Source organism: Cnephaeus nilssonii (assembly GCF_951640355.1).
Source record: "Cnephaeus nilssonii genome assembly, chromosome: 10".
Taxonomy (NCBI): Eukaryota; Metazoa; Chordata; class Mammalia; order Chiroptera; family Vespertilionidae; genus Cnephaeus; species Cnephaeus nilssonii.
In genome coordinates this window covers 15,689,447-15,745,131 of record NC_137081.1, presented here as the reverse complement: position 1 = coordinate 15,745,131, position 55,685 = coordinate 15,689,447, and the positions used below count along the sequence as shown (strand labels likewise).

Sequence of the window (55,685 nt, the reverse complement as noted above, 5' to 3'; positions counted from 1 at the left end):
AATGTATTCCAGCATTAGTTATTATGACCAGATAATACATTGTGATTGGAGGCAGAAACCAAGAAAAGGGGTGAGAGAAAGAAAAAGAGAGGCCACCGACAGAGAAGAAGAGAGAGGAAAATACAGAGAAGGGGGAAGGAACACACACCTGCTGGAAATAATAAGAAAAAGGCGAGCTAATATTTATGCAAGGGTTCACTTTCCCTCTCCCTGCAGACAATAGCACGTTTCTTTAATGAGTCTCTCTCTATCAACTTGTCAAGCAAAACAGCTGCACCTTCTGCACCTCTAGCTCAGGGAAAGGAACTTAAGTGCCATGTCCCCACAAAGCTTCCTAAACTGGATGTCTCAAGGATATTGCTCAGGGAAAGCAAAAATCCCAAATAACCAGAACCTCCTTCATCCCAAGAATTGCCTCCGCCATCTAGCGGCAGCATGTAACATAACCTCCAAGAGGTTATCAACAGAATTACAAGAGCTTCTGATTTTATTTTCTGTAGAGTCAGAAAGACCTAAATTATCTTCCCAGTCACAGATGTCAATACCGGGAGAGACCTTAGTGAGACAATGGTCTCGACTCGGGCTGCACAAGAAAATCATAGGGAGAGCTTTTTAAAAAAAATATTAGCACTTGGGTCTCATGCCCAAATACTTATTGCCATAAAAAATAATTTTAAAAACTAAAACAGTTTGCTCAAATATAATGAATAAGAATTTCTAGGACTCGGGCCCATGGAATTGATACTTTTATTTAAGAGTTCTTCAGGTCACTTAAATGAATCTAGCCTTGAGTTAATCCACCCCTCCTTGTTTTAAGGAGTGAAAAGGAGGAATGAGTTCTTTTGTCATTCAGATGCTGCAGCAGCAGAGATGGGAACTGAAGCTCTCAAGTTGTGAGGTCTTGTTAGACCAAGGTGAAAGTCACAAGACTATGAAGGGTCAAGGCAAAAGAGGAGCCAGAAGCACCACCCAGACCAGAACTATGACTTCCTTTTAGAGTGCATTTGCTTTAATTTTTTCCATCCCTTGTCCTGACATATGTTCCAAATATGTTCAAACTAATTGACAAATGCCAACATAAATGAACATGTACTCATTTGAAAAAATGTTTTTTACAGTAAAAAAAGTAAATCTCCCAAAATAAATAGAAAGTAGAATTTTTACAAATAGACTTTTTAAACTTCTTTTTAACGACATCTATGTGCCCAAAGTTTGCTGGCATTAGGAGATATAAAGATAAATTCTTTATAATTTGCCTCATGTCAAAAAATTGTGGAACAAAAATAAATATAAAACAGTAGTTTTTAATTTAATTTTTAAACAAATTAGAGTGAAAGATAATGAAGCCAAATAGTAAGACAAAGTCAGGAAGAGTTAATATACAATTCCTTAATTAGATCTTACACAAATACTCCTGAGCTTGTTAGAGCTTATAAAAAATAAGGATTCAGTTATAAGATTCCCATTGCCTATTTGATTTTTAAAAAAATACCAATTGTTTAGAATAAGAGTGAGGGTTTTATTGAAAAAATTAATCAATAGATATATTAGATGATAATTAATGGTATGGAGAAAAATGAAGCAGAGAAGAAGGGTAAGAGTTAAGTATTAAATGGCATAGCCAGGAAAGATGTTGCTGAGAAGGTGAGGCACCGAGCCATGGGGCTATCTGTACCATGAGATCATTTTCTACTCACATGAAGTCCAGTACAGGTCAAGTTGATGACGCTGATCCATATGGTAATTCAGGGCACCAGGCCTTTTCCATCTTGTGAACTCGCTCTTCCCCTGATCCTCCAGGTTCCTCTCTCCATTCAACTGGATAATGTGGAAAGAGAAAGAGTGAGAAGAGGAGCACACTCCTGCACCTGAGGAGACAAGCATCATCCCCTCTCACTCCAATGAGAACCAGTCACACAGCTCCACGGAGACGCACGGCCTGGGAAATACAGATGCATTGTGTGCCAAAGACAGGAAGAGTGTGCATAGAGATGAGCATCAGCAATTCCTGCCCACAAGCAGTCAGGAGGTGACTGCAGTTATCCCAGGGAAGAACATGCTGATTGGGACCAGCATGATGAAAAAATTCTGGATATATCCTGAGTTAAAGTCAACAGAGTTTACTGAGAAATTGGATATTGACTGTGAGGGAATGAGGGGAGTCCATCTTTATAGATATACTATTGATTTCAGGGAGGAAGGAAGAGGGAGAGAGAGATGGAAACAACAATGATGAGAGAGAACCATTGATCACCTGCCTCCTGCATGACCCCTACTAGGGATGGAGCCTGCAACCTTGGCATGTGCCCTGACCAGGAATCGAACCGTGACCTCCTGGTTCATAGGTCGAAGCTCAACCACTGAGCAATGCTGGCCGGGCAGAGGAGTCCATCTTAAAGCCAAAACAGATGAACTGCTAATGTTCAGACATTCCTGCACAAGGGCATCTTGAGAGCTCAATTTGCCTGAGTTAATTCCTATGTGGCTCTCATATCTGGGCAAAGTAAGAGGAATGTTTTTTTAACACCCAGGTAACAGAAGCAGAAAATTATTGGAAATAAGATGGCAGCTCTTCTTAGGCCACAAAATTCTGAGAGATGGATAGAGGGCTTGTTTCCACAAAGGACTCTGGAGACAGAGATGTATACAGGGTTTTTTTATTCCTCAAATAGCAAAATGTTGAGCATTTCTTTTTGTGCAATTCACAGCACCTAAGGGGTCAGCAAATGCTATAGACATTTCTGATGCTTTGGCAGAGCCCTGCTGGGTTGAATGTTTTGTGAGTAACCTATATAAGACACACTCCAAGAAATACTTGGTATAGAAGCAGAGACTTTTGGTGAAAACAAGAATCTGTGTTTTTAAGAAATAAAAGCAATGTTTTGTGTTCCCCACTGATGTATCTTTATTAGGAAGAGAAAAAAAGAAGGAAGGAAGGAAGGGAGGGAGGGAGGGAGGGAGGGAGGGAGGGAGGGAGGGAGGGAGGGAGGGAAGAAAAGAAAGGAGAGAGGGAGGGGGGAGGGAAATAGGGAGGAAGGGAAGGAAAAAGAGGAGGGTAGGGGAGGAAGGATGGATGGACTGACTACATATTCCCCCATACAAACACTCATGTACACACGCAAACATATTACATGCACACACACTCACATACCTCAAATAGTGAATTCTGTGTTCAGTGACAAAGAAAAAAGGTGTGGCAAATTGAAAGAGAAAAAAAAAAGAAAATTGCCTGGTAAGTACTTTTCTTCATATATTTTGCTTTCAAAAGTCTAAGACCATTTGGGGAACAGAGATAAAAGAAAATACTCCTGAAGAGATCAAATATGCAAACACAAAGACAAAAGGATTTTTTTTGGGTTAAATCAGATTTTCCTCAACTAGAAGGAACAGACAGGAAGAAAGCATAGTGTTGCTAGGGAGGTCATATTTTCCACAAGGAGAGGTACTAGTGACAGAGAGTGTACAAATCCTGTCTCTCTTTAAAATTTTGACATATTGCTAGTCATGACATTTTGTATTAATTTAGTTTTTTGAATTTTGCATTAGAATATGATTTATGTCTTAGTCTTAGTGTCACATCACAGGAAGATGCCAATGCTCCCAGCAGGCCACAGCACAAGACCCAACGTGCATGCTAATGGGGTGATAGACACCTAATGGTAACCTTGATGAATAGATGGCCTACAAATAAAGAGGCTCCTCTGATTCCCCCAAATCTTACAATATGTAAGAACTTTGAACTTATACAGTTCTTACACGATTAAGTAAACAATGAAAAAAATAAATTTAAAAGCAAAATTGAGGCTGGGAATGAAAAATAACTTGAGTTCTAAATCTTGCCCATTTGAGCTCATGGACCATTCACACCCATTTTACCACTAATTCTCAACACTAGCTGCATATCAGATGCATCTGGAGGACTTTTCATACATACCAAGACAAAGGCCCACCTGCCGAAGTTCGGATAGAAATGGTATGTTTTCAAAGCTCATCTAGTGATTCCAACATGAAGCCAGGGCTGAAAGCCATTGCCTATCCCATCAAGCATCAGTGCAGCATGCCGTGTCCACTCGGACAGCCAAGCCTAGAAGGAGCCCAGCAAAAGGACGGGCTCCCCCTTGTCTTCCTAATCTCCCCTTCTTATGTGGCTTCAAAACAAATCTCAGTGCATACTGCAGTGAAGCATAAAACAAAAGCTTGGGAACATAATTAAAACAACAAATTTAAAAGCATCACTTCACCTAAAGCTCAATGATGGTCAATTCTTTCAAAAGTATGTTTGGATTTATGAGATCATTTCTTTCAAGATGCCAATGCTATTTTATAGTTTAAAAAGTTAGAAAATGAGAAAACACATTTAGAATACAATAGCACAAAGATGATTGCAGTTCTTTTTATGGAATTAACTAGGGGGGCTGGGGCACAGCCCGGCCTGCACCCTCTCGCAATCTGAGACCCCTCAGGGGATGTCTGACTATGGGATCGGGCCTAAACTGGCAGTCGGACATCCCTCTCGCAATCCAGACTGCTCACTCTTAACTGCTCGCCTGCCTGCCTGCCTGCCTGCCTGATCGCCCCTAACCACTCTGCCTGCCTGCCTCATCACCCCTAACCACTCACCTGCCTGCCTCATCACCCCTAATCACTCTGCCTGCCTGCCTCATCACCCCTAACTGCCGCTGCCTGCCTGCCTGATTGCCCCTAACCACTCTGCCTGCCTGCTTCATTGCCCCTAACTGCCTCTGCCTCAGCCCCTGCCATGGCGGCTTCGTCTGGAAGGATGTCTGGAATGACATCCAGAAGGTCATTCGGCTGTCCAATCTAATTAGCATATTACACTTTTATTATTATAGATTTGTCATAGCATAAATGTTTACCCTATGCTACATGACAGCAACGTACACTGCACCACCTCTACCTTTTAAAGCCTCGAAGTAAAACTTTCTCTACTCTGTGTTGATAAGGAGCTGGTTTAGAGGAGGTTTAACCCTGGTTTTCAAGGTGCTTATAATCTAATAGTCTATTGATAGTTCAGCATTCAGCATCATGACACCATGATGGATGTCGCTGAAACAGCCAGTGGTCCAGGTTACAATTTCAGACAGCTTTATTAACCCATCTGTTCACTCATATGAATGAAATCATTCCTCTACAAACTACAAATGACTATCACCTCACATGACAGCGCTGCAAATGAGATGTTCAACTTGAAGGAGTATTTTCCTGCCCCTGGGGAAATGTTCCTGCCAGGATAAGTAGAACCAAGAGCAAAGTGAAAAAGAACTACTTCCCCTGTTTGCTAAAATAAAACCTATAATTGGCTTATGACTTGCAAGAGACACAGTCAATTAAAGGTGGTTGAAAGGTACCAGTAACGACCAAAAACACTCCTTTACCCACCAGCCGAGTGTCAAAGAATCCAGAAATCCATCATTGGTACTGAATTCCTTTGGGTTAAATAGTGCCATCTCCCTGTAGACTGTATATAAAGATATGCTTTTAATATATCCATGTAAAGGTTAAAGCATTGTCGCTAACAATTACATCTAATTGAATTGTTCATATCATTCAGAAGCACTGAACACTTGTCTTGGAGAAAAATTATGCATGGGACAGAAAAAAAAAAGTTATTACTTCATAATTTGATCTAGAATTCCCCCAGCCTGTGTTCTTACTGCAATCTTCTGCTGACTCCACTCATTTTTCTAATGAAGTCGCCAGTTTGCTCCTATTTGAAAACTTATTTGAACACCATCTCAGTGAAGCAAGTGATAAAAGATGACTTGGAGACCCAACAGAGGAGGAGTTCTTCATCTTGAACTCACAGAGATAGAATTCAAAGGATCCATAAACTTGAAATTGAAAAAAGAATTACATCATTTATTTTCACTACCATCTAACTGAAATTCCGTCTTTCATTCAAATATACATGTGAGTACCAGACCACAGATGTATCAGCAATATCTGTAACTATTTCACAGTAGAATTTACTGATACTTTGAGTTCTCATTGCAGTTTTTGTAGATATACTAAAACACTGTGTATGTCATTACTTTGGATTGATGATGATTATTCAGCCAGCCATTAGATTCTGTTGTTTAATGTAATGTATAAATAAGGTGCACACATATTACTACATCACAATTTTTAAATTATTTTGATAACTTGTATTCGATGCTCTGTGGTTTCTTTGCATTCTTTCTATTGTATACTGTACATTTAAAAACATTATTCTGAGGACAAGTAACAAGCTTCAACAGACTGCCAAAGCTGTCATGAACAGTTTAAGAACCCCTGAAATAGAAAAGCTTCTCCTCCCGTGGTTTTTCTTGGTGATTAGATTTTTGTGTACACTTACTGGGTATCCCAAGTATATAATCTTAAAATTCTTATCAGCAAGGCAAGCAAGAAACAAAATACCCTCTGCTAGATTATTTGCTGCCAGTGGGCCCTTCATGGTGGGGTAAAGAAAGCAGATATCCTCTATGTTTCATTCCAAATTACACACTAAAAGTTATTTTCCACGGATGGTCAAACTTCAATGATATGAAATGCTTCTACTCGCTACACATTCACACTAGCTATCCTATTCTGACTTGTATAGTGACTTGCTAGAGGACTATAGCAATTAACTTAAACCTTTTTGGACCTTCTACTTTTCTATATGTAAAAAGCATAAAGCTGTGGATCATTAAATTATATAACTACTAGTATGTCTAAAGGTTCTCTAGCCATCAAATGCTGCTATTATATACTAGAGGCCCGGTTCATGAAAATTCATCCACTGGAGGGAGGGGTCCCTCAGCCTGGTCTACCCCTTCTCACAGTCTGGGAGCCCTCAGGGGCAGGAGGCAACTCAGTGATCAAGGGAAGGCGACGCCCCCATCACACCTCTGCTGCTGCCACTGCCAGCAGTGCAAGCCTCGGCTGGCCCTGGTTACCTGAGCCTTGGGGGCCCGGGGTGGCTGAGCAGCCACCATCCGAGGCTTGCCTGTGTCCCAGGCCGGCCCTGGGCGGATGGGGAACTGAGGAGAGTGGGGGATTGTGGAGACAGGCGTGCAGGGTGGGCCCGGCCTTGCTGCACACCTGCTGTCCCCGGCAGAGCTGAGGGGACCGTATGCCGCCATCTTGTGGCTGTGGCTGTGGCTGCCGCCATCTTTGAAGGCATGGCAGTCTATTAGTATATTCCCTCTTTATTGACTGTGGGCACCACCATCTTTGTGATGGCATGAGAGTCAATTAGCATATTCCCTCTTTATTAGATAGGATGATAGTAAAATGGCATAGCACAGAAAAAGAATTGTGTAAAGAGTGAAGCTTAACCCTTGTGGATTGGTATATTGGGTTGGCCTCAACCTAAATTTGTGGGAGTCAGCTCTCTTGGCTTTGGCCCTGACGCCAGGTTCTTGGTTACCAGCAACACCTCATACCACAGTGTTGGTTGCTGCCAATGGCTTAGTTGTACTCTCACCTGCTTCGTGACCACCACCCTTAAATCTCTACTAAAGCCCCTGCCAAGTGGAGGAGGAAAAAATTTGAAGAGTGGAATGATGTGACTATTCCTGAGTCTAACAAGCTTGAGGGAAGGCTGGTCTTCCAAATGGCATAGGGCCTCCCACCAGAAGATTCCTTAGGAGAGACGCATCCACAACTCCCCAGAGCTGACAGATCTGTTCCAGGCGACCTTTATAAGGACGCACTGGTGGCGACTTGACACCTCAATTGTGATGGTGAGATAATGACAGCCCATTGACACAGGACACTCCGAACATCAGGGAGAACTGAACAAATTCACAGATATCAAATGCACACTTGTTCAACCAATGCAATTCAAATACATCCAACACTTAAATCATTCCCACAGGAACTCAACACAAGCAGTAATTACATCATCCAAAAAAATAAAGCACTCTCTTCTAACCAACCAAACTCATTCATATCAATTATTCAAACAATTCCTGCCAGAACACAATTCAAACCTTCATATCAAAAGAACTGGTTTATAAACCAACGAATTGCCTTCAGAAACTAGCTCCTGGAAACATTACCAAGTGTTCTGTCCAGAGCATCACAGACCTCAGGGTGATTACAGTTTTGCCCCTACAACCTTCTTCATCTTATAGAAGCAGAATCCAGAGACCAAAGTTTTAAGTGACTTCAAGATAAGAGCCTGCCTCCCTCCCTTCTTTTCTTCCTCCCTCCCTCCCTCCCTTCCTCCTTTCCTTCCTTCCCTCCTTTCTTTCAGTCTGATGATAATAATGGGAAAATCAAGTATGACTGAGATACTGTGACTGCTTTATGGCTCTGTCTCCCCATTTTATGATGTTCGGCTTAAACTAGATTACTGTATCTGTGATTGCTCCTTACCTAATATTTACTTGCTTGCTCCTATAATCTCCAAGTTGGAAATGTCAAAGTGCTAGTAGATAACTGTTTCAAGAAAGGAAGTTTCTCTCCTACTCACACATAAAAGTGGAACAGCCCTATTCCTGGGTCGCACCACTGCAGAAAATGTCAAGGTGCAGGAGGTAACACCCATTCCTGAGACATGTCAGGGAGCAAGCCGCTGTCAACATACATGCACCTACACTGCACCCCGCCAGAGATTTGGTCTGTCCTCTGAAAAGGTCTGTAGTCAGAAATCCCAATCAAAGTCAGAGGCAGAGGAGTCCCGCACCTCAAGTTAAGCTAACCCTAGGTGCCAAGAGCATCACGCAGGAGAGAGAAGGGAGAACCCCTTTCCCTTTGAACCCTGGCATACATGCGTTTCAGTCCTACAGGGTAAATCGAACGAAAGATTTTCTTCAGCAGAGTTGCTTGCACTGATCCAGGCCTCAGAGATCAGCTTTCCCATCATCTGGAAATGCACAGTGTAGACCAGTGATTTTTTAAACATTAAAATAATATGCTTTTCTTACAAAGCTCCCCACTGAACAAACCACAGTCATCCGTAGCCTGTTGCATATTTAGTTTCCCAGATTTGTATGAAAGTAAGAATTAGAGGGATAGTCCTGGAAGGGATGAATCTGTAGGCCTCTAAGACTTCTCTTAGATTTGCTAGAGAAATCTCAGTAAATCTACTTGGAAAAATTTTTTTCTTTTCTTTTTTTTTTTCTTTTTCTTTTTCTTTTTTTTTTTTTTTTTTTTTTTTTTTTTTTTTTTGCTATAGGACATTAAAAATTAACCTTTCTACCATTTTCCAGCTATAAAATGCAATTATACATTTTTTAAGAGGATTATTTTAAAAAAAAAATTATTTGTATTGATTTCAGAGAGGAAGGGAGAAGGAAAGAGAGATAGATGCATCAATGATGAGAGAGAATCATTGCTTGGCTGCCTCCTGTACGCCTCCCACTGGGGATAGAGCTGGCAACCTGGGCATGTGCCCTGACCAGGAATCAAACTGTGACCTCCTGGTTCATATGTTGATGCCCAACCACTGAGCCATACCGGCCAGGCTGCAATAATAAATTTTAAAAGTATAAGAAATGAGGGAGAGGTGAAGGGGGTATAGGCATAGTTTGTAAACACATTTTTAACCACAATTCCCAGAGGAAAACATTACTTTTCCAAGTTATTCTCCAAAAGGTGGATAGAATTTGTGCAGGCCCTGATAAATCCATTGGCTTATTCCTGCTCACAAGGCACTCTTCAATCTCTGAAGCCAATGGCACCTATGTTCACAGAACAATCACTCCCGCAGCAGGTGCAGCAGGAGGACACAGAGAGAAGAGGCAGCATGCTAATCAGGAGCCAGTTGGAACACCACAATCTGTCAAGCCCCGGAAAAGAAATGTGGTCCGGAGCAAATTTAGGCTGCAATCAGAGGCAGCATCTATGGTATGCAGATGAATGACAATGATGGGCCCAGACATATGTTTTCATCTTTCCTCACTTTTCAAATAGAAAGGATATTTTTGCTTCAACTGTGGCACTGGCAACATGATCATAATTCTCTGTATTGACAAGTAGCTCCTCTCCCCTCTAACCAAAGGAAATGTGTCCTTTCCTCCAACACAAAAGGAAAGGTTGTACCTGTGATCTAGCAAACAGCATGATTCGTCCCTATTTTTTCTTCTCTTTCAACCTTGGAGGATGGACAATTTGTGCAGCTAAATAAAAAATAAGCAAAATGCAAGCAAGCCAAAAAAAAAAAAGGTTGTACAGCAAATCAGACATTTAAATAAAGAAAGGAAAAGGCCATTTCAATGCAGATTTCAATTAGTTTCAAGTCCAAAGGTTTCCCACAGGTCCCCAGCAAAGATCTGTGAGTTATACTGAGTGAGGTTCAAATGCACCTTTTTTAAAAAAAAGAACTAGGACATATCCCTATAGTCTGTGACACAGGCAGGAAAACTGATTTAGTGGCCTAATTCTATTCTCAAAATTTGAAACTCCAGTATTGAATTGGTGCCTTCTGGGCATTTTCCTGACATTTCAGTGATGCTAAGCTGTTCTCCATTTGGCTTTTTACAAATTGATATGTATAGCCTGGGAGCGAAAACATGGGTAAAGGTAACTTTACTATCCAAACACTTGAATGAGGAAAGGCAAACTATGGGGATGGGGACACTAAAAAGAGAGATCAGACTTTGCTTTTAAAAAGAGGAGGGGGCATCAATGTACTAAACAACACCAAATCCATCTTAAAACATGAGATTGAGATTATGCCAGTGCCAACAGGTGGCTTGAGAGACATTAGTGTAATTTCCATCAACCTCCCCATCCCTTATTCTTTAATATGTACAAACAATGCTTTGTCTGTCTTATGTAAAGTGTTTTGCAAATGCAGGTTCAGACAACTCCGTTCTGCGCTCCACCCCATGAGACAGCTGCCTGAGCCACTCCCTGTATAAATTATGGAGCTGCCACAAAATTCATAGGACTCAAATTGTACCTGTGACATATCCGAGTCCATCTGCCATTTGTACCAGCTAGTTGTAAATCCCCCTGCTGAATATGTAAATGGCTAAGGTCAGAGGGCAGAAAAGGGCTCAAATAGGCCACCCCCACCTCATCCAGTTTACAACCACACCCAAGCTGTGTGCAGCAACTTTTGCATATCAATGGCCTTTCCTTGCTCAGGCTAAAATCTCAAACAAGCTGCAGCTGGGTCAGGGAGCCACAAACATATCAATAAAAGACCCAAAACCCAACACCAGCACCAGCATGTCTTGCTTCCCAGTTGGGCCTCATCTGGGCACTTCCAAACCTGATGCAAAGAGGAGGAATCTGATTAACTCTCTGTAGCTCCTGCTGGGTGGCCCCAGGCAGTGGCTGACTTTGTTCCTCTCTGGAGACCCAAGAACCAGTGTACCCAGGGGTCAGTGTCAAACCATACCAGATTACAACTCTATACATCTGTAAGGAACACACTCAAGGGGCAGACTCAATGAGCACCAAAGCCCCACTGAAGCAAGTCCTGCTCCATAGGGGTGTCTCCTGCACAGCAACTCTCCCACTGTAGTCCTCACTGCCAGTTGGCCTGGAAGTCAATTCCTCCCAGTGATACCAACAGCAATGAAGTCTCAACTACAAGACTGTGCTCACAGCCCACAAAGGAGTGCACCTAGAGCTCCCAGCTCAGGTGACTAGGGAGGCTGAGTCACTGGGCCTTCTAGAACACCTACTACACAAGGCCTCTCTACCAACTCAAGGAGACATAGCAGCTCTACCCAATACATAGAAACAAACACAGGGAAGCAGCCAAAATGCAGAGACAAAGAAACATATCACAAATAAAAGAAATGGAAGAAAGCAAACTACTGGATATAGCCCAGGAAGTACTTTAGGACCTGCAATGTATCAAATATATATTGGAGGACGTGACATATAATTCACATACTTTCTGTCTACTTATTACCATTTAGCATCAGTGATCCTCTGTGTGTGTGTCTCTCTCTCCTCTCTGTCTCTCCTCCTTTCTCTTTCTCCAGCATTTCTCAAACTTTACTCTGCAAGAGGATCTTATGAAGAACTTGTTTCTAAAAATGCAGATCCAACCCAACCCTACTGAATCAAAATCTCTAGCAGTAAAATCTGAGAATCTACCTCCTCAATAAACTCCTAGGATAGCACAATGTATAAGAATTACTGCTCTAGAACTTGAAGTTACCCAGGGAAAAAGTTTTGTATAACTCCTTGGACTTCGAGTCCTGTCCCTCAGGAAGCAGGAAATTAGCCTAAAGATTTGATCTTCTGCTCTGGACCCAGGCTTTGGGGCTCAGCCCAGGAGTTCTGATGATGGCTAAGAGCCAGTTCCTCTCTTCTGGGACAGCCCTGGTTCTTGCAACCCCTTTTTCTGCACCACAGACACTGGCCAACCAGTAACATGTTCAGTTCCATACAATCCTACATGGGACTAGCAGGGTGAACCAGCTGAATTCGCATTCCCTTCTAGACTGTAAGTTATTCTGTTATGTCATATTGCCCTGAAGTAGCATCATCTCCCACCTCTTTTATAAACTATAATCTAGTCCAGTGGTCGGCAAACTCATTAGTCAACAGACCCAAATATCAACAGTACAACGATTGAAATTTCTTTTGAGAGCCGAAAACCCACTTCTGCGCATGGGCCACGAAGTTTCAATCGCACTTTACGTGTGCGCCCGCACGTGGTATTTTGTGGAAGAGCCGCACTCAAGGGGCCAAAGAGCCGCATGTGGCCCGCGAGCCGCAGTTTGCCGACCACTGATCTAGTCTCATAGTTACTCACCTGTACATTTGAACCCTTTCCTCTTTTGGGAAATAGAAAGGAAAAAGGAAATACAGATAATGTGGCTACCAGGCAAGTTGGGAAATTTTGAAGTTTCTCTGTCAAGTGATTGAAAAGTACCTGCTGGTAGGCAATTCTGAAGCTTAAAAGGAACTGTACGGGCCAGAGAGTCTGCTGATTACTTACCCCTGCCTGGGGGTGGGGCTGCCAGATATGCCAAAAGAACGCCTCGAAATGGGACAGCGTTGTATAAGGACTTGATAAAACATCATCTCATTCCACAGGTGAGTTTTGTATGGGTGAGTGGGGGGTGGACGCAAACGCTATCCTTCTGAGTGAGGATTCATTGTTGCCAGGAGGCTGCTCGCACCTCTCCCTTCACTACTCATTGGAAGCCTACAGAGAATCGGGACCTGCACAATTTTCACAACATACTATTGGTACATATTTCCAACCATAAAGAGGAAAGCCTCTTTTCCATTTTGCTTATAAAGACATGGACTAACACTGTTGATCAAGATCCCTTCTCAAATGTCTTTTCGAAAAAACAGTCCAAATGTTTGTACACTTTTACCCACTGTCTGTCCTCACTGTCTGTAATCTCCCAAGGAAACCCCAGCACACCTGTGCCTCACAGCATAGCACTGCTCACCCAGCAGGTGCATTTAAGGAAGGAATCTGTCAGCCCAGTAATAACAGGCCTGCCGAGGAAGGGAGGGAATGCTGCAGCGCCATAGGAAATACCACCTCCAGGAAATTAAAAGTGTGCCGTACCGTGCGTGATGCTCCTCTGTTTATGTCCTTGTCTCCTCCATTGGCAATAGCTTCTGTCAACTCATGAATGCTCTCCTATGAATGAAACTGAAAATTGCTACAGGATTACCCAGATGCACCTGGATGTTAAACCAACTGCATGCTAATCTTAAACTCAAGCTTAGCTTTATACTTCTTTGATCTGAAAACGAAACAGTACTCTCCTCAAAAGACGTGATATTTAGGAGAAATGTAAAAAGAGCCCCTCTGACCCAGGGGGCTGTCTGGCATTTGCTTTATTTTGAGTGCGTGTATATTTTGTTTTGCTTTTGTTTTTAAGATGGGGAGAATTTTCTTTAAAAAAAAAAAAAGAATATGGAGTCTTATGGTCTATCTTCTACCACCCGTCAATGACCCAGTTGCCAAGAAAGTATGCAGGATGAAACAGAGAAGGTATGGTTGCTAGGAGGTCAGAGGCAAGGGAACACCACAAAAGCTTAAGCATGTTGCCACTTTGGTAGGAGACATATAATATCAGTTACTAGAACTTCCATTATGCATTGGAGACCACTAACTGTCCATAAAGCCAGTCTTCCCCTCTTTCATTGTAGCTGAGTGCACAACAGCTCAGCAGAAGACTTCACTCACAGCCTCCCAGATGTGGCCAGGACTACATCCTCACCAGTGGAATAATGTGGGATGTGATGGATTCCTGGTCTGGGGCTGAAGGCATCGATATGCACTCCTCTATTCTCCTGGCCTTCCTACACGCTGGAATACAGACATGCCTTTGACAGGCATGGGGCTCACAGATGAGATAACCCAACAACATGAAAGGAATCTGTGATCCCGGGTGCCCACATGGAGCGAGAGGAAAATAAATTTCTATTCATTTCAACAATTGTGTTTTTGAGCCTCTGTAACTGTAGCCTTAGCTTTCACTCTTACTACAACACATTATAAAATCTGAAATTAAGGTTTTGGCATGGAACTAAAGTGCCCTCAAATGATACCTGTTTTCTATAAATTTGTTTAATATAAATATTCCCTGATTTTTAGAGGTATTCTGTAGTAAGGGCAATAATATAATGATTGTTTCCTGAAAGCTTACACAAGACAGGTTCACAAATTAAAAGAAGGAACATTATATTTCCCCCCTTGCTTCTTTAATAAATGTGCTTGCTTTAATAAATTGGCTTTATCACAACATAATCAGGATCTCTCATATGAATTCATTTATATGAGAAGATAAGAACCCAGGTAGGGACAGCCCTCTCTCTCTCTGACTCAGGGGGCTCTCTGGTAATACCTTTAAGATGTCTGTGAGAGGTACCTATAACAACTAGGGTGAGCCCTAATCCAGTATAACTGGTGTTCTCAGAAGAAGAGAATATTAGAACACAGACACGCAGAGAAAAACCAGGTGAAGACACAAGAAAAGATAGCTATGTGCAAGATAAGGAGAGAGGCTTCAGAAGAAACCAACCTTGCCAACAATATTGATCTTACTTCTTGCCTTCAGAACTGTAGAACAATAAATTTCTGTTGTTGCAGCCACACAGACTGTGCTACTTTGTCGTGGCAGCCTTAGAAGACTAATGCAGGTACTAAATGTCAAGCATTTTTCTCTGAAGCCAGAACCAAGGAGGAATTCTTTGGTATGGTTCTCTAACAAAACAAATCAGTTCTATATGATTTCTAGTTATTCAAATCTGTGAATAACTAGAATAAAGCAAGAATTTGTTCACGCTTTGATTACATCTGAACTTTCAAAACAATTCTAAACCTTACCCAAAGTAAGTTTGGATACATGCCTTATGTTATATTCAAGAGTGAACTCACCATAAAGACCTAACTGTAAAAAGTAAAAAGCTAATAAAACAAAATGTAGAAGGAAGTCAGCCTATGAGTTTTTCAGCCTAGGAGTGGATAAAGACCTTTGAACATGAAGCTAAATCTTGAAATCACAATGTCAAAATTGAAGACCTGTGGTTCAATCATGTGTAGGTGTTTCTGGGGAAACTATACAGTCTTCAGGCTTTGGTGAAAGGGAAAGTGTGCTCCCCTGAGCCAGAGGGGAGCTGGCTTATATAGACAGAATCCTCGTCGTGGTCCTTGATTGGTCCATCTTCGTGTAAATGAGGACTCCAAATCCTCAAAGTTCGATTGGTCCAAAAGGCACTATCTGATTGGTCAGAGCTGCACAGCTCCCATTGGATTGGGAAAACCTCAGTCCTATTGGTTGAAATAGGATTCCAGGAACTCCTTTACAAGGGTTGGCTCAGATGGCAGAAACACAGTGCAGGCAGGCAGTTCAGTGCAAAAGCAAATAGTTCAGTGCAAGCTTTTCCCTGAAGTGCACTTTGTGTGAGAACCCCTATGTAGAAATAGCTGCTAGGTCTGTCTGTTTTGTTTTGTTTTTAATTCGAGATCAGTTAGTAACCAGAGCCCTTCTTAGTAGGTTCCTTATTTCTCAGGGTTCACAATGGATACCCCAGAAAAAGTGAACAGACAGACTCGAGAAGATATCTGTAAGATAAAGACAAAGGAGATTAATATCTAGACTATCCTCCCCCTCAAAAAGTCAAAACAAAATAAAAAACGTATGCAAATCCACAAGAAAATAATGCAATACCCAATAGGAAAATGAGCAAAGGATATGAACAAGTAAATCTCAGTAAAAGGCCAGATGTCAAAACAAGAATATGAAGAAAAGCTCAACACCATTAGCAACAAAAATACTGAACGTTTAAACATCAGTATTCCACATTGTCTATTAGAATTGCAAAAACTAGAACACTGGATAATATCAAGTGTTGCAGAGAACATAGGAATGACAAAAACTATTAGATTCTGTTGCAGGGAATATGAACTAGTCCATTAGTTCTGGAAAGCAGAATACCAAGAGAATACCTCTCTTAGCATTCTTGTGAGGTTGGTCTGGGGTTCCTGGTCTGGGGCTGAAGGCATTGATATGCACTCCTCTATTCTCCTGGCCTTCCTACAAGCTGGAATACAGACATGCCTTTGACAGGCATGGGGCTCACAGATGAGATAACCCAACAACATGAAAGGAATCTGGAATCTTGGGAGGTTCCAGGAACCCTACAGATACCAAAATCTGCAGAAGCTCAAGTCCCCTGTATAAAATGGTGCAGATCAATGCATATAGTCGACCCTCCGCATCTGCAGATACCCAACCATGAAGCAAAAAATACTATTTTCATTCTGCAGTTGGTTGACTCTTCAAATACTAAACCCAGGGATACTGAGGGCTGATTGTACATGTATTGGGAAAAAAAAAAAATCTACATAGAAGTGGACCCAAGCAGTTCAAACCTTGCTGTTTAAGGATCAACTATATAAATTTAGCATATTGTGATGATTACCTTATGGAGGAGAGGAAAGGGGGGGGGGGGGCGGGGAATAGGGTTTAAGGAAAAAAAATAAAATAAAATAGGGTCTTGCATGCACTGATGATGCTATACTAAAAATCAAGGAACATAATTAGCCTAGTTCTGCATCTGAGATTTAAAGACACTCGCACACACCCTACCCCACCCCTCACCCCCCACACCAAGTTACTCCCTGAATTTATTTCAGCACATTATTCTACAAGCCACATCTGCAATGGGAAATGCTAGTAAGACTGTCAAATCTCATTAAACTCTACCGGTTACACCTTCTCAAGTGGTTCACAACCAGGGGCAGTTTTGTTTCTCCTCTCCCCCCAGGGACATTTGCTGTTGGCAATTTGTTACCACTTGGGAGAGGGGTGCTCCTGGCATCTACTGGATAGGGGCCAGGACACTCTGCGCTTGCTTACCACACTGACCAGGCGCACCTCCCCTGCTGAGAAGCCTGCTGAGGCTGAGAACCCCATGCGGTCTCTCTAAGGCACCCATTCTGAGGTGTTGGGGAGGGGCTGCCCTGCACGCTGATCAGATAGATGCTCCTTTCTTCTTTCCCACCTCACTGGTCCAACACTCCCCTCCATCAGCCCCTTCCACTCTTTTCATTTCCGCTCACGCGCAATCTACTGTGTGTGATGCCTCCCTCCCCCTGGTAGTCATTAATCTACTTAAATATCACAGATTCTAATTGCTCCGGGAAAGACTGTGAATGGAATCAACTGATAGCAAGCCTTTCATAAGGAAAAGTAATTGCTAAAATGCCTCTCACTCCTTCTCCTTTTCTTGCTCATCAGTGGCTCCTCCACACACCCATCTATTAGAATAGGACGAGTATCCAATTTAAGATTCACTGAGGGCCTCTACTAAATATTCATGAATTGGGTGAAGCAGATAAGTGTCCCAGGACAATTAGAAAGAACAAACTAAACGGCGGGTGGGGGTGGGGGTGGGGGTAAGGGGTGGGGGGAGGTAGATTGCGGGATGGCAGCCACAGAGGGACAAGCTTGTGCCACGGTGGAGGGGGGTGGGTGGAGGGGGGGAGACTGAGCTTCAGCAATTGGGGGGGGGGGGGGGGGTAGGGCCCTTCTCTGAAACAGGAGAAGAGAAAGAGGAATGAAGAGTGAATCCTTCTGACTTTTAAACGGAACCCCAAAATTCTCTGAGCAACAGAATGGGCCTCATCCATGCCAGGTGAGACGTAAGTTTAAACGAAAGGATAATTTTTCAGATAATGGAGACTATTAAACATTGAAATTGAATGTTGTGGATGTCCTGCTCTGTTGAACTTTGTTCCTTTCCTTTCTTTCATTCTTTTTAAGGGGCTTGAGTATACAGTATTATAGTCCAATTTAGGTTAAGGGTCAGACTAAAGTTTTCATGTATTTCCCTGACGTTTTATCAATTACCTTGTCCCTAGGGCACTCACATGCCTCTTGGGTGCTGCTGACATTCTGGCCCTTCAAAATACCTTGGTTTTTGTCCTTTATGTTGATAGTTGTGATGGCGGGTGTTTTTTTATTGTTGTTGTTGTTCTGTTTTCTTTTTGCTTAAGAAAGAAAGAAAGAAAGAAAGAAAGAAAGAAAGAAAGAAAGAAAGGAAAGTTTGGAAAATCTCTGGAGAGGCATTATTCTCTCCAATTTTATCCAGTCCTAGTTGTAGGAATATGAATGTTTATTTCTCAATGCGGTCTTTTTTCTTCTCCAGATTTCTTTTTTAATTTCTTATGAATTATTTGGACTTGAATTAGTTTTCCTAAAAGTAAAAAAAAAAAAAAAAAAAAGGAAGTCAAGAGAGAACAGAGGTAGGAAATATTGGGCCCATTTGCACGTTATATTAAACTTTGTCCCCACGCCAGCTCCCCAGAAATTAAACGATCCCTTCCCATCCTTTAGAAATCACACTCCTGTCTCTTTAAAGAACTGACAGCGAGAAGGGGGCGGGCCTCCGGAGTGACGAAGGTTCTGATTGGTCCCTCTGGGAGGAAGTGAGCGGTGACAGCGCCGTTTCTGTGACGGTCCGCAGGCTGCGGGGTGAGAGGCCGGGGCGGGGCGGGGCTTCTGGACACGGCGCGGCAGTTACTTCACGTCGTGGTCGTGGGAACGTGGGGTGCAAGACGGGTCCCCTGCATCGTGGTGGGTCCGGGGCCCTGGCAGCCTTTGCGCGGAGGTGCCCCGCCCTGGCGGCCGGGCCGCCGTGGGGCCAGCGTCCCCTCGGGCCGTCGAGACCGGGCGGGGGCGCAGGGCCCGGCCCGGGAGTGTGGCCCGGACCCCGGCCGCCGCCGCCCGCGCAGCCGGGCCCACGCCCCTCTCTCACGCGGGGCTCTCTCTTTCCCCTGTTCTGCAGGCTCGCTTCCGGCGCCATGGCTCAAAGGGCCTTCCCGAACCCCTATGCCGACTATAACAAGTCCCTGGCCGAAGGCTACTTTGATCCTGCTGGGAGGGTGAGTTTGGGGGACCCCTGCCTGCATCCCTTCCTCCAGCCCCCAGGGCTTGGAAGGGAGCTCAGTTTGGCCTGCAAGGGATGCGCATCCCTTTAAAAACAAACAACACACATAATTCGGTGATGACGACATAAAATACATCTTACATATATACAGTGCATGTTAAAACATACAATGTGAGCCCTAACATGTGGACTATCTATAAGGAATCGTTAATATTATTGAAGTAACCTCAGTCATTACTATTCTACATTCTAAAAATAGGCGGACATGCAGTGTGCCGTGTTACTTTGCATTTTTTTGGTCTTTTTTATTTGCTTTTTAAAGTGAGGTGAACATCCTGGCGGTATTCCGCATGCGCCCTGTTCATTGAAGGCGTGGCGGAGTGATGATGAAACTGGAATATGTGGTACAGACATCTTTCCACTGAAAGTGCTAGGACAAATTTGGGACAGGGGCCTGACATGCTTTGTACCATTTCCACTCTTTATAGGACATGCCCCACAGCTGAAAAATACTAGTAAATTAAATTGGTTTGCAGTTCACAAACTGCCGTGCAGAAGAGAACCTGGATATGGGTTACCAGAGGCCTGCGATTTCTCTTTTTAATGAAACAGTTGTTAAGAGAGGATGGAGTTCTCTTTAAGAATACCTAGTTGAGAAATCCTAAGAGTGAGTTAGATTGGATAAGTGCACACACTTTTTTAAAATTTTTACCAGTTTCTTTCTTCTAAACTCAGTCATATGAGAGCATTTCACATGTAGTATAATGGCCTTAGATTTGTCATATCTGTCAAGTTAACTTTATGTGGTTCTGTTGATTTGTTCCTTAAAGCACTCATCCGTATAGATAAACTTGGGCCAGTGATGCTGGGAGGAGGGAGGTCAGAGATGGACAGGAGGTATAGGATAGAAGGGTATCAAAGTGTATATGGAGCTAGAGTCTATCTGGTTTTATATATATATAATTGATTTCAGAGAGGAAGGAAGAGGGAGAGATAGAAACATCAATGATGAGAGAGAATCATTAATTGACTGCCTCCTGCACACCCCCCACTGGGGATCGAGCCTGCAACCTGGGCATGTGACCTTGACCAGAATCGAATCTGGGACCCTTCTGTCTGCAGGCCAACACTCTATCCACTGAGCCAAACCGGCTAGGGCAGTGGTCGGCAAACTGCGGCTTGCGAGCCACATGCGGCCCTTTGGCCCCTTGAGTGTGGCTCTTCCACAAAATACCACGTGCGGGCGCGCACGTACAGTGCGATTGAAACTTCGTGGCCCATGCGCAGAAGTGGGTTTTCGGCTTTCAAAAGAAATTTCAATTATTGTACTGTTGATATATGGGTCTGTTGACTAATGAGTTTGCCGACCACTGGTAGGGCAATCTGATTCTTTTAAGACCAAAATTGAGCTGCCCAAACAAAGCTGCTTATAATTATCTTGAGGTAGACGGCGTCCTTTTGGCCATTTGGACCTGCATTCTGCCTAGCTCTGCAGATCCAGAAACTGAAGTATTTGTCTTGTCTTGTTGGAGGGGGACATGCTGTTTCATGACAACTTGGCAAAGAGAACACTTGAGGAAATATCCTAATGACACAAGCCTTCAGGAACAAGCAACTCACTATTTAGGCTACTTATAAATTATGTGTTTTTTTCTCCCTTGTTTCTAAGGGAGAAAAATATATTAATAAATTTAAACTCAGGTCCAAAGATATCAATGTAATTTATTACATAACACATGGTTTTTGGACAAATCCCTAAAAGAAACTAGCCTACAAGTTCTAAAAGTGTTTAACATTGAACACCAAGGATGAGATGCTGGAGATCTGTTCTCCTTATTTTGTTAACATACATGTTAATAAGGAACTGCTCTGTCTTCTGGTATCTATCATAAAAATGGGGGAGGGGCTTTTAGAGACTCTTCAAATGTTGCTCGAGTTTGAATAATTTTGTGGTCTGCCCCAAGTAATCAATATTCTCAGGCAGGTCACCTTTATTAAGAGCAGTTATGTGCCAAATAGAAAGTAACTTCCCTTCCTGAGGCATTCTTGTTATTCTTGGTCCTTTAAAGTAAGGCCAAGCAAGATGATCAATTATCCATGATCAGAAGATGACATGTTCTCATGTGGACACACTCTTCTATCTAGTTGAGATTTATAGAGCTTTCATATTAATATTGAAGTCTATTTTATCTTACTAAATGTGTTTTCAAGACTTATTGAAATCTTAACCTCTTGGCAGAAATTGTTAAGTAATGGGATTATGTCCTTCACACAATGTGGTTTCTTCAGTGTGAAATAAGGAATCATCGAGGTGCTTCAGAATAAATAATCCAGAGGTGGTTGATAGTATGATTTGCCTTAACAGAGATGATCTTCAGAAGTAAAACTTAATATCTTATTATTAATAACTAGTGGCCCGGTGCACAAAATTCATGCACAGGTGGGTGTTCCTCAGCCCATCCTGCACCCTCTCCAATCTCGGACCCCACGGGGGATATCCGACTGCTGGTTTAGGCCACAGGGATAGGGCCTAAACCGGCAGTCGGACATCCCCCTTACAATCCGGGACCTTTGGCTCCTAACCGCTCACCTGCCTGCCTGCCTGATCACCCCTAACTGTTTCTGCCTGCCAGCCTGATCGCCCCCTAACCGCTCCCCTGCCGGCCTGATTGACACCTAACTGCTCCCTTGCCAGTCTGATCACCCCCAACTGCCCTCCACTGCTGGCCTGATCTCCCCCAAGGCTTTTATTAGTATGGATTCTATATAGCCTTCTTTTTTCACTATGTCCTTTTTAGAAAATGAGATTATGATGCCAACAGGTAGTATTTAGGTTTGTTTTTACAACTCTTACATGTTGAAATAAAATGTACCTTGTAATGTTCCCTAACATTGTTTGGAAATTTGACTGCTTTGTGAAATACAAGTCTGGGAATCAGAGTCCTAAAATTATTGAGGGACCCATTAAAGTGACCTTTTAAGATACTTCATGACTCAGTGTATACAGAACTTTTGAAATACTTTTCCGTTGCCTTTAGGACAAATGACATAATGATTGTGTGGGTCTCACAGTTTGCCCAGCATCTGTGGGTATTCATATGGATGTCACTAACCCCAAAGCCCCAGCCTTCGTGAGCTTCAATCCACCTGCAAATTATTACTTATTATAGACCGTGAACTGTTAAAATATGTTTATTTTTATAAATGGATTTTTATAAATGTTTCTCCTCATTTTTAGAATACAAAACCAATTTCTTTAGGGATTTAACATTGGTGCAGCTTAAATACTAAAAATCCAATGGCTTGAAAACAGCAAACATCTTCTGATTTGTGGTTAATTTAATAAAATGATGTTTATTATAATAAAAGTATTAGTTTCACTAATAGACAATCTCTAGTAGATAGAAATTACTGTGAGCCAGTTTATCTTTGGTCTATTTCAGCATTTAATTAAAACTTTTATGTAAAACACTGAAGTTTCAACAAGAATACAGTTCACTCTTGAGCAGTGCAGGGGGTTAGTGACACAACCTCCCAGGCAGTCAGAAATGGGAGTGTAACTACAGTCGGCCCTCTGCATACTCGATTCCCAACCTCGGAGTTGCCCCTTGAACAACACAAGTCTGAGCTGCACAGTAAAGTGAAAAAAACCCATGTAAAGATGGACCTGCACAGTTCAAACCTGTGTGTTCAAGGGTCAACTATATTTCCTGCCTTGAGTAGTACTTACAAGTTTTGTTTCTTTGTTGTTGTTGTTTAAAAATAAAATGTAGTAAGTTCTAACTGTGACTTTAAGCAAACCAATATATAAGGAAACCAGAGGCTCAGTGGTATAAATAAGGGTTAAGTCGCTACAGTATATTTCTGGTCACAAAAACATCACCAAACTTCTAAATAAAGACCCAAACCACTTCTAATATTAAACACTGAAGTAATTGTGAGCTATATATACATTAATAAAAAGTCTGACAATTCTTCTCCAACCCACTTAACCAGGTTCAAGGTCGGGGATCGGGGGAGCCTATCCTAGCAGCTCAGGGTGCAGAGCAGGAACCCACCCTGGACAGGATGCCCTTCCATCCCAGGCTGCAGCGCACACACACAGACACACACAGACACACACACATACACATACACACACACACATACACATACACACACACACACACACACACACACACACACACACACACACACACGGGGACAATGTATATGCCACTTCCTTCACATGCACATCTTTGAGATGTGGGAGGAAACAGGAGTTTCCAGAGAAAACTCAGACTGTGGACCTGGCAGGAATTGATTTATTTTCCTTATCAATGTTCTAATGAAATAACATTGCATGATGACCTGCTGTAATTGTCCAGTTCTCCCAGGCAGAGAAATGTGGCCTAAGTGGAAATAAAGTACCGTCCTATTTTTGATAGCTATAGTCCAAGAAGTCAAGTGGCCCATTCATTTTTGTTTTCCTCTTCACATCTACAGCTGACTCCTGAGTTCTCACAGCGCTTGAACAATAAGATTCGAGAGCTTCTGCAGCAAATGGAGAGAGGCCTGAAGTCAGCAGACCATCGGGATGGCACTGCTTACACTGGCTGGACAGGTATGAAGTGCTGACTGTGAGCTGGTGTACGCATTGCAAGAGGGAGCCAAAGCATTACCTTTCTAGAGCAGTCAGACTCAGTGCCCCTAAATGCTTCCTGCATCTGCATATGAATGACTGCTGTGCTCTCAGCCTGGCCTTGGTATCCTGTGGAGTCTTCACAGTGCTCTGAACTTAGGAAAGGGTATGCATATTCATGGAATTCAGGCCTGCCACAAAAGTAGATGGCTGCTGAACTTGTGAAGAGAAAAATTGATGTTCAGCATTACATAGTTAATTTGGAGATGCAATTTCAGTGGGGAGAGTCCCACAATACAGTGTGTGAAGTGGAGGTAAGGAGAATTTATCTACAGGAAGTAAAACACGTTCAGAAGCGCTTTCATAAAAATCGCCATGTAACAGGGAGCCATACAGAACATAGGGTAAAGCATAGATTCCATGGACTAATCCTTCCATATCGTCTTTGCTGCTTGGTTTGCATTCATGGATTTACCCATCCTTGAGAGGTTGGAGAAAATTTGGGAAGGAATGGCACATAGGTGACAAAGAGGTAAGAGAGAGAAACCAAAGCAGGAAAGTTGAAGAACTGCAAGTAGTCTACTAATGTGAAGAAACAGACTGTTTTATAATCTTGAAGAAAGCACAGTTCCATGACTCACCATTTCCCAGTTATTCATATACCATATATATATAATCTTTCAGGGACATTGAAGGTCATCTAATCTAATAATAGACAAATATTCAAATTGACCGCACCTTTGCCACACCCACCAGCCAAGCCACACCCACCAACCAATCAGGACGAATATGCAAATTATCCAAACAAAGATGGTGGCTAATTTGCATATCACGACAGCGTAGAAAGAAGCCAAGAGCTGCAGAAGGGAGCAAAGCTGCAGAGAAGCAAGCAAGCTGGGGGGAGGAGAAGGGAGGAGCGGAGGCGGGGCCGGGGGAGAAGGGAGGAACGGAGGTGGGGCCAGGGGAGAAGGGAGGAGCAGAGGCGGGGCCGGGGGAGAAGGGAGGAGCGGAGGCGGGGCCGGGGGAGAAGGAAGTTGAGCAGGCGGGGCCGGGGGAGAAGGGAGGAGCGGAGGTGGGGCCGGGGGAGAAGGGAGGAGCGGAGGTGGGGCCAGGGGAGAAGGGAGGAGCAGAGGCGGGGCCGGGGGAGAAGGGAGGAGCGGAGGCGGGGCCGGGGGAGAAGGAAGTTGAGCAGGCGGGGCCGGAGGAGAAGGGAGGAGCGGAGGCGGGGCCGGGGGAGAAGGGAGGAGCGGAGGCGGGGCCGGGGGAGAAGGGAGGAGCGGAGGTGGGGCCAGGGGAGAAGGGAGGAGCGGAGGCGGGGCCGGGGGAGAAGGGAGGAGCTGAGGCGGGGCCAGGGAAGAAGGAAGGAGAGCAGGCTGGCGGAGAAGTTAGAAAAGCAGGGGGGCTGGCGGAGATCGCGGGGCGGGGGACAAGGGAGGAGAGCAGGCAGGGTGGGGTAGAGTGCAGCAGGAAACCCTATTGCAGGATTTTTCCTGCAACGGAAACGCTAGTCCTATATAATAAAAGGCTAATATGCAAAATGACCTAACAGTGGAACGACCAGTTGCTATGATGCGCATTGACCACCAAGGGTCAGACGCTCGACGTAAGAGCTGCTCCCTGGTGGTCAGTGCGCTCCCATAAGGGGAGCACTGCTTAGCCAGGAGCTGGGCTCACGGCAGTAGGACATCCCCCAAGGGCTCCCGGACTGTGAGAGGCCGCAGGCCGGGCTGAGGGACCTCCCCCCTCCGAATGCACGAATTTCGTGCACCGGGCCTCTAGTATCTTATAAAATAAGAGGAATTCATGGACCCTCCTCCATCTTACAGTTTTGTTTTATGATTTTTATGACTTTTGTGGATTTTAGAAGCTTAACACAAGAAATGTTAAGATGAGAATAAAATGAAAGTATTGCTTCAAAATGGAAGTTATAACAGTTGTCATTTATTCAGTATCTTTTGTGTTGTAGGTATGCTGTAATTGGTAGTTAATCTCATTAATAAACACTACTATGCATTTTAAATTATGAGGATTTACAAAACAGGACAAGTACAATGCAGTGATTGAGCATTAACAAATGATTACTGTATATTAATATTCAAAAACAAGAATTTACTAGGATTGACATTTGAATGACAGAAGCCAGAGAGTGTGTACATGTATGCCAATAACTAACGTTACAGGCCAGGCACCATCTAAGTGCTTTGCATTAATTAACTAACTTAAGTCTCAGAAGAACTCCACGGCATGGATACTATTCATAGCCCCATTTCACAGATGAGAAAAGTGAAGCAGAGCAAGACTGAATATCTGTTCATGGTTACAAAGCTAGTAAGTGACCAAGTTAGCTCCTGCTCTTTACCAAGAGAGTATATAGAGAGAATGAAAATGAATGTGTGTGTGTGTGTGTGTGTGTGTGTGTGTTTACTCGACTTTTACATTTGAGTTTACAGCACTTTATAAGTGAAGATCTGCATATAAGCTCTCATATGAAGTAATTTAAGCAATCACAACACAATGATACTCATGTGTACACACTTTTTAGAAGTGGCTAATGATTAGTTGGTTTTAAGTGTTATAGAAAAACATAAGCCCTGATAAAACATTAAAGGAATTTGGAAATGGCTTGTTAGACAGGCAAGAGTATTTACTATTTAAAGTCTGTAGGAGAAAGTTATTAGGGGTCGGACATAAAGTAAACCCTGGAAGAATTATGGGCATTTGCAGCTGGAAAAATGAGATCTCCATTGTGGTTCTATAGACCGTGTTTTCCTTCCTAATCCTGAATTAACATATTAGCATGGTTTCAGGATAGAAAATTAACTGGGCCAAAACAGGAGCTTTTCCTCGTAATTGCTTGTATTTGAAAAGGCTAACTGAGGAGCTTATGTGAAATATCACCCAAGTCTGAAATCAAACTTGCAATAAACAGCTTTAGTTCTTATCACCAAAAGCCTCCTTTATAAAATGAGTACAATGAAGTGTAATGCATTATGATATTGATATATGACATATGCCAGCAATAAACATTTTGTTCATTTTTAGCCTTACACCTTTTCTGGTAGATTATCAGGAGTTCTTTATAGTACATGCTCCTAGTTTGGAAGCAAGGGAAGCATTTAAATTCTCTAGGTGTCTCATCAAGAACTATTCTATGGTATGTCTGTGCACATAACAACAGACAATGCAGAAAACTAGCAGGCCAGGAGGCCCCTGAAGGTCACGCCTGATGGCCAGCTATGGAGTGGTCCTAGGTGGTGTCCAGGGATCTGTGGGGAATCACTACAGAGCATAACACCCACTGCATGAGGCTGCTGTGGGTTTTGTTCCAGCTCAATTGTAGGTTCTGAGGGGCGAAGGCTTTAAAGTTCCTTATAAAATGGAAAGCACAAAACACTGGTGAGGAATTGTTATTATAAAGGATTAAATGAGTAGATGAAGTATTCTTGTGTTAGAAATAAACATTTAGTATAAAAGATTTCTTTCCTTTCAGGTAACTTGGTAAAAAGGTTAAGTAAACCCAAGGGATGGCTGATCTCACTAGTGTCTTTAAGAGAGAATGAGGGAAAGTGCTAGCCTTCATTTAATTTCATTTTTCTCTCTCTTAACTGTGATGATTCCTAAGGGAAATGATAATCAACTCACACTTGGAGGGGGGAAAATGCACAAGGGCTCTAGAGGCTTTAGTTCTAAAAGACATGACCGAATCTTCTGTAACCAACTCACAGTGCTAATGAGGCTAAGATCGGCATATAGTTCCTCTTTTCAAGTATTAGATAGCATTTTAAATAAGAGGATATGCAGCATAATCCCAGGAGTAATATTAACTTGCGCTCTAAATGTAAGTCATTAAAGTATTTCAAGATGCTGTTCCTCTGATCTGCCAAATGTACAGCCTTTGAGCTACAGCTTTAGCATGTGGTCTTCGTTTCTGCCGATAGCAGACTTATTTGAAAGGAATCGCTCTGGCCAGGTGTCTTTTCTGTGCAATTTGATCTCCTTATTAAGTAGCTCTTCATCAGAGCCAGCATTTCAGTGTGTAAGCTGAGCCCTGAACAAGTGTCCTTCACCTTCATGAGAAGCCCCTATGTCTCCCAGCAGGAGCTGGTAGGACAAGAAGAAGGGATCCAGGGTGTGGATTTACACTGGTTTCTTAGAGCCCTTCACAGTGACCTCTAGTTAGATAAGTGCACCAAGAGTGTCGCCTGCTTTCTTTCTGCCTGCACTTAATATGGTGTTGATGTTATCTTAAATTGCTGAGACACAAGGCTGAAACAACTGTAAGGGTAGGATACCACCAGTGTGCTTGGGTGAGGCACAGAGAGCAGGATGAGTGTTTGTAGATTGACTAGAAGAAATGGCAGGAAGGAAAGAATGAAGACATATCTAAGCAATTAGATTTTTATAGACCAAAGAGACTGGGGCTGTGTCTTGTCATTTTCATTCCAGTTACTTCAGCACTTAACACAATGGGCTAGACCTATAGTTGGTGCTTAATAAATATATGTTGAATGGATGGGTGAATGGATGGATGGATAGCTGGATAGATGGAGAGTGCTCTGCCATTACGATTCTTGCTACCACTTATGCAAACTAAAAACAGTACCTTAAAACTAGGTGGAATGGGGAAAGGATGGGAATTCAATGCAGTTCTTATATTGGTTAATCACATCTCTTTCCCTACAACCTTAGCACACGCATCAGAGCAACACTCTAACCAGCTAACCTACCCAGCCAGGGCCCTGAGCTCCTGCTCTTCAGAGCACTGCGCTGAAGGATTTATCAGTCACGGCAGTCTGAATAAAAGACTAGGAGCGCTTCCTAATTTGACAGTTATGAAGCAGTACACTGCAGGGCACTGAGAGGAGGAGGAAAATATGGCTTCTTTTTTTAATTTTTTAAATTGATTTTAGAGAGAAAGGAATGGGGGGAGAGAGAGAGAAACATCTATCAGCTGCATCCTGCATGCCCCCTGACCAGGATTCAAACTGGCGAGTTCTAGGTGCATGGGACTACATTTAACCAATTGAGCCACACCGGCCAGGGCTTTTTATTTTTTTAACCTCTCTTCTTATTGGACAGTGAACTCTGCAAATAGGTTCAGGAGAAAAGAAGACACATCTTCAGAGTGCTCGCTTACCCTCTTTAATTTCTCGTCCACTCCTGTCTTTGGAGCAACATTAAGTTAAGGCTGTGGACTCCCAACTAGTTTCCTCCCAGATTGCCTGTATTAAAAGTACTGCAGTATTTGAACAGCTAGCAGTGTCCACATACAGAGCACTATGCACAGTAACTGCAGCGACTGGGTATGACAACTATAATTTTGTTGAAGAAATGGAAATGCATACTCTCAAACACACACAAAATTGAGAAACAGTTATAAAATAACACATTATAAAGTACTAACCTGAAATAGAAGGACAGATGATCATATTGTATGGGGTTAACCAGAGGAAATTTCACTTGTATTTTCATAAATCTGAAAATAAATAAAAACATAGAAATTAATGAACATTTAAAGTTTCGGCTAGTGAACCATTCATTTGAAACTTATAAAAACCCATCACCCCTCCCCTCCTTTAGGGAGTTAGTGTCTTCATGTCACTCAAACTATTGTGACCCATTATTGGGTGTTAGCTGAGCACCTCTAGTAACTCCAGCAGTGTGTGTAGCCTGAACATGATTTCTCCTACCAGGTCCATGAAGAGGGTCTTTAAAAGCCCCTGGCCTATAAGGAAATACCTTACGGAGCTTAAGTACCATGGCAAAGATCTGTACATCAGTGTGGACTGATTGTGGATAAATGAATAACATCTATTCATTTAATCTCTGAATAATCTCTGAAATGTCAATTACAGAGAAGTATTTACATCTGTGGAGTTTGTTGTTTTTTTTTTATCATCTCTATATATGTTTGAGAGTACCAGGTCTTGATTGGTCAAGATGAATGGAACTAATGATCCCTCAGAAATTCAAAGGCTTAGTATTAATTACTTCTCAACAGCTGGCTGTATTTATAGTCCTACTGGGGTAAATAGCTGAGTAAGGAAATTGCAGATTTAGAAGTGTCCCTAAGCAGTTTACCCTCCCTTCCCAGAGTAGTAGCTACAGAAGGAAACAAAAGAGAAAAATCTAGGTCATTTCCATACTGAAATCCAGAGTGGTTTTCTATTAGCGCAAAATTTTATTAGGTCTTCACTGTATATATTGTTTTCTTTCAAGTTGTCAACATTTCCAAGAGAAGAGGTTTCTAGAAGGAACTGTGAGGCAGTGCCAGGCTTCCTGAACTTCTCATGCAGAATAACATCTCCCCTCTGTTCAGTGCAGTGCTGTGCTTAGACCTTCCTATGGGGATGGAAAGGTTGCTTTGCTGTACACAGGGCAGCCACTAGCCACAGGGCTTTTGAGCATTTGAAATGTGGTTAGTGTGACTGAAACAAAGAATTTTAAATATTGTTTACTTTTAATTAAGTTTCTGTAAAGGTGAGCATGTTGGACACCACAGTTCTGAGCAACCAAATGGGCTCCAGGAGCCTAAGATCAAAATAATAAATGTCTGGGTTTCTTCTGGCCTCTCAAGGCCACAAAGGAGGTGAGAAGCATAGTTTTTCTTTTTGTTTTTCAATCAAACACAATTCCCACTGCATTGGATTAATGAGTCTTGTACTCCAGCTGCTCCTGAAATGCATCAGGGAATCGTTGACCACTTGGGTTAACACATTTCCCACACATTTGGAGGACATTTGTCCAACCTCTCATTCCTGAACTCTAAACTCATATATCCAGCTGCCTGCTTGACCTCTCTACTTGGATATCTCCCTTTCAGGCATTCCCCACCAGGTTCCATTGATTTTCCCTTCCAGACAGACTATGTGATTTACCTTCTGCCTCACTCTCCAGCTTCAAAAAGAGCTCTATTCTTTAGCATAAGGCTTACCAGCATGTGGGGATACACCTGAAGTAACAGTGGCTTTAACACAACAGAATTTCTTTCTTTTGTATATAGGCAATCCAGGACAGCTTCACAGTCCTTCAGGATTTAAGCTTCTTTGCTATTGGTGCTTTACCATCCTCATCACAGAGCTGCTACTTCATGGTCTAACATGGCTGCTTTAGCTACACCATACAAGTGTATTCCAGCCAGGAGGAAAGAAATGGCAAGTCCCCTCCATTCAAGAACATTTTCTGAAATTACCCCCATTACTCCCACTATGTCTCATTAGGTCAGAACTTAGTCACATGGCCATACCCAGCTGCAAAGAAGACTGTTATAGGCAGCCCTGTGCCTAGCTAAAGTCCAGGGCATTATTGTTGAAGGAAAAGGGAGGTACATTTTGGGGGGTCACTTAGCAGTCTCTATCATAGTCTCATCTTTCAAAATGGATTGTGAGTCAAAATGTTTGATAAAGAAATGACATGATAGTACATAAGCATATTATTATTAGAAATATGGAAGCAGATACTAGAGGAAATGACTAATATTATTGAAAGTGATTGCCTCTAGGAGACAGGAATAGAGTGGGGCATGAGACTGCATATGTATATTAAGCGAGGCAGTACTATTTAATTTCTTCCATAAAGAACATACTGTATTTTGATAAATTATATTAGAAAAGAGTCCTTTAAAGCCTAGGCTGATTCCAGAACTGTGAGTATATAGAAGGACTGGATGAGTTTTTCCTACATGAATATTGTCAGTGGTTGGAAAATTGTAAGAATCAGATTTAAGACATTTGGCCACCAGTAGTTCCTCCATTATTTTCTGTTTGTTTCAATTTTTTAAATGTATTGATTGATTTGAGAGAGAGAAACATCAATTTGTTGTTCCACTTATTTATCCACTCATTGGTTGCTTCTTGTATGTGCCCTGACCAGGATCAAACCCACAAAGTTGGCCTATCAAGATGATGCTCTAACCAACTCAGCTACACGACCAGGATTAAATTAGGGTATAAAATATTGATGAAGCATTGTCTTTGACTTAGGCATTTTATCTAATTTTTCTGACCTAGACTGAATATAATAAGCTTGTTCCATACATTTTTCTATTTGGCCACAGCACCCCCTCACTTGAATCCCTTTTCATCCTTAGGTGTTTTGTGACAAGGAAGGTAGACACCGTAAATTGCAACCTGGATGAGATTGCTTAATAAGCGGACACTGATGCCCAGAATGAGAAGGAGAGAAATAGAACCTGAAATCCCAGAGGTTGGCTCTGTTGATCAGAAAGAAAAAAACAAAATATTTTATTTAAATGAAATATTGTGAGACTTGAGAAGTGATTACCCTCTTTTCATGAGAAATACATCAAACCTTACAATTGCAAAACTTCATGGGCTTTGTTTGTTAAATACTTAGGCCAAGAGGAATTGTTGATAATGAGAGAAAGGTCTGCAAAGGAAAGCAATCATTGGGCTTGTATTTAATCACTTTTTATTTTCTCAGATCTCAGTCATGTCATTATCTGGCTTTGGTGCTTACATAACTTAATTAAGGGAGTTCAGGCAGCGATGGGAATAGGAGGGCAAAATGAAAGGGTAACAATTTAAACAGATTGCCTGCAGATGCCTGGTGTGGATGAGATGAAGCCCATTAAGAACCTAATTCTAGAAGAAGCTCTTGACATTGATCATTTGTGAAAAGGAGATTTCTTTTCTTACCCACATATGGGGTTTTGCACACTTACATCTATAAACCTTAAGCATTGGTACATCTGATCATCTCAGCTTGTGGAATTACTAATGCCAAGCCACTTTGAAAGAGCAGACAATGTTATTAACTTTGGCAGGAAATGAAAATTTGGTCTTAATATACATGTGAAATTGAATTGTCTGTAGCACAAAGCTTTGGAGATTACCCATGCAAAATGAGAAAACTACCTAAATTTAAAATTGTCCTCAGTACAGTGAAAAGTAATTTTGCAGACTGCATTTTTACTGCATTGAAAATTTGTGAAGAGATTGGCTCTATTAATTTAGATTTAAACAGAGGCTCTCTATCTTTTAAAAATGGTAAATGAGATGGAAAATGTACTTTAAGGAGAACAATGAGTTTCTAGAAATGCTGAAGGCACGCTCCCTGTGCCACATCTTTGAATCTGCCCTGAGACCAGGAGTCTTCAGAGGGCGGCCCTCTGCTGTGACAGGTATTTGGAATAGGGACATACAGACAACAGCTCAATTACATACAGGGCTTCAAGACCAGGATAGGAAGCCAATTAAGGTCCAAAGCTAAAGACATTGGCAGCTTTTACAATATAGTTCCTGGGTTCTCAACTGAGAGAAAAAAATACAGAGGAATTTAATTCATTTCTCAAATAACTTAGTTTTCTTATAATCCCTGCCTGGAATGATACTTGGGTAGGGAATTTGATTACTCTACCACCTTCTCATGAAAAAAAAAAAAAATCTTATATGTATAAGAGAAATTGAATTTTCATCCCCTAGTCTTTGAATTTCTTTAGCTCACATGAACAAACATTTCTTGTTTATTATTAAGTAAATTATTATTTGTTAAATAAATAAGTGACTGATTATTTGGAACCATAGTTTTGATAACCTATCATTTAACCATCAAGAATACATTAATATAATAGCTAGTTTGCAACAAAGATTAATAATAAACTTAGATTTAGAGTTCTTAGAGAGTCTTAGAGTTCCTATTATTTAGAGTTATGATAATGAGGAAACTTAGAACAATTAAGTGTTTGCCTGTGTCTGGTTCTTAGAGCTGCTTGATAATAAAGCTGAGTCTAGAACTAAGGCCGTCAGAACAACCGGGTAGTTTACATATTTATTACAGCTTGTCAAAATCAACACTGCTGAGTAGGCAGCACACCAAAGTAATTCAGCCACCTGCCCTTTTCTCACTTTTACATTATTTTCCATTTGCTTTTCAGGTATTGCTGTGCTTTACTTACATCTCTATGATGTGTTCGGGGACCCTGCCTACCTCCAGATGGCACATGGCTATGTAAAGCAAAGTCTCAACTGTTTGTCCAAGCGTTCCATCACCTTCCTTTGTGGGGATGCAGGCCCGCTGGCTGTGGCCGCTGTGGTGTATCACAAGATGAGCAATGAGAAGCAGGCAGATGATTGCATCACCCGGTAATCGTGGTTCTTTTAACGGATTTTTATCTACCTGTTGTTATGCATTAATTCTACGTGTTATAAAAGAACATTTTAGTGAATTTACTTTCCTCTCAGCAACAAATCTTAGTACTGTCATTTGATCAATTCTTACATTTTTCTTATGTTATAGTTAAGGAACAATCATTATCCCTATTTTATTACAGAATATAATAACACTGACACATTCCAGGTCAAACATCAGTTTCAGTAACAATAATGATCAAAAGCCTACTTATATGATTACTAACCCAAGGTACTATCCAAGATCAACACTTTTAAAAAATGCAGTTCACTACCTGTAGTGGGTTGAGAAAGGCCTCCTAAGGATATACAGACTGATGCAAAACTGCCTTTTTTAAGGACAAATGATATGTAAATCCAGCCTTTTATTTTTAATATAAGTCAGGGCAGTCCACTGAAGGTTGTGAATTATGAAGAATTACCAAACTTTTGTACTAATAAATTACAATTATTGCCTTACTAGAGTTTAATGAACACTTTCAGAATTCTGCTAAGAAATCTGACTGCCATGCAACTCTGCATGCATGGTAGGTTCCCACTGAGCATGCTGACATACAGACATTTCCAGCGAAGTGTTTTATTGTTTTGTTTAGTTGTTTAATAGACTTTACTTTTTAGAGTAGTTTTCAATTCACAGCAAAATTGAGAGAAAGGTATATAAATTCCCCATATGCCGCCTGTCCCCATTATCAACATCCCCATCAGAGTGGTGCACAGCCTTCCCCATTATCAACATCCCCCATCAGAGTGGTGGACTTGCTATCGATGAACCCACACTGACACATCATAATCACTGAAGTCCACAGTTTACATTATAGTTCACTCTTGGTGTTGTATATTCTATGGGTTGGACAAATGTATAATGACATGTTTCCATCATTATAGTATCAATCATAGTAGTTTCACTGCTCTAAAAATTCTCTGTGCTCTGCCTATTCATTCCTCTTCCCTCCTCTCTAACTCCTGGCAACTTTGATAATAAATTCTTATCAAGACTCTGACACATTTATTCTGTTTACTATTAAAGTCCTACCTTTAATAATGATCAGACACAACTAATGAATTTTAATGATGTGAATTTAAAACCAGAAAAGAATGGAATACTTACTTTATTACCCTAAACTGTAAAGTATTGTTTTAAGGAGATACTCTGAGCAATACTTTATTTTAAAAGATTCATAAGGTATTTGCTACCTACTTTGAACTTCCGAAATGCAAAAAAGTTTGGCTGCAAAATAATTGGAATGCTAATTATATATTGCCACCTAGTGGTGATGCAGGTCATAATGATGGAAAATAAAACTGTTTTCTAATATAGTGGTTCAAACATATTTTATTTGGGTGTAAACATCATTGGAGTTAATGCAATAACTGTTCTGAATAACTTCCATAGTGCAGTGATAGGTTAAAAAATTCATGGTAATTTCTCTTTTTGAATAGATTTTTAATCTCCTTTGCAAAGTAAATCAAAAGTGCTTTATTATATCCAAACTCTATACAATTAGATACAATTACATAAAAACTTGATGATAAATTCTTATCAAGACTCTGACACATTTATTCTGTTTACTACAACAGGTGAATTCATATCTAGTAAACAAATTTTATTTTCTTAAGATCTCAATGTTACTAAGCTGCCAGTTAAGACATTTAAAAAAAGAATTTTTATTAAATGTTTTTAAATTCTTTAAATATTAGGAGTGTGTGTGTATGATGATACTGAAGTAGAAAACAAAATGGCCCATAATTCTACCTTCCAGATGACCATGTTGACATTGGGAAAAAACAAAGTCAAGGTATTACAAGAAAATCAAAAGCAATCTCTTGCCACTGTGTCTCTGTATCTAAGATAACCACTATTCATTCCACTGTGAGTTTAATGCCTGTATTTATAGAAGAAAAAAAGTGCATGAGCCATCATTTGCATATTTGAACAGTTTGATTGAAATACATCCATTTGTTGAGATATAATATGGAAACATTTAACTTTGCCAAAAACTGTAAGCAGCCATACTTTTCAAACCCCTTTCTTGCTGAGGAATAAGTTCACTTAAGGACCCTTTCATAACTTTTTCTCAGTCTGTTTCATAACTATTGTCCCCTTTTAGTCACTAGAATCATCTCATTCTGGTTATTAAAACATGTCTTCTTCACTTTAAATTGTGTGCTCCCCTTGTCAGACCACAGGCCTATGGAAGTAGTGGAAGGCATTGAGAGGGGACAGACAACGATTTTTTCCTTCACTTGTACATTTCATTTTACAGAAATAGAAGTTGACTTAGTTCTTTCTCTAGGCAAAATTCCCTAATAGCTAGTAGTTCTTAGCCTCTCTGACCCCAGCCGCTAGTCTCAGGGCATGCCTCCAATCGGCCCTACTCCTGTATTATTTCCTTTGAGTATCTTGTTTGACAGTTCCATTGTGAACTGAAGAAAAGAAATTCAGTTACGGGTTAATCTTTGAATCCTGACTATAACTGGTGCTCTGGCCCACCCCACTAATATTAATGTAAAATAACATACATATTATATTAATTATAACTATATGTTAAAAGTTTTTAAAATATAAATATATAATACATATTATATATGTGTGTTTTTTAAAGGTACCATTTTTGGTATGTACCACTACCTAATTCCTTTCAAATTATCTCAAGCATGTACTTTTCTTCCCAGGCTAATTCACCTAAATAAGGTTGACCCCCATGCTCCAAATGAAATGCTCTATGGACGAATGGGCTACATCTATGCTCTTCTCTTTGTGAATAGGAACTTTGGAGTAGAAAAGATTCCGCAACGCCATATTCAGCAGGTACCATGTTTTTGTGCTTTTTGGAGTCTTTTTAGGATTCCACTTACCGTCTACCTAAACTATTGACTTTATTTCTCCAGTTAAGACCTCCCAAGTAGCTGGAAGGTGTATCTTGACCTCTGGAGGCCGGGCATGATAAAAAAAAAAAAAACACACAAAAAACCAACAGCTACATGTTGAGTTCTGTTGGAAACGCTGGGGAGAGTGACTCAGTAAGAAGTCCAGCCACGTGAGAGTTTAGGGGCCCTTTCCAAGAAGATGAGGGAGGTTTCACCTTCCAGGTGCAGGTGCCTCCTTTGGTGCCGGAGGAGTCATGCATTCCTTTGACAAGTGAATCCTTGTAAGCTGTAGTGAAAAGAGTTCAAGATCTTCCATACCCTCCCCTATCCGACAGAATATAGTCACACCCGCTCTCTGAGTGATGAATTAACTGCCCTTCCATGGCCTAAGTTGGTGTCTAATTCGCCATGTTCCCCAGGATCTAATCTATTCAAACAGGTTCTGACCTCCACCAGCAGGGTTTTTACTTTAATTCTCTCATTATTTTGTTTGCTTTTTTCTCTGTAGGTTTGTGAAACAGTCTTAACATCTGGAGAAAACCTAGCTAGAAAGAGAAACTTCACAGCAAAGACTCCACTGATGTATGAGTGGTACCAAGAATATTATGTGGGGGCTGCTCATGGCCTGGCAGGGATTTACTACTTCCTGATGCAGGTACGAGGGGATGGTGGTGACACTTTAACATCTGCTTCCTGACTTGACTGTCAAGGTCAGAAGACAGGTGCTCCAGCTCCATTTTTCATTCTGTCGACTCCTGTATCACCCTCCTTGTAATTACCTGGCCTAAACCAACTAGAGTAATATTTGCCAAGATGCATTTCAAGTGAGTAAATATAAAAGGCACTGTGCCTTGAGACGATGTTTGATTTGTGTGATGACCATACTTGCCTAGGTCCACTTGTCTAGACTAAAGTGTTTTGACTGATACTTCTTCTTATTTCACATTGTAAGGCACAACCCATTGAAACAAATTCCAGGAGTAAGGCCAAAATCAGTAGAAAACAAATGAGCATGTGTTGCTTAAGGCTCACTTAGAAAGCAAGGCCTTTCCAATGGATTTTGTATAACCTACCTGAGAAATAGCTGAGTAGGCTATGCTCAACCGTTCTTTAGATTAAATACTGTTGTGGGACATCAGCCAAAGTCAAATAGACTAAGGACAAATAGAATTTACTGCAGCCAGCATAATCGGAGGGGGGAGGTCAGAAGGGGACTTCTCATGGGAGCATCATTTCTGGGGCTTACTTAGCTTTCTTTAAGGATAAATTGGCACTTGTGAATAAGAATTTATGGCAATAGAAAATTGATTTTTAATGGTAGCAAAGGTGTCCCCCTCACCTTCCCAAAGTACAGTGTGGCATAAAGAGAAGTGTTTCATTAATATGTTCAACATGAATGCTTAGACATACATACTACTAACTGGTTGAGTAGCTGGCTATAATAATGCAAAATCAATGTCAGACCTGCCTTCTCCCCATAACTAAACAATGACAATGATGCTGGAAAACTCAAGGTTATTGCTTTTAAATGCAAAGTCACACTTTGAGGGTTAGTGGCAATAAGAGACCAACTTATTGTATTTATTCTACACTTCTCAATTAAGAATTTTATAATTAGGGATTTCGACAGTTTAGACTTAAATTCCTTTATTTTCTGATAAATCCCCTCGTTAGTGTTCTATTTCCAAAAATAAATATAACTCTTAAAAGTTTTCAGGAAAGGAGAGTGAGTTCATGTCTTCTGAAGTTTCGAGGTGAGTTGAGTTACATGTGTCAGTGACTAAACAGTCACATGACCTTTCATTGACATAGATCATCAGGAGCATCTTACCCTCTACCTTCTTTGCTCTGTAGTAAGAAATCTGGAAACCCAGCTACTGAGTTTTCCATTGGCAGATTGTTATCTATTTTAAATTATTTCATTTTTAGTCCTATAAAAGTTCATTCCAGGAGGTGCCTATGTATCAGCATAAAGCAATATATGTTTGGGGCCTTTTGGATAATTCCTGAAAATTTGAGGAGAATCCACTCATTCTACGCTAGCATTTTAAATTGAACTTGAATAATATTCTTTGGATCAAGTGAATCTACATGTCCCTAAGGAGCTCAGTGCACGTTCAGTGTCTTGAAAGCCTTATCATCTGTGTGGCCTAATTCCCCGCCACCACAGCCTCCCACCTGTGCTTCACGCTACTGCCCCCCTTATCCCCACAAATTCACCCCCTGCCTGGCAAAGACAACACTTTGAATTTGTCATTTAAAGAAGTGAGCAGTGCTTTGAATCAAAAAGAGAAACTAAAAATTCTATCAAAAATGGAGGCTCATATGCTCTGTTTCAGTGTGTCCTATAAATCTGGTACATTGTTGTATCAAAATCATCCTGCGTAAGTATCAGTCCCAAATGCTCTGCAGAAAGGCTTGGTCTAGAGCAGTGGTTCTCAACCTTTCTAATGCCGCGACCCTTTAATACAGTTCCTCATGTTGTGGTGACCCCCAACCATAAAATTATTTTCGTTGCTACTTCATAACTGTAATTGTGCTACTGTTAATGAATCGTAATGTGAATATCTGTGTTTTCCGATGGTCTTAGGCGACCCTGCTAGCGGTTCTCAACCTGTGGGTCGTGACCCACAGGTTGATAACCGCTGCTGTAGAGCCTAAGACCATCGGAAAACACAGATATTTACATTACGATTCATAACAGTAGCAAAATTACAGTTATGAAGTAGCAACGAAAATAATTTTATGGTTGGGGGTCACCACAACATGAGGAACTGTATTAAAGGGTCGCGGCATTAGAAAGGTTGAGAACCACTGGTCTAGAGTCACACAGCAGTTTGGAATCTAGATTCCAGGTCTCCTAACTTGCTTGTACCCTTTTCCATTGGAAACATCTAAATGTAATAATGAAAGTTTTTCTTTGTTTGTGGATCTCTTTCTGGGTTTTAATGTATGCTGAAGGAGTTAAAACTTTTCTTAACACTCACTCTCTCAAGCATTGACTTAGGAAAGTTATTTACATGTATGTAGATAACAAAAATTGAAAAATAATATGGACATAAGGCCAAAGAGTTAACTGATAGCCTAGTTTAATTTGTTCCAGTAGATGAAATAATTGGATGGAATCCAAAATTTCTTAATGACTTCCAATTCCTTCTGGTCATGTTTTCTTTATGGTTTAAAACTCATTCCTGGGGCTCAGGAAGATCTGTTTGCTTCAGCAGAACTAATAATTCCCTTTCTCACTCTTAGCCCAGCCTTCAAGTGAGCCATGCAATGCTGCACAGCTTGGTCAAGCCTAGTGTAAACTATGTCTGCCAGCTGAAGTTCCCTTCCGGCAATTACCCTCCTTGTGTGGGCGACTCTCGGGATCTGCTGGTCCACTGGTGCCACGGTGCCCCTGGGGTCATCTACATGCTCATCCAGGCCTATAAGGTACTGTGAACTTTCTCCTTCTAGAAGTAAATTGGAAAATATAACATAAAATTCTAAAATTTAAAATTAATTTTATGCATAATCCTTAAAGGAGCAATAGATAAATCACTTGTCAGACTCACTGTTTGCTAAATGGATTATAACTCATTCTCACAGTGTCTGTCTGCACCAGAGCAGACATTATTTCACAGCGCAGGAGACTGCTTCCCTGACAACTAGAGTAGCCAAGATTATAGCCTCAGTTGCAGAGCCATGATGAGTCCCCAGGAACTCGATGAAAAAAATAGAACGAATCCGCCTCACACATTGCTGGTGGGAATGGAAAATGGTGCAGCTGCTGGAGAAAACAGTTGGGCAGTTCCTCAAAAAATTAAGCTTAGACTTAACATATGATCCAGCAATTCCACTTGTAGGTATTTAAAATCAAGGAGTCAAACACACTGGTATGCCAGTGTTCCACAGCAGCATTATTCACAACAGCCAAAAGGTGGAAATAATTCCAAGTGCCCATCAGCAGATGAATGGATAGACAAAATGTGGTATCTGCCTACAGTGGAATAGTATTCAGCCATGCAGTAGAGTGAACTTCTGATCTAAACTATAGCATGCATCCGTGAACATTGAAAACATTATAAATTACAAATCTACACACAGGCATCTTATAATCTAAGTCAGCTTTTAGTATATCAAATTTTACTTTTAGAAACTTGGAAAATCTTTTAAAACTGCCTTTATGTTTAAGATCACTTAGTTTGAAATGAGATACTTAAAATGTCTAATGAGAATATTCCTCAAGTCTTCGATTAAGATATAGGAGTCCACAAAAGATTGTAAAGGTGTATCTTTATTTTTCTGACAAAGTGCAGTGTTTTATAGCCAAATCAGTTTTTGTAATCAACTTTATATACACAGTTTCTCCTTCAGTATGTAAAGACACTTCCTTTTAGTCAAGGGCATCATTGTTACCAAAGAAGGTAGCATGTGTTCTTTGGGAAGTGACTAATGATAACAGCAAATTTCAAGTAAAATAATGCTATTTCACCAATAACACACACACACATACACACACACTTACAACTTAGACCATGCAAACAAGGTCATGCCCGGTTATTTTATTTTTTAAAAAGCTAGCAGTTTTTTAATTTGTCCCCACTGATGTACTATATCTCTGTACCTCTAAATCCTTTATCGTTTCTTGCCAAGCCACTTCCCTCCCTCCTTCCTCCATCTCCCCTTCTTTCCTATCAAGGAGGAATATCAATAGAATTTTCTTTCCTATCCTTTAAAATAAAACGATGTCCCTGACTCCGCAGGTATTCAAAGAGGAACAGTATCTCAACGATGCCTATCAGTGTGCTGATGTGATCTGGCAGCATGGGTTGCTGAAGAAGGGGTATGGGCTGTGCCATGGCACTGCAGGGAATGCCTATGCCTTCCTGGCACTGTACAACCTCACGCAGGACGCCAAGTACCTGTACAGGGCCTGTAAGGTAGGAGCCAGAGCCCCAAAAGGAAAGCACCTCTCCCAGAGGCTGTAGGAAGGTTTCTAGTTCATCTGATTTATTCCATTCATTTGTTAAACCATATCTGTGGGGCACACACCTATTTAAGAAAAACCTTCAAAACCATTCAGTGGAATTATCTTTCTTTTAAACGGACATAATTCTATTCAACAGCATTTCTGAGAGAAAAAGAAAGAAGAAGGGTGGTTTCATTCCTTCGTTTCTTCTGTGTTAACCTTGGAGATGTATGGCTCAGATAGCTCATTAAGTTCCCTTCATGTTTCATACTCTTCCAGGCCATGCATTTCTCTGCATTAACTCCTTTTCTCGGACTGGAAGATAGTTTTTTACTTTTTAGAATAATTCTTATGGACAATGTCTATCAGCTTGTGGGGGTCTCTGGAAGAAATCACAGCAGTAATCTAACTTGGTCTCATTTTCAGTTTGCTGAATGGTGCTTAGATTATGGAGATCATGGATGCAGAACACCGGATACCCCCTTCTCCCTCTTTGAAGGTATTCTTCCCACATGACTCACTTGCCTTATAATGTCAGCGTCCACTGCTCTGCTTGCTAGTTAATGTATTTAAATCGGAGTTTTATCAACAAGTAAATTTCATAATCATCTCTTAAACTCCTTCCTTATTTCCTAGTACAACAGCTCAGTATTAAAAATCAGTGAGCAGGTAGACTAGCACAGACCTCATACTAATAGTCATAATGGTGACTACCATTATGGAGCCAGGCACGAGCTAGGCATTATGCAGATGCCGTCATAAATATCAGCGAAAGCATACAGACATTGTCCTCACGTCACAGATGTGAAGACAGGTAGGCGACCCTCATTGCTCACATAGCAAATGGCAGGGCTGTGCCTTGAGCTTGTCTGGCTCCACTCCCCCTCCTGTCTTCCACTGGATGAAGCGGCTGAACACCTCACTGGTGGTCTCCTCTAATACTGAACTGCAAGGAATGTAAATATAGACAGATGCCTACCTCATTTAAATCATTGCCATTAATATCGTAATGTTGTTGCTGCAAAATGAAGCCACTCTCTAAAATGGAGTCATTTGGTATATTAACTTTTCCTCTTTCTCTCCCTTCAGGAATGGCTGGAACAATCTATTTCCTGGCTGACCTCCTAGTGCCCTCGAAAGCCCGGTTTCCTGCATTTGAGCTATAAAAGGACAGCCTGCCCTGCAACTCATGCATGACCCTTTCTGTATATCAGACCTGAGCTAAATGCTGTCATTGCTTTTCAATGAAACAGTCAAACTGTATACTTGGTTTAGTAGATTTTTTTTTCAGAATTTGTCTTTAGTTCACTTGCTTTTTATATCGTTTATTTTTATTTTGAAATATCCAAGGAAGTCCTTTAACTTTAACTTCACTTTCTTCCAAAAAAGAAGCTGGGTGATATGTACAATATTTTGAGGGCATATATGTATATATATTTTATAACTTGGAGGAAGTCTTGCTCTTATTTAAGCTTATGAATATAATTGTCTGTTACTGTACTAAAAATGGTTAAAAGAAACTGAATGTAGATAACAGAAAAATATATGATTATTGTTGGACATTGCCCTCTACCTCTGCTCTTTAGTGTTTTTTCTCCAACAGGACAGTTTTATGACTTTGCTTTTCTCTGTGTGGCTGATTATGAAAGGGAACAAAAATATAACTCTGTGCTTCCAGGACAAAAATTGCAGGAGTTGAAAACTGCTCTCACAACCTAAATGCCATTTTTTAAATTCACAATGCTTATTTAAACTAGAGATCAGCATACTTTGACATTTGCCCCTTTTTGTTAGGAAAGCTTCCAGGCTCTAGTCGTGAAAATTCTGCTTTGAAGGTTAGTTCTAGATAAGCTAACAAGAGTTGTTAAGTGTTATTTTTCTATAATAAGCTAGAGCAGTTTGTAACTATTTAAAATTGTTTGTTCTCTAGAATTAGTATAAGATCAGGAAACCAGTGTTCAGGCTGTGAATATGTCGTAGCTGAGGACTTGAGTCCATCCTGTCCCATTGGCCTTCTAAACTTTGGCTTGTGTTTCACTTACTTGGCAGTGACTTTGCTCTCGTGCTGGCTGTTTGATGGGAGCCACGTTCCCCCTCCTAGCAATCTGTCTGGACGTAGGTCTTTTCACTAAGTAGTAAAACATCATAATTCTATTTAAAAGGAGGGAGGGGTGCTGTATGTATAGCCATTAGTTTGAAAAAACAAAACACTAAGCTTTTGATATAAATCCAGTGATCATGCTTAGAACAAATGGATCCTGCCTTTTTGCATATGTTAAGCTTTACATTCATCAATTTCTGAGCCCTCAGATTAGGGGATTTATATAGTAGATGCAGAATCCCTGGTGCTTCATGTCTGTACAAATGTTTTGACTCATCAGCTTCTACTCCTCCTTCCATTGCTGCCTTTCTCAAACTTGTCTTATTTGCTCTATGTTTTGACTAATTTTAGAACATTTTGCAGCTTTAAAAAAACAGGGTCTAAAAATTTTAAATGTGCCTATCTCACAGCTTTCTCAGTCATAAAAACATGCTATTTCTTATTGGAAGTTTGAGCCAAAACCCCACTGAGTGTGTATTGATTCCTGCAGTCCCCTATTGTTTTCCATGAAGCACCAAAATAGCTAATATTATTGGAAATTGTCTAAGCCTTTAAACAGGGGTGGGGAATCTTTTTTCTGCCAAGGGCCATTGGATATTTATAACATCATTCGCAGGCCATACAGAATTATCAACTTAAAAATTAGCCTACTATATTTGGTCAAACATTTAATTAACTCACCCCTAATGCCTTGGCAGGGCCAGACCAAATGATATTGCAGGCCATATATGGGCTGGACATTCCCCATCCCTGCTTTAAAGGCTACTGACAACAGGATCTAAAAAACAGCCCACTACTCAAGTCCTAGGATTCACTTGTCCTCTGTGACTTGTGCTATTCGGGGACAACCTTGTGCCTCTTGGGTTTCTCAAGTGCTGCTGAGAGCCATGTGCAAGCTCTGCCTTCCCAGGAACGTTTCAGCAGTGGTGTCAGCATCCACAGGAAAGCTAATTTGCCTTGGCGGGGTGTCTAGCTGGAAGGAACAAAACCCACTTGGTTTAGTTAACTATCTTACTCTACTGTGCCTGTACTTTTAGCAATTATAGTTACTAACTAAAGGAATAAGAACAAAACACAATTTCTCTTAGCAGAGACTTGATCACAGTGCTTCTCCAAACATCTTAGTCAATTTAAATTGATCAATTTAACCCCAGGAAGACTTCAAGGCAGGGAAAAGGATATTTTGAATAAGATTCTTATTAATATTTGAATTACAATCTGGCTACTATCATCCATTATCAAATTCATCTATATAAACACAATTCAGTACCCTTTTTTTTCTTTTTAGGACTTACAAAACTGGCAGGACTTTATATTTGTGTCGTTGTTGTTTTTAATTTTTATGCATAAGAGCTGAGAAAGTTTGATAGGATTTTAACTTAGGCAAAAGCTGTAAACTAAGACCATGGTAGAAACTGAAAGAAACTTTTTCACTAGCTCTCTTAGTTTTAAAAGGGAGATGCATCATTTCAGTTGTATTTCTGTTGTATCATTTTTCCCTCATATATTTTTCTTTTTGGTGAAAAATTTAAAAAAAACCTTCCCAAAACTTGCCTCCCGGAAAACTCAGTAGTGTGCCTCGTCTCCATGAAAAGACGAGGTGGTGAAACCTGGAGAACTTGCCGCAGTGTTCATTTGTCCTGCCTATGTTTGTTCCTGTAGTGATGAAAATTGCAGTAGTTAACTTTTCATCATGGAAAAAATGCTAACATTATCATAACTATCTTCATCAATCCCACTGGGCTTTGGTCTCCTCCAGGTTGTCTGTCTCTAATCCTTAGAGTCATTTGGCTCCCTTTTCATCTCTGATGTCAGTTCCAATTATTTGGCATCAAAAGCCTTCATGGTAGGTAGAGCGTTGGGTAAAAATGGATCGAAGGCTCTTTTCTCTCCTTGTTACTGCTTTCTTATGTGACTGAATGGACGGAGATCCTTTGCTCCCATGTCCTCAGGCTAATTTGTGTCTAGTCTTGTGATGCCCTGCTTTCTACTAGCTGACTTTTAAATACAACATGTGAGAAGTAGACATTTGCTCATCTATCCTTTGGCTACTAGAACTCTTCTGTAGTCCTTTGTTACTCATACTGAATTAATTCCACTTCTGCTTCCCCTAAATAGGTCAAAGCACCCCTTTCTATATTGCTAAGCTGTAGAACTGTTTCTCCCCTATAGGTATAAAACTAAGTGTTTGGGATATTCAGGGAACCCACCCCAATGTTACATTGCCATTTATTGGGAAGGGCTGGGATCATATGTATTTCTATGTTCTGTAAAGGACTTGACTTACTGGTTCTCAATAAAATTTTATTAGGACTATATATTGTCTTGAACTTTTTGTTTGATTTGGTTTCTACATAAGAATATTGTCCTTCAGTAGTAAATGATGACTTTTTCTCTATACTCTCACCCCCTACAGTTTCTTTCTGACTTTTTCTTCATTGTTGGGTGAAACAAGATTTGCAGTTCTTTCTGAAAATAGAAATGTAATAGAGGAAAATATTTTTAAATCTGATCATTATAGAATTAGGAGGAAGGAATCAACTAGCTTCAAGCAGGGCAGTGCATTATACATATGAGAATCCACCCTGTGGCTAATAACTAAAGGCATAATTCTAGAAATTGATTTCCCTGATGACAGCTCTAAAAGAAACTTGGAATCGAGAAGATGACATGAGGCATAATTATAAACTGTCTGTGCAGAGGTTAGAAAGGAAGGAGTTTTGCTGAATCACCTGGCATAACTTGTCCCACTTATTTTCATGACACAGCCCTGTAGTGTCACTTAGCACAACAGAGACCTGCCAAATTATACGATACTTGTTTTCATCCCTGAATGAGGCTTTTGTCATCGGGTGCATATGATTAAAATGCCCTTCATACCCCTGGTCTATTGTCTGAATGACTCGTAATACTAAGGATAAATGCACATTTTTATTACCCTCCTTTGATTGGATGAAGGTATCGATGGCAGAGTCACATCTTTGACATGGGCAGTGAGGCGTGGAGAGGACAGAGCCTCAAAGAAGCCACCCAGAGATTCCTCAAGTGATGCCTGGAGTATCCCCGCTAACTCCATGAGATTACATCTCAGTTGGTAAGGCCAGCTAGCACTGTTCTCTGGTTTACTGTGCCCTGGCTCATCTTCCCACCAGAAGAAAAATAATGGCAAGTGCATTCGGTTGTGCCGCAGTTGTCATTTCATGAACAAACAAAACCTAAAGAAGTAATTTGTCCCCTGCTTCTTAGCAATGGTAGCTTGATTTATGGCTTTCTAACTTTCCGTTAGAAAGGCCTTTGCCTCCTTCCTTCTTCTCGTACTCTCTGAATATAATAATAATATTTGTGTCATTTCTATTTCCCTAGATATTTGCCACTGTGGAGTCAGTGTTATTAAAAGTCTCATGAGTTCTTTGCTCTTATAAGCATCATTTAAACTGAGAAAATCCTACCAGTCAATCCCCTGATAATTGGCTTTCTCATTCTGTTTCTCATCCACATTCGCTGTCTTCCTTTTAAAGCTGAGGTCAATAAACAAAGTGAGAGAACCTTGGCTTTTTACAATGGAGAACACATTGGCTTCATCGGACTCATTATGTAAACTATTGAAACACTATTTTCCAGAAGCCCCGTGCTGGTACATCCTCGGGGTCTTATTTGACAATTTTGTGAGTAATGGGAGAGAACAGCAAACACAATAAACCAGGAGGCAAAATAATGAGAACAGAGAAATGGATCTTAGCAGGACCACTGCTCAGAGTCAGCCAGTTTAATTTCACATTCCTACATTATGTTAACTTTTCATCCACATGCAAACTACAATCCTGGTGACATTAACGCTGCAGCTAATGTTCTATCACTCTACAAATAAGTATTAGAGACAGCATCTGGGAGGTACACAGTCATTATGCAGGGAAGGCAAGATTGTTGATACATCCCTTTGTAAAGTAGTGTCACGGTTGCCTCATTTCTCTGATGGAGCTGGGATATTAAGAAAGGCATCTGTCACCCCCAAAATACTGATGTGGCTCATTGTGAAAGTTCATGGTTCATATTGATCTCTCAGGATTCCACATTCAGGAATTAACACACACCCTTACTGATATAATCCAAACTGCTGGCAGTCTGTGTATATGGCTGTAGACATGCCCTTGTATTTAATCGTGCCATGAGCAATGCTTAAAAACCATTGTGTCCCCAAAATTCACTGAACACATGCAGGTTTGTATGCAAGGTAAGTGTGTGTGTGAGATAGACATCCCTAGTCTGACAGCTTACAGTCTGGCAAAGAAGACAAGTGATAGATGAGCAATTGCAATAAAATATATTCTAATATTCCCATTACCTCCCCATACACACACTTTTCTTTGTTCCACAAATTTCCAGAATGCCCAGGTCTCTCATGTGATCTGTGGTTTCTAGCTAAATTTATTGATATTGATATAGAGATATTGTAGTTTATAATCCACTAGGGAAAAGACACTTTAAAAGCCACTCAGCCAGCCCAGAAGCACTTGGAGTTTTTCGTTTGGACCACCTTAAAGATGGGCGAGGTGAAAGGAAATCTGAGGACAAAAGGTCACTTACTCCCCAAATCATTCCCACTCAGTTGGTCAACTTCCCAAGAACTCCCAGCATTATCATTATTAATAGTTTACATTAAATTCATTTCCTTTAGAAATCCCGTTAAAATGCAAATATTTTTAAAGAGATACCGTAGCTCATCAACCTGCTATTAGTCATTAGCACCTTAATAACTGGTTCATGACCTACATAGCAATTTACTTGAAACACTTCAACCCAAACAATGTTAACTATGCTGCTAGAATATGCGAAGTACAGCATCTAGCTAGAATTAGGTAAAGGTAATACCTGCTCACAAAAGGCTGTTTACATCTAGAGAGAAATATAAACAGGTAATTTCTATGTGATATGGAACCTTACCAGGACTGGCTTTAGTTAAGTAATGGAAGGAGAAAGAAGTATATGAGAGTTAAAAAAACACAAAAGGCATTAAAGGCAGGGCCTTGTGAAAATGATTCTAAAATGCCAGTCCAGTGGGGCCTGAGATTCCACATTCCAAACAAACTCCCAGATGATGCCATGCTGCTGTCCTCAGAGCTTCCTTTGAGTAGGAGGGACTAGATAATCAACCCAGAATGGGATTCTGACTCAGTAGTATTCAGCTGATAAAGTCAAGAGACTTGAATGATGAATGTGAATCACTAGGAGCAAGAGCATGACAGTGCTGGAAAGACTAGTGTCTGATTTCTGATGGGGACACAATGTCAAGGCAATACGGTCTTGAGGTGACCAACTTTCTGTGGTGGTGATTGTAGCGAGTGAGAGAAATGGACTTGGAATAAATACTCTAATATATAAAAAGCCAGGGGCCATCACGACCGAAACAACCAGACAGACAAATGAACACAGGCTGCGTGGGGTGACAAGGCCAGTAGGGGGGTTAGTGAGGGATGACCAAATGACTGAACAGCCGGCTGCGTGGGGCAACCAGGCCAGCAGGGGGGGAGGGGAGGACAGTTGGGGGCGACCAGGCCAGCAGGGGGGCAGTTGGGGGCAACCAGGCCGGCAAGGGGCGGGGGCAGTTAGAGGCGATCAGGCCAGCAGGCAGAGGCGGTTAGAGGTGATCAGGCTGGCAGGGCGGTCAGTTAGGGGCAATCAAGCAGGCAGGCAGGTGAGCAGTTAGGAGCCAGCGGTCTCGGATTGTGAGAGGGATGTCCTACTGCCAGGCCTAAACTGGATTGGAGTCCCGGATTGGAGAGGGTGCAAGCTGGGCTGAGGGGATCCCCCACTCCGTGCATGAATTTCATGCACCAGACCTCTAGTGTATTTATAATTTTAATGGGGGAATAGCCAAGGATTTAGAACCTTTCTCAATTTGAAGACTCATAAGCTTCTTATAACATGAGAATCATATGGGCGAGAGCTATACTAAAGAATTAATTTGAGCCCTAACCAGTTTGGCTCAGTGGATAGAGCGTCGGCCTGCAGACTCAAGGGTCCCAGGTTCGATTCTGGTCAAGGGCATGTACCTTGGTTGCGGGCACATACCCAGTAGGGAGTGTACAGGAGGCAGCTGATCAATGTTTCTTTCTCATCAATGTTTCTAATTCTCTATCCCTCTCCCTTCCTCTCTGTAAAAAAATCAATAAAATATATATTTTTTAAAAAAGAATTAATTTGAGTCATCTGTAATCAAGGCTTGCATGAGGAAAATTAGACCCCTCAGCCCCCTGTTTAGAATTTATGAGACATTATTAGCCAGCCAACTTCTTAAAGGTTTTGTTAAAACTCAAAAGCAGATCAATCTCATTCCTTTTTCCAATTTTTTCTTAGCATGTTCCGAGTAGTAAATGTACACTAGCAGTCTCATTTTTTTTTCTAATTTGCCATTATCTATTTGCCCTGTTTCCTAAATGAGAATTTCATAAAGCGATACAGGTCTATAGTACCTCAGGGACTATTTATCCAGGGACACTTCAGTGCTTAAGAACAGGACTGACCCAGGAAGCTTGAAACTTCATTACAAATAGAAAAACCCATTAGTTCTCCTCAATTGAAAGGCTGATACAAGTGAGTGTGTTCCTACTCCTGCTCACATACATATATGCCCTGGGAGCCCTGTACTAGGAATCGATCCAAGCTTAGATGACTCACATAACCAGTGAATTTTCTTCCACTTTTAACACTGAATACATAGCATGTGCTATTTTATATTTTACAAGCTCTCACCTGCCCAGTTAAAAATTGGGTTGCATCCATATTTTATTAAAATACATTAAAAGACTATCTTGTAGTTCTGGCTTTGATGGCCTTTTCTTCTATTTCCTTTAAAAAAAAGTCTATTTTATCATATTTGCCTGCAAGTTGCCCCTTCAACAGAACTTTCTAATTCAGCCAATGGTGCTACCGACTTACCTGGGTGCTCCAGCCAAAACAGGTGAATTAACATGCTCAGACTGTTGGTTCTCAAAGTGCAGTTTCTGGAGAAGCCACATTCATTAGCATTACGTGGAACTTGTTAGAAATGCAAAATCTAGGGCCCACTCAAGATCTACTGAGTCAGAAACTCTGGCCATGGAGCCACCAATCTGCCTTAACAGTCCTTCCACTGATTCAGATGACAGGCAAGCTTGATAACCACTAAATTTAAAAATAGTGAGGTTAAAAAATAATAATAAAATAAAAATAGTGAGGTTAATAGGGTGGGGCAATTGTTTCTGCCTGGAGGCTAATTGTTACTCTCAGTCTATGTAAAGGGCAAGGTGTTTTCCAATAGAGTGGGTCAGCTGTCTTCCCCCCAGGCAATGCTGCCTGTATAGCAATTGTCTAAGTGAGAAAGACTACCTCCTCAGCATGAGGGAGTGGCTCTGCACAGGAAACCGGGTATCTGCCTTCTGAGCGCTAACCCCAGAGCCCTTGAACCTGGCTTCTGCTCACCCTGCTCCAGTCCACTCTGCTGTTCCTCTGTTGGAGTACAAGATGGTTGGCTCCACGGGGAATATATGCGTTGGCCCTTTAAGAGGGTGCCTGAATTTCCAGCCATCTCTCCCTGGCAGACAGCTACCCCGCTGCTTTTCAAGCCAGATATTATGCGGGTACCCTTCTCAGTTCGGGTGCTCTCTGCTGGGGGGGCCCAGCTTGGGGATTAGACCCCAGAGTTCTCAGTGGCAACCCCCACAGCTGAGATAGCTCTTCGGAACTTCAGCCCTTTCGCACCTCCGCCCCTCTTACCAGCCTCTATGTGGTCTCCACTTTCCATCCTCAGGTGTCAGGGTTCTCTCCAGCGAGTCTTCCATTGATTATTCAGTAAGTTTTTCTGTATTTTAGTTGTAATTCCCGTGCGGACCTGGGAGCGTGCCCGTGCAGCATCCACTTACTCAGCCACCATTTTTAAGGAAAATGTGTCTGGCTCTGGAGCAAGGGATGATGAAGAGCTTACCCCCTCACATCCAAATCCGAAATGACACTTCCAAGTTTCCTTCTCCCCAGATATCCATGCCGCTGTCACACTGCCTGAGTTCACTGAAGTAGCTTCTACCCAGTCCTCCAGCCATTGTAGGAGACTTGACCAGTGCGTAGCTCCTTCTGGTCCTCCAAGCTCAGAAAGGGGAACAAGATCCCATTTGAAGTGCAGTCCCCAGTTGAACCCTCCAGGCACCACAGGGGACGAGCTGTAGGCCAGCGGGTCTGCACTGATGAGATCCATCACCAGGCACGTGACCGTCCGTGGTCCTCCCAGACGGCAGGCAGCGAGGGCTGCAGCCACATCACAGTCACTTCACGGGGGCTGTCCAGGAACACCAGGGCATCATCTGCTCTGTGGGCTGCTCCTATCATTCTTCCTTGAATTAATCCCTCACGCTTTGTATTTCTTACTAATTTAATTTTTCCAGGGAGGTGTTTTTGGACAAATTCATCTAGTTCTCCTTTCAAATCATGGAAGTCCCTGTTGTCATCCATGAGGATGATTTCATGGAGAAGCTGGGCTGGTGTGTGGTCCAGGATGCCATGCACAGTCCGCAGAAAAGCAGACAAGGCTTCGTCGTAGAAACAAATAACAACACTAGCGACTGGCAGATCCGTAGGGTATGCCTTGTCTTTACGAGCTGCATTCCTTGTATCTGGCACAGCTCTGTGGTAGTCCAAGGGGCTGCTAATGAGCATACTGAAGGCATGTTTCTGATACCCCAAGTCTCTCAACTCCTGATCATGTTCATTAAAAACCATACCCAATTCAGAAGAGGAAAAAAAAATAGTGAGGTTAACATCATCTGGTCTGTAGACATTGTGGGAACCCTAAACAGAGTACACTGGAGGATCAAGGCCAATTTGCCATACTCGTGCAGGCAGGCAGTATTATTAGGTGAAAGGCCCCTTTGTCCTACACAGGTGCGAGAGCAATGACTCAATAGTAGCAATACACGTACTGCGCAAGCGCACCCTTATGTAACCTGTTTATGTGTTGTTGTTTTTTAATATATATATATTTTAATATATTTTATTGATTTTTTACAGAGAGGAAGGGAGAGGGATAGAGAGTTAGAAACATCGATGAGAGAGAAACATCTATCAGCTGCCTCTTGCACACCCCCCACTGGGGATGTGCCCGCAACCAAGGTACATGCCCTTGACCGGAATCGAACCCGGGACCCTTGAGTCCGCAGGCCGATGCTCTATCCACTGAGCCAAACCAGTTTCGGCAATCTGTTTATGTTAATGTAGCACGAGCATCACTAATTGGCACGAGGCCTCTTTTGTCTGAGCGTGTACATAAGTTGCCACTGACCAGCCAGTGCACGGCTGCTTTTGTGGGGCTTTTGTGGGGCTTTTGAAGAACTACGTTGTCTGATGGCTCCTGTAGTAGCAACGGCTGCCTGGTCTACAATAAAGTCTCTCCTGCATATGCCTACAACTTCTCGTGTCTTCATCTAATACCCGGCATCCGAGGAGCTGTGCTCCCACAGACATTTAATTTGTAAGTTGTTTTCTTGCTATATTTCAGAACATACACGCACACATATTTGTAGGCCCATGAAAAATTCCTACTACAAAGTAAAACTAATCATCGCCTAATGGATAAAATGATACTGCTCTGCTTTATTCCCCCCACAAAGATGTTCTTGGAACGAGTACATCCCGACTTGCTGCTGAGAGAGGAGGCTCTATGGATAGAAAACTTTCTGAAATACCAATAATCTGTTTAGACATACGTCTTCCCCACCACACCTTCTGCTCCTTGTAAGAAGGGGCCCTGTCCAAGTACTGGAGCCACTGTGTACCACTAAGTACAGTATCTAATACCTAGAGGGCACCCAGAAAATGTGTTAAACCACCAACTGAAAAATGGTTCTTCCAGTGAGAGCAATGGACACAGAAACCTTTACTCAGGTTTATGCATGCTGATTCACGATCTTATGTTTAGCTTGGTTCTCTTTTCTATTTAGTACAACTCTGATTGGTTTAATTAACAGTAACCATCAAATTAGCAAAACCTGAACATTACCGAGTTGGTAATATAATGAAAAACAGATTTTGTCCAGCAGATGTCAGTAGAGCTCAGTTTAATAATTTCAATTGTTAATGAGCTTGAAAAATTAATAATGATGATGGCAATTCAGAAAAACACTTGCCCCCAAAATAGCATTGTTCTGTTGACATTTGAGGAAATGGCATCTACATTTTTAAAAATCCACATAAGCATTCAAACATATTGGAAATGCTGCAAGTATGAACTTCCAAACAAACATGGTGTTAATGGTCAATCAATTTCTTCCACTTCAAAGTTTAAAACAGTTTACACTGGATGTCAAGTTATTGTTAACTAGAGTCAGAATCACTGGAGATGAGGGACGGGCTGGACTGGATATATAAGATTATTCCAGTGTGTATTATGGTGCAAGTTGAGACTTTTCTGAAGACTCACACGTCATTCACTTTACCAATTATTTAGATCTCTTTTCTTTCTCAAGAGTAACATTAAACCATACTTTTATGCTTAAAAGGAGAGAGGGCAAGACAAAAGGAAGCCCAAAGTGTTGTGGTTTTGTTTTTATGGAAGAAAAATTCACCAAGCCCAAAGGGTTTTGGAAGAGACTAGTGAATTCATCACACTGGAAAATCTTTATAATTACCATGATTATGAGGTTCTCCCAGTTCTGAATGTCTATTTTGTTTCTAAGAAAAGGCAGCTTTTTCCAATACGCCTGGAAAGGCATATCTTCATCTAGAAGAGTATCTGGAATGGGGCCTTGTATCTTTTGGACTCTCTCTCTCTCTCCAGGCTCTTGTCCCCCTCCAGCTTTCTCTCTGCACTTCAGCAACACACCTTCCCTTCTGTGACTTAGGACAGATACACAGAATCGCACCCAATAATCTCAGTGATGTGGTCACTGCTGAGAGGTCACCCTGGCTACCACAGGGTAGGGCAAAGGTATGGCTAGAAGGTGAATCAGGAGGCCCTCGGGCTTCCTGCCACACTCCAGCTAGGACGGGTCCACTTTAATCAAGGGGCTGCATGGTAGCTATTCCCATGTTCATTATTTCCAGCTTAGAGTAAAGAAAATGGCTCTTTTGGTGTTCAATCCCCTCCAACAGAGACACAGATACACACACAGAGACACACACACACACACACACACACACACACACACACACACACAGATACACACATATACACCCCTCAAACACAAAGCTCTGGCACAGTCTTCTCCATGTCTTCCTGTACTCTCTCCCATCCCATCCTCTGTCCCACCAAGCCTCAAATTGCCTAAAGAGTCCCTGGTGCCTGATGAGTCAGGACAGATAGGTACTTTTACAAAAATCACCATCCTCTGTGGCAGCCCGTTCACTGTACTTTTAAATTACCATGTCTTAATGAAGAGAAAGAAAGTTTATATTCTCAGCAATATGAGAAGATTTTTTTAAAAAAAGACAAGAAGCAACTGACTTTATTAATAACTTTGCTGGAAAGTGGCAAGGCAACATCTGGAATACTTATTACCCATTGGGCATGCTATTCATCTCCATGGGGGAGATTCGACATGACAAGCTCTGTCTAAGGGAAATAAGCCCCATCTAGTTAAATTAGAATGATTAGGGTCATTTAAACGGAGGAAGTCTCATTTGTGTGGATCTGGAAATTTTATA

The 55,685-nt window shown here is 41.4% G+C and overlaps 1 protein-coding gene and 1 pseudogene across 3 annotated transcripts; one reads left to right on the top strand and one right to left on the bottom strand.

Moving 5' to 3' along the window:
- The first annotated feature begins 18,891 nt into the window (after window positions 1-18,891).
- On the top strand, window positions 18,892-46,326 carry LANCL1 (LanC like glutathione S-transferase 1). 2 transcript variants are annotated; one of them, XM_079783178.1, is made up of 10 exons: window positions 18,892-18,911; window positions 19,225-19,321; window positions 23,812-23,929; window positions 33,843-34,050; window positions 36,769-36,904; window positions 37,472-37,618; window positions 40,216-40,398; window positions 41,712-41,888; window positions 42,344-42,416; window positions 43,007-46,326. In XM_079783178.1, the coding sequence occupies exons 2-10, from the start codon at window positions 19,241-19,243 to the stop codon at window positions 43,081-43,083; spliced, it is 1,200 nt and encodes a 399-aa protein (XP_079639304.1). In that variant the 5' UTR covers window positions 18,892-18,911; window positions 19,225-19,240; the 3' UTR covers window positions 43,084-46,326. The 2 variants fall into 2 exon arrangements, with proteins under 2 accessions (XP_079639304.1, XP_079639303.1); XM_079783177.1 differs by lacking the exon at window positions 18,892-18,911 and adding an exon at window positions 18,924-19,013.
- A 5,590-nt stretch (window positions 46,327-51,916) lies between these two features.
- On the bottom strand, window positions 51,917-52,766 carry LOC307106539 (polypeptide N-acetylgalactosaminyltransferase 11-like; annotated as a pseudogene). Its single transcript has one exon. The product of its transcript is annotated as a polypeptide N-acetylgalactosaminyltransferase 11-like (transcript).
- Between the last annotated feature and the right edge of the window lie 2,919 nt (window positions 52,767-55,685).

Coding starts and splice junctions, on each gene's coding strand:
- LANCL1 (XM_079783178.1), top strand. CDS start 19,241: ATGGCTCAAAGGGCCTTCCCGAACCCCTATGCCGACTATAACAAGTCC. Junction 23,930..33,842: donor TGCTTACACTGGCTGGACAG/GTATGAAGTGCT, acceptor TTTGCTTTTCAG/GTATTGCTGTGCTTTACTTA. Junction 37,619..40,215: donor TTTACTACTTCCTGATGCAG/GTACGAGGGGAT, acceptor TCTCACTCTTAG/CCCAGCCTTCAAGTGAGCCA.